This window comes from Apis laboriosa, unplaced genomic scaffold, assembly GCF_014066325.1.
Source record: "Apis laboriosa isolate Shangri-la unplaced genomic scaffold, ASM1406632v1 scaffold50_cov145, whole genome shotgun sequence".
In the NCBI taxonomy this organism is placed as follows: Eukaryota; Metazoa; Arthropoda; class Insecta; order Hymenoptera; family Apidae; genus Apis; species Apis laboriosa.
The window spans coordinates 540,515-612,603 of NW_025223540.1; the positions used below are offsets into that span (position 1 = coordinate 540,515).

Sequence of the window (72,089 nt, forward strand, 5' to 3'; positions counted from 1 at the left end):
ACAATCTTTGATATTCATTTTTATATTCAATTTTTTTTAATATATACTCATCAAAACTTTATAAAAAGTTATAAAAGTTTTCGTCGTTGGAAAAAGATAGAAAGATACATTCGAAATTAGTATGTAATAGATTAGTATATAATTAGAACAAAATTGTTAATAAAATGCTTTATATACTTAGACAATAACATTTTTATAGTCAATTCGTCATCAGTAATTGGATGAAAATAAAATTGCACAAAAGGTGTACAAGAGAACCAACGATAATTTTCAAAGACAAACAGGGTCAATGGTATATGAGACACGCGTCATTTCCTGATATTTCATGCGTAACGAACGGTCCACGGTTTAGGATTGAAACTGTGGCGTGCTCTACTCGCAGTTCCTGGATTTATAAATGACTTCTTCTTATTCTTGATTTCTTGAGACACACCTTTGTCCAACCGAAAAAAAGGAAAAATTCGAATATAGATTTCAGGAACACGGTGGGAAACAAGCTCGGCCTTGCTAGAAGACACCTGTTCTTCTTTCTAGAAGATCCTGTTGACTAAGACAAAAATAGAATGTTTGACGAAGTGACATGCGCCATTTGTCGCGGCTTCGAGCGTGTCGTAATTTCATTCGTTAAACGAGCGTTTATTCTCTTTGTATTGTCCTTTCGGGATGATTAATCCCCTGGTTGAATTACGTCTCTGTTTCGAGAAAGCTTCTTTGCTTCTTTAACCGTTCATCAAAATGACAAACGTCGCTTTGAAGAAAGTTTAGTTTAGTTTTTCTTTGAAACAATTGGGATCTATTCTTTTTTGCAAATTTGAAAATTTAGATTATTTTTTTGAAGAATATGATATCCTTAATAAAATTTAACTTAAATATGATTTCTAATGAAATTCTCTACTTATTTTAATTTTTCGAGCTATAAATTTTTCTGCATAAATTGACTATAAATTTAATATAAGTTCAATCGATCAACTTTTCAATTCTCAATTTTAAATTATAATATTTATAATATTTATAAATATAATTATAATATTTATAAAGATATTTTTTAATCTTCTTTTTTATTTTATGTCTTTTAAATATAAAATAATGTAATGTATTGTAATTAACATATTATTTGAAATATATTAATTAATTTTTTTGCAGACCAAGATTGCTTAATATTGTAAACTTTGTTATCAATTTTGAATATAAAATGCCAATAAAATGAAACCTCGTATTGATGTAAGAAAAAAAAAATACATTATTAAGTAATAATTAATTTTAAAATTATAAATAAAATAATATTAGTAATCATATTATCATCAGTATTAAATATTCATATAGATACATGAACTGTATATTTTTTTAATCAAGAAATGAATATTTTAAAAAGTTTACACAAAATGTAGGTCTATTAAATAAAATGTATTGACATTTTAGAAAGAATCCTAAAAAAATTCTAAAATATCTTCTATTCTCAATAAAATTCCATTACATATTTATTGAAAATCATAGATTTTAAATTACATATATTTTTTAATATATCATTCTTAATATACTTTCTTATCGTTGATATTTTCTCATATCGTTTAATTCCAATTTCCAAACAAATGCAAACTGTATAATTACAAACTTTTTCTTTCACTACAGAAATTTATTTTCTACTAATTTAAAACTAAGAGTTACATCCAATTAAACAATTTTATTATTTTAAGATTTGTTCTAAAATAATGACCATAAAATAATATTATTCCATATAAGACAATTGAAATTCTTATCTCGAATAATTTTAAAATAACAATTCCAAATAATTAATAAAATTTCTACCCCAAACAATAGCAAAGATTTTACGACTTTTGAACGAGAATATTATCTCACAGATAGAATCTTTTTCTCTATAATTAGAAACATAGACACATACGATCATTTCTAAATCTAAAATTTCTTTTCATTCCAGATTGTCCAGCAGCACGACGGCGATCGGTAGTGCAGCCACCGGTGGCGGTGGCGGAGCGAGTAGCGGTGCGAGTGGTGGAGGTGGCGGTGGCAGTGGGGGCGGAGGTGGCGGGGCAGCCGGCAACGGGACTTCCGGCGGTGATTTCCTACGCAGAAGTCACCCCCTCTCGGAGCATACGGCCCTGCATCCCGCCTACCGGCTCAACTACATGGACCACCTTTACCACCAGCTTCAGGCCTCCACGCACAGTCCCAACGCCTCGTTACACGGTAATTACCTTGGCTTGTACTTGTTTCGAGATAATTAGAACGATAGGAGGCCGGGTACGTCGCCTAATTTCGATCACGTCCATGTCGGGAGCTTGAAATTTATTCGCCGTCGAACATTCTGGCTATCGACCAAGGGGTTTCTTATTGTTGAAATGCATTTTTATGACTTTTTTTTTTCTTGATATTTGTATATCTCTTATAATATCGTTTTAAATATAATTTTTCTCGAAATTAAATATTTCAAGCATAGTGTATTCATAGTTGTTATCTGGACTGGATCGACCAAGGGGTTTCTTATTGTTGAAATGCAGTTTTATGACTTTTTTTTTCTTGATATTTGTATATCTCTTATAATATCGTTTTAAATATAATTTTTCTCGAAATTAAATATTTCAAGCATAGTGTATTCATAATTGTTATCTGGAAAAAATTTGAAAATTTGTTTATTCAACTCTGGATAATTTGAATTTTTGAATTTGTTCTTCTGTTCTGATTGTAATTTACTATTATTATTGATTTAAAATAAACCTGATTTATGTATAAGATAAAAAAATGTAATCATAATTTATTAATCTAATATTATTATAGTAATCTTTCAATTATACTTGATTAATTAGTTTACAGGATTTACAATCCACTAGTTCTTATTTAATACTTAATTATTAAACTCAATAATTGTACTCATAATAAAAAGTATTAATGAAAATCTTTTATTTTGTAATACAATGTTCAACAATTAGATTAATTATATTTATAAATAAATAACAATAATAATTGGATATGTAAAAATATTTTTTTTAAAAAAATATAGAAATCTTTAGATGTAAGATATTTTGTCAAATAACTTTTCAAAAATAATTAAAACTAACAAAAAAAAAACTTTCACAAAATATAATCAAATTTACCTTAATTTGTAATTTGTAATTTTATAAACTTGAAAAACTCTTAAAGAATTTTTTCAAGATAATTTTAATAATCTAATTCTAAAAATATTAATTTTTTAATTTTTTAAATATTAGATACACATATAAATTATAGATAATAATTTAAACAATGTCATAATATTATTAGTAACCTATAATATTATGAATAGTTCAAATTTCAATTCGAATTTTGAAAAGTTCAATTTTTTTTTTATGAACATATTTGACAAAATTAAATTTGCATATTTATTGATCATACAATTTTCTTTGTATAAAAAATTTTTGAATCTAACGATATTCAATCTTTCTTCAATTTCACCCTTTCATCGTTGTTTTTCCCCCGATAAAGGTAATAATAGAAGCAGAGTATACCATCCCTGTTATTAAACGCGGAGAAGCTAAGGAAGCTAAGGAGCCCGCATTTCCGCCGGAAGAATCTCTTTGAGGTCTTTGAATTCGTTAGACATGGCCCACGATACGGGATAGTATTATTTCCTGTTTGAAATGAAATTTGTTCCCTCTAGTCTAATCGTTTTTTTTTTTTTTTTTTCTTTTCAGGACTGGGTGGTTTGGGGCCCGAGTACCTTTTGCACGCCGCAGGACCAGCGAGCACCCTCGCTTCTTCAGAATTCCCCTTTTCCATTGACGGTGAGTCCTCAATTTTATATTAATAAAAAAACATCACTATTAAAAAAAAAAAAAAAAAGTCCTCTAAATTATCTTCTATCAAAATCAAAATACGGTTCGTGAACGAGTTTAATACAATGTGACAAGATTGATAAAATCACTGACATTCGACACCGCATTTTTAGTCTTCAAGGATCAAAAATTTCTCTCAACGTGTTCAAGCTTGAAACTTTGGTCGCTTCTGTAAAGAACCTATAACTTTATGGTCCTCGAATGACCTGTTCTATAAAAAATTTTTCTGCTACATTAACTTTTCTAGTACCGTATAAAAAACATGTTCAAAATTCCATTTCAAGAATCGCAAAGAACTATAATAATAATATTGGATGAGATAATAATCTCGATTTTATAAATACCAGAAAAAGTTAGTTTACTATGTGTCCATATATTCAGTTTTTCATATAAATTTTGTGCAATTATAATGTTATATTTTTTTTTATATATTTTTTGAAACGTTTACAATATTTACATGAATATATAAATTTCAAAATTTCATTAAAAATAAACAGTTTAATGATATATTTAGTTACAATAATTATTTAAAAGATATAATAATTAATTTTTTGAAAAGTTATTATATTCATATATATTCTTTGAAATAATTGAAAATATAGATTGTTTTTTAATTACAATTATTTAATCGATATTAATTTTTAAATTAATTTATATAAGAACAGAATATTAATTCAAAAAATGAATTTATCATTTAATAGTAATATATAAATCTTTAAAATTCATTTTACCAAGCTCATTTTACCAAATCAATAATAAAGATAAACTTGAATATTGAATATTGAAGATATTCAAATATAAATAAATTTATAAAAAGAAAAAGTAAATTAACAATAAAATTAGTTTATTATTTTACAAATAATAATAATAAGTAAATAAGTTTCAATCTTCTTCAATTTTTTTCTCAAAATGTCCAATCCAATTATTTTCCTTCTACTTGCACTTACTTCTATCACACCTTATTACTCATAACTTTATTACTTTACACCTTAAGCAAAATAAAAAATTAGCCGTTATCTTTTTCTAACAATAAAAGATCTCGTGATGCCTGACGTTTAACAAAGAACAAGAGTCAAGGATAAGTTTAAGTTTTAAGTTTAAAATTCTCGAGCCGATTCGACGAACGAAACGAGAAACTTTTTCGCCGGCTGGTTCGAGGACGACAAGTGAATCTAATGAAAGATCCTGATGCACGGTACCCGCGGCTAGCCGTAGGTGTAGCAGCAGCTAGCAGCAGGTAGGAGATCGACCGGTTAAGAGGCCGAGAGGCTAAAAGACGACTGAAAGGGTAAACGGGGCCTCGTTAGTCGCCACCGCCGCATAATTGAATCGACTCGGAGCGACACGACCTCATTAACACCTTAGCGCCTACCCTACAGGTTGTCTCACGTTTCTTCTTCCTCTGTTTCCTTCTCCTTTCGTTTCTTTCGTCCTCTCTGCTCCCTTTTACCGATCCTTTTTCGTTGAAACCTCGTTCGTGACGAAATTACCGATTCGATTTATTTGAATATCGAGCTATCTGTACGAAAAGTGAAAATTTCTTTATATATGTTTTTTTTTTCTTCTATCGTTAAAAAATTTCTTATGGGATAATATATTCAGAAACAATATTTGAATATTGAAGTATCTGAACAGAATGAGAATATTTCTTTTTACAATACATTTTACAAACATTTTAGTGGATTGTAAAATTTGAGGACATGTGTTGTTCCTTTGTTTTAAATATAGAGTTAATATGTGAGAATTGTAATTATCGTTCGTTTAAATTTTATTTTTCTCGAATTATTAGAAGCCTCTTTTATTTGTTGAAACAAAAACATTTAATATAAATATTTTGTAATCGAGCAGTCATCGTAAAGCGAATAAAAATGATTAAAAATCTATTGTAAAATAAAAATTATATAAACATTCCATTCCATTACAAAAAATTTTTTAATTTCTATAATTTTTCCAATTTCTTTATCAAAATTAAATCAGCTCAATAGAGAAAAAGAGCTTTTAAATAAATTTTATCCCTTTAAATTCCAGTTAAAATTCCCACGATTCTGTATTTTGAAACGAGCTGTAGCGTGGTAGCGTGCGCCAAGCAGAGTCGGACGAGCCGCGTCGATCGTAGTGGCCGATTGCACCAATTTACATGTCTCAATCCCATGTTAGTCTCTCGAAAGGGGATCCGAGGAGCAAGGGGGTGGAACGCAAGGAACGTGTAGAGTCCAGAGGGTCGTGGGTCACGAGGACGTTCGTCTCGGGACGAGGGAATCGTTCGCATATTCATTAAAGATCGAGGTTCCTCCGACGAGCGCTAACCAACCCCCTGAAACAGATAAGGCGATCGGTTTATTCTTCGCCTCCGAGGAAAGAAAAATGCGTCGAGAAAGTATCCTTGCTCCGGAGCAATTGATTAATCCTCCGTGATATTCGATTTTTTTCCATACGTGTATATATATATATATATATTTATTTATTTATTTATTTTGTAAATAAATATGTAATGTATATATATATATATTTTATAAATATAATTTTTATAATATTTTATTCCGTTTTATTCTATTTTTAAAAGGAATTAATAAATAATTATTTCATCAGGGAATCGATTAATTGAAAAGTAATTATTTGAGAGAAATCGGGTGAGAGTTGACTATTACTTAAAGAATTTATTACTAAAGAAGTCTATTAATATTTTAATGCAGATATAAATTTATGTTATTTCATAAATAGCAAAAAGATATAAAATAACAGTAAAAATATTATTAGACGTTAGCGAAGATTTTTCCTTAATTTAATAGCTATTTAAAAGCATAATACTATAAAACAAATTTTATTATTATTCATATGAGGAACTGAGAATCGTAGTGGCATAAATCACATGGAACATATTTTGAGAATATTTATATTTAGAAATTGTTATTTAAGAAAAGAATTTCTTTCTTTGTATATTTTTACATTGTCCGATTTCACTATTGAGATTTCACTTTAATACGCAATTAGAGTATATTGAAATAATTTATATTCCATTTCATATCGCTTGGATACATTCTTATAATTCTCCATTGAGTAAAATGACGAAAAATCATGTTGAAATTAGCTTGTATTTGATCGAACATCGGATGAAAAGTAACTGGTCAATTTTAATAATAAATATTCGCGGAAAATTAATAAGACGTATATTTAATAAACCAAATCATACAACAAAGATAAAATGAACATCATCAAAGTTTCTATTGAAAATAATAAAAACCGCAAATGCCTAGCGGCTAACCGGTGCGCTGTAAGAACAAAATTCGCCATCGTCACGGAACGAAACCGAGAAGCCTCGAACGAAGAAGAAGAAGAAGAAGAAGAAGAAGAAGAAGGAACAGGTAATGGAGGGAACGAGGTCGAACGACCTCGATCCAGCCACGAGACCGTCCACGAGGAACCTTAAACGTTTCAGTTCATGTGGAAAAACCGCACGACAGGTCCCCTTCCTTTCTTTCCTCCTCCTCTTTCTTCTCCTCTTCCTCTTCTTGATCATCGTAAATTTGATCAGTGCTCGAATTAATAACCGGGCCAGGGAATAAAAGGGCGCAAGAGAGGCGAGGAGCCCCAACCGCGAGTAACTTTATACCAGTTGTGCGCGAACGAGCGATCAACCGAGTGGAAACCGAGGAGAAGGAGCTGCTTCGAGCCTCCTCGTGCCTCTCTGTATCGCGTTGCCCGTTCGAGACGACACGACGAGATAGAGAAGCCCGGGAAGGAACACGCGGAGGCAGTTGAAACGGAGAAGAGGCACGATGGGAGAAGAAGAGGAGGAGAGGAAGAATGCTACGAAAAGCAGAGAAATTTTAGTAAGAGAATAAGGAAAATTAGGGAAAATTCAAGGTAGAGAGCGATAGAATTGGCGAATAAAGAGAACGAGAGAGAGGAGGAAATGATACAAAGTGATGGAATTGTTGAAAATTATGAACATATAAACATTTTAGAAAGGTGATGATAAAAAAAAAGCATTCGTAGAAATTTAAATGAAGAATTCGAGATTTAAAAAATCATGATTTTCAAAATCAAACAATACGATTTCTTGTGAATTTTTCAATCGCTGATGGAATATAATATGAGAGAGCAAGATGTTCGTGTTAAATTTGAAAATAAACTTGAAACAAAAACGTAAAATAAAAAAAGGAAAAAACTATATAATTAGAAAAATAAGAAGGAAAGAAAATGCAACTCGATAAAAGAAGAGCTTGAGAAAACTACGAACAAGTTGCAAAGGCGATAAAACAACGGTGTAATTAAGAAAATTCCGATAAAAGTTAGAAAAAGGAGCAGGGATTGGCGATGCAAGAAAAAGCGGTGTATCGAAAGGAGAAGAAGAAGGAGAAAGAAAGCAGGCGAAGAACCGCCACCACCGTATAACCAAACGATGCCCCGTACAAGCGAGCCGCCACCACGAGCTTAAGAAAGTGGTTTGTATATTACGTCGTTGGCCTGCGGTCGCAGGCAAATCGCCGCTAAAACGTTCTGGCCGCAGAATCAGGCTTTCCTTCTCCCTCCGATATTCTCCTTTTCCATCCTTACCCGACTTCTCTCCTTCACCTTCTCTGGTCAGTTCTGGATATCTACCTGGTTACGAGCGCGCGCACCGAAAGGCAAGACAATTTTAAAATCCACGCCGGAGAATATTCCTCCGAGGTAGTACGAGCCGCAAGAATTCGTAGCGCTTAATTGAACTGGTTTTGCAACGTCTTGACGGTTCGCATGGAAATTCGCACCGGTGAATCCGCGTTACGAATCGATCCTTCGATGCCTTCTTATATCGATATTTCAACGTTGTTTGATTTTTTTTTTTTTTTTTTCATCTCCATATTTATGCTGTTGAGAAAGCGAGATTCCAGAGAGAGTAAGCTGGGAGAGACTTTAATGCCCGGCAATGATCCTGAATATGATCGTCGCATTTCTCGCGTAAAATATTTGCTGCTGCTATTTTTTTACTTTCATATATTTACGACATTGTATCATGGATATGTATTTTTTTTTATATATTATAAATAAATATATTATATATTATAATAATTTTAATTTTTATTTGGATTCGTTAAGCCGTGAATGATTCGTATTAATTTCAATAGTTGTAATATTATTTTGAAAAAGAATCGTAGAATCTTTAAAACGCAATGTTTCCATTTTCTTCCAAATCGATGATATTTTATTCGAAATAATGTATATACTTTTTTTTTAATGATATTTCCATTGTTCAAAGCAGTATTAGAAATTTTCTTGCGGATCTCTGTTCAGGATTCGTCTTTTTCGTTATAATAATATTAAATATCGTTTAAATATCTTTTACAAATGGTTTCTAGCTTCAACAATTATCAAAGATATTTTTCAAAAAATATAATAACCGAAAAAGAATGGGCATATTGTCACAAGCAAATAACTTATCAAGAGCTTGCAAAATTTAATTTATAGAATTATAAATTACATTCCTCGTGATCTGATTATCAAGATGAGAGCAACACTAAAAAATTATTTTATGAACTTTTTAAACAAAATAGTAAAGAAAATGAATATTTAGAATATTGTTGGTAATTTGAAATATCGAGATATCTAAAAAAAACTTTATTAACATTGATGTTTATAAAAACTATAATTTTAATATTTCTAATTTAATTAATTAATTTGCAAAAAAAATAAAATAAAACGTTAATTTTTAAAAATTTTTCAGCAAGTACTCAATCATAATTAAAATATAGTTAAAACTTTAAAGTAAATTTAATTTATTTATTTTATAGTATTTTATAGTTTATATTTTATAGTTTTCATGTGAATTTTTCAAATATTCCAAGAATGTAAAATATAACACGATTTTCAGTTTCGATACTATATATTGCTGAAGATGAAGATAGAATATTTCAAGGATTTGTATTTAACGAAGATTTTAAGAAATAATCAATTGATTATGTTGTAACAATAGAGAATAAATTTCATAAAAGATTAGAAATCATTATTCCAAATTACACCTTTATCTTAATAAAATCTATATTTTCATAGTTAGTCATTCTTTAATTAAACCAAAGTTTCAAGTACGATATATATTTTCCATATATTATTCAAAAATTGAAATATAGTTTATTAATTTCTCTACAATTTCATGCCAGTTTTATTCCTTCCTTTTACAATAATTTTTTTATTCCTCCTAAACAAAATGATATCCCAAATATATAAACATTTCTTCCACATTGAAAAAGTTTTATTCATAAACAGTTAACAAATTAAACCCAATTCTATTATTAGAAAATTAATTTCAATCGAGATTCATCACTAAAATTATTCAATCCAATTCTAATTCGAAACTAATCGAAATAAAACTATATAACGAATGATACTTACAATTTTTAGTGTCAGCATCATCGAGGTTAGGAAGTCCAAGAGCGTCAGCGATCAGGGCGAGCCGGAAACGGGCGCTAAGCAGTTCTCCATACTCGGATCGTTTCGACATCGACAGCATGATCCGATTCAGTCCAAACAGTCTGGCCTCCATCGTGAACGGTTCCCGGAGCAGCAGCGCGAGCGGCAGTTACGGCCATCTTTCCGCCGGTAAGCGATCATTTACACAGTATCATTATTACCCAACCTGTCTTTACGTATTGAATTATATCCCGACAAGATTTACCGCATAATTAATTAAACGTTGACTCGAAACGAGCGAAGAGAATCGGTATCGAACGGTATATACGGTGTTCGAGTCCAACACGTTGAACTTAACGCGGTGCAATTGTGAATAATTATTACCAGTTGCTAGCCCCGATTACTCATTTCTCGGTTGTAAATTTTGGATCCGTGTGAAAACACCTGTGCCTAATTATTCACCTCTCTGGACGAGAAGAAAAGGGGGTTACGTTAGAGGTAGAGACGTTACGAGCGATTTTACACGGATAAATAAGCGGGTGAATCGCAAGAGGCGGGGAAAGGAGCAATTAAGAGATCACCCGCGCAGGCATTACGGGGCCCCGAAAACGTAAGTCACCGAGTGTTTACTCGGCGTATTTTCACCATGGTAACGTTGATTGATCGCCCGTAATTACTGGCGCTGGTTCATCGTCGATCGGTGCCTCGGCGTGGCTATAAACGTTTCGCGAGGGGTATGTATATGCGACACGTGAATTATACGCTTGTAATTACACGTGTAGCCGGGCAGCGCTCGGTTGTTAATGCGCGACTACCGCGTGACAACCGTATTTTCCGAGTTATTGCCAACGTTCTCGGAGACATGGAGCTTTCAAAGAAGTCGAACTTTTGTACGCTATGTGTTGGTCTTGTTTCGCAGTTATCGAGGGGCAGTAGAATTTGAAAATTTAGTATTTTGTCATTCTCGATTTTGAATTCGTTTCTATGGTTAATCGAGGATGAATGATGGACGTTGGATCCTTTTAAGATTATATTTCTTTCCTTTTTTTCATTAGACACAGATTAATAATGGAAGTATATATTTTTTGATATTCTTGTAAAATTAGTAAGATCAGTAATCAATCACAAGTGTCAGTTTACATAAGTTTTAATAACGAGTTGTACGTATAATTAAAATTAAAGAAATCTTGATTTTAATGAATATAAGAATTCATATTTTGAAGATGTGAATTTTTTTAACGCAGACGTAATTTTAATTATTTATTCTTAATAGTAGTAATAATTAAAAATATAATTTATTTAATTTGTCAATTTAATACAATATTAATGTTTGTTACATAATAATTAGTATCATTGCAAGCTTAAATTTTAAATAAATTAAAAAATTTTTTCCAACTTCTAACCTCAAAATTATTAATATCTCACTCGTATACATACACTTGCATATATTAACACTTAATATACAATAACTACAATCAATCACTACAAATATTTCTTTTCAAGAGAAAATTTTATTTATCCCAATTGTTAAACGAACTATAAAATCTTCCCCAATCCCTAATCTCAAAATTATCAATAACCTCTCATCTCGCTACCTCATACACGTACACTTCACTTGCATCGTTTTCGAACAGGGTAACGATTCTCACGAATCACCTTATAATATTACGAAAGCATTATTGCCGGGTGCACATCATTTACTCATCGCGTGGAGCGATATAACATTCGTCGTAAAACGTTGAATCGTCGGTTTCTCAGGAAAAGCCGGGCTTCTGGTCGGCCCGAATTACCATAATTACCTATACGAAACGAATAAAGTCATTGGTGGTTTGCATTGAGGAGGGCCTCGTCCTCGCAAGGATCAGGTCCTGACGTTTAAGGGCGTGCAGAAGGGGGAATCGAAGAGGCAGGGCAGGGGCATCGAATTAAGGTGGCGGTGCGCATGAAGCCATTATACGGCCGGGTGCACGAGGAATCGCGGCTCGTCCCACAAATCGGGGCCCGGACCTCCTTGCTCGCGAGTTAAGGGCAGCCGGTAATTTGCGATTAAATGAAGTAATTAACGGATTAAAATTCAAGCGACGCGCGTCGTTTGTCAGCCTGGCGTCGTACGATGCCTCGCAGGGCGCTGTCGCTCGTTGAAATACGCCATCGCGCGCTACCGATCGGCGATTCCTTTCCTTTTTTCTTGGTGGCATTCTTTCAGAAAGGAGGTTCGCGGAGAAAAAAGGCGCGTTTATAAACGCGTTGAGTCGCGAGGAAGAAGTAAGAATTCGTGGAATTTGCCTTTTAGTGGGAATTTTTTCGCGTAATGGAGATCTGTGTTCAATCTTTTAATTGAATGTCGTTTTCATCTTAACGATATGGGAGAAGTTTTCAATCTTTTAATTGAATGTCGTTTTCATCTTAACGATATGGGATAAGTTTGTGTTAAATTTTAGTATGATTGATATTAAATTGTTTTTTTTTTTTTAATTAGAAAAAAGATATATTTATATAGTATATATGTATGTATATATTTATTTTTACTTATTTTCATAAAATGATCTTTTATTGGAAAGAAATTAGTTAAATTGTATTTGACAAATTTTTAAATTTAATTTTTTTTTTTGAAATGAAATTTCAAGAAATTCTTAAAAATGTTAAAAAATGTTATGCTTTTCGACAGATTCGTTTTTGCATGAATAGAATCATCTTGCCACTTCAGCAACAGTTATGAAATATTCCGTTCAAAGTTATTATATTTATTTTTGATAAAGTGTATTTTAATTTCGAATTTATAAATATATAGAATGATCTATAAATGATTTTATTCTTTAGATTACATTTATGTATAGTAATAATGAAGAGAATTTTTTTACTGCTTGAAAAATTGTATTCTTATTATATATTATGTATATTGTAATATATGTATTATATATTGTAATATAATTATAATAAATAAAAAAGATTCTCTTAAATTAATAGATTCTTTTAAAAGTTCTTTTAAATTATTAAGGATATAAGTAATATAAATATATATAATATAAAGTATAATTAAATAATTATAATTTTATAATATATTTATTATTTTATAATTTATAAATATAATATGTCAGTTTGATGTTTATGTTAAAATATTTATTGCTGCTTGCAAATACCTGTTCAATAATTCTTGTACTTTCACTTAATCCATCGTAGACATAGGCGTTTTGAGGAATTTTCACATTACATTATTCTAAAATTAGTTTTTAAAATTATTTTAGAAATAATTTATTTTTCAAAGGACGCGAATATTTCATGAAGCATTTCATGAAAATATATTTCAGGAAAATATATTTGCAATTAAATGATTTATTTAACATTTCACAAAATAAATTATTTATTACTTAATTTCGATAAAAATAACTACTTTCTTAAAATATTTATATTATTATCGCTTTTGATTAACACTATTACACGCTTATTACTATTACTATTATATATATTATTCAATATATATTCTAAAAATTATTTTAACAACGAATTTTTCATTAGGAAATAAATTATTTCCTAATAAATTAATAAATTATTTCCTAAAATAGTCAATTTATTAACCTCAAATTGATCGAATAAAGGAAATATCAATTGAAATATATATTAATAATAAAATATTAAATATAATAAAAAGCTTTATTAAAAATCATTATTTTTAAATTATTATTTAAAATGAATTTTGTCCAGATTTCTATTCAGATCATCTGAAATATTATTTTATAATCTAACCTCAATTGAAATACGTTACTTTATTATGAAATAATAACTAACTTCACTTATTATTTTCAAATTACCATTTGAAATATAAATTTCGCCTAGCTATCGCAATATTTACTTTAACTATTCGATTTTGCAAAATATATTATCAGATATAAAATGCATTCGAGCGTTTGAAAATCTATTCTATACGGAATAGCGTTACCAATTAACAGTCAATCGTCGATGCAACGGTGCCACAATGCGTGCTTAGGCGATCGGTCACGCCCATGATTGTCTACGTTTCTAGGCGGTTCTTCATAAAAGCGAGCACGTTGCGTGAACACGGACTCTTAACGATTATCGGTGGTTCGTTATAAAACGATGATGAACATTGGTGGATGTTTCTCAACTCGATGACATTAATCAAATGAGACTTTCAGAGGATTCATAGTTTTAAGAAACGCTGACCGATGGCCATTTCTTGAGAAACTGTGCGGTTATCGAGTTAAACGTATCATTTAGTAATTACGCAACAGGTTTCCAAAAAATTGTAAACGACCGTCGAACACGAGGATGAAACAAGAATTTAATATATTTCTTTGCATCGTAAATTAATCATTGACACATGCCAATAAAGTGGATAAGGAGAATTGATAATGGATATGCAGATTGATCATTATATTCTTAGAAATTTGTAAATTTATATCGATTTTGTGGAAAAAAAATGTTCCAATGATTCTTTTCGTTTTCTTATTATATACAAATTATATTATTTTGAAATTTTTATGTTTTTATTTCGTAAAAAATGGCTTGACTATATGCATTGTATATTATATTAAAATAAATATAATATTTAATCACTTATAAAATTTGTTATATTTATTTAATTCTTCGTGAAAAATATGAGTCATTATATTGTATAATATAATATAATATAATATTGTATAATATAAAGTAAAATTTTATATTTGAATCTCTTGGAAGGAATTCTTCTTGATTTTTAAATATGACTTTTAAATATTTCATTCAGAACGAATTATTATATAATGAAATAGGGCTTTTAATAATATTCTAAAATTTTTTCAAATTTTTTTCATTCTTAAAAAATATTTCTATCGAAAGATTAATATACACAGTGTTGTAATAAGAATGATTAACTGTTTTTTTCCTTCATCTTTCTGAAATTTTTATTATTCTATTAATCAAACTGACTTGATTTATTTGCAAAATATAAATATATAAAATCATTTAAATAATCATTTTGTAAAAAATTATCAAGTTCTTTAATTATTCCATCAGACATGTAATTAAGTAAAAAAAAACTCTATAATTTATAAATGTAAATTGTAAATTCTTTAAAAAGATTAATTCGTAAAATTATTGTGCAAGAAATAATGTTTGCAAAAAAAAAACACAAACGTTATTAAAATTTAAAAAAAAGAACTGGATAAATATCATTTGAAAAATAAACATTTCTCAAATCTTTAATCACCAAAAAATCGAGCTTGCAAATAAATTTTTCTGAAATAAACAATTCATTTCTTTTTTTTTCTTATAATCGATAAATCGAAAAATTACAAGATTACAAACAGACAGAAAAACAATTTGTTCTGATATTTCGTATGCCAAGTTTATGTCTCATTCTTGGATGTATATAAAAGAAAAAAAACTCACGTTTTACGTATGAGACTGTAAAATGTTCATCGAGTTGTATATCTTGGGGCGCATTGATCGCGTCACGATTCGAATGGACATAAAACCGGAGGAACGCACTGAGACGCACGCCTACGATGCTTTATTCAAGAACACTATAATTTTATCGAATTGATGGTAAATCGTAATGGTAACCGGTTGTCTACTCGTACACCGAACGATAATCGCTTAATCACCGATGATTCGTTCGATGTCGATGCCGATGATTGTGTGCAAAAAATTTCATAAAACGCGAATCCCGACGTCGTTGAATGGGAATGCGTTGGAAAATTTCTTCAATTTACGATCCGTTGCATTGTCGTTGGAGACATCGATACATTGAATACAGACGATTTTCTGATCGTCTGTGTTTTCTTTTGTATTCAACAAATTATTTTAAGTTCGAAGTTAAGAATGAACATTGTGTTGACGCAACATTTTTAACTTTCTTTTTTTTTGATTAATTTACGTTATTTAGTTCTGCTCCTTTCATTGCGATTATGAAAGGAAAATCTAAAAATTATTATATATCATATATTGTAAAATTTGTTTTGTATTCTTTTTATCTAGAATTTAATTTTTTATTAAATTAATGTTTTCCTTGATTCTGTTTTAAGAATTTTTACAGTTTTGTAAATCTTATGAATCATATCTATAAAATTCATTACTCTATTGCTTAGGAAATTTAATTTTTTCGAAATAAATTTTTCTTTTATCAATGAATAGAATATTATAGTAGCACGAAATACAATAAATTAATTAAGAATAGATTGAATCTAATTTTCAAAATGAGATATAACAATTGTAAAATCCGTATAAAAATTATTTTGCGACATAATTATCCTATTAGTTTCGAAAAAATTAAAGTATTAACTTTCAATTAAAATTGGCAAGATCGACCATTTTATATATAATTACTTTATTTTCTCATAATGAATCAAAATGTCGGAAAATTTAATGAAAAATTCGATCACGATTTAATATCGAAAATAGCTTCTGTTCGACACATGTTGATCATATGTAAATATTGGAAGATTTAATTTATAGAACAACGATATGGAGTCTGTCAATCGAAAGGTTCCGATTAGAAGGAAGCATGATCGTCAGGCCTGTCACGTAACGTACCGACATCGCCATATCGAATGACAACGCTAATTTAGCCAGTAGCAATTGAACGAACTCAATGGCAACTGTGTATCGTATCGTTAATATTTCATCGTGTATCGATTAAATCGCCACTTTATTCAATTATATCGTATATACGGCTTTAAAATTCGACAACATCGGATATGCAATTCAGATCATCGACGTTGCACGAGTAAATCAGATGATAAACTGGAAGATCGTAACATGGCAGATGCAGATGTTTGGTGCAGATGTCGTTGCGGTTTCTTGTCACTTCATCATTTATATTTCATGTTTATGGTGATTATGCAATGCACAAGAACTAACTATTCCGATATTATATGTTTAATATGAAAATTATGAAACACATAACTAAAAGTTTGAAAGATTAAATAAACTATTTAAAGTCAGAAATGTAATATTTTTATTAGCAATGGTAATCAAATTGTAAAATAAAAGAAAAAGCATCGAATTACAAAATTGTTATGAAACGTGTTTTCATAATTAAATTTTTATATTTCTTAATCTCTTATAAATGTACAATCTCGCTATTGGAAATGTGCAATAGGGAAAAATCAAACGAGCGATTTAAAGTGAAAGATATACAAGCTGTGCGTAAAAATTTTATAATTAATTTTATATTTCATCACTGGAAATGAGAACGTAATCCATCACACACCAGCGAAACTTCTATCGAATTAACGACCGACTGTCAAAATTTCCTCCACTCAAGATATCAATATTTGAAATTAATACTCGTGTATCAACGCGCCCCATCTGAAAATCGCAACGACACATCTCGACACAACGCATTTCTCTCATTTACACCAGCTTTAAAGCTATCAAATCGTACGATGCCTCATCGCTCATCTGTACCAACACAACCAACATAACCGACGAACTTCATTATATACCGCGAATCCCCGGGTAACGAGAAAAGATAATACTCAATTCCATTGGTACGCGACGTCCACCCGGTGTTTTATAAATGTCTCTCTTAAAGTACACGTTTATCGAACCGCGTGTCATGTCCTATCATTTTCCGTCCCCGTGTCGGGGAGAAGGAACGGCAAACAACGCAGGTAACACGGCCCACACGATCACACGTACACACAACCTTATGGTTTCGTAAGAGTGGCTCGCAGCATTGAAATGCAAGCTTGGCCTACGTGCCGGAAGTCCGGCGTGGCGTGTCCCGACTATCAAGAGAATGGACGCGGTCTCGATTTCGATCTCTCGATCGATTATCCCTCGGTGTATCGCCACCCTCGTCCACCGGGATTCGCGTTAATTGTTAAACCTAACAACGATATACGCGCAGGGATTGGCGTATATCGGCTCGTGAAATCAGTTCTGTTCGCACGAATAATTCCATGTTAACTTTTCCCCCCCTGTCGGCGTTGTAACGGTATCGGCTTTCGGCTTTCTACAACGGTCAGCTTGATTTCCTCGTAATTAATTATCGTGAAAGCGCGCTCCGGGCATAAGAGGAACGTATGCAACGTTTGATACGATAAGATACACGAGTCGGTTGGTTGGTGTTGCGTTCGGATTTTATTCGAGATGTTAATTGGGAGTGACGAGTTAAGTCGTCAAAAGGATTATTCGTGTTTCTTGATGTTGTTTCGTTAAGCTGGATGCTCATGGGCTTTATCGTTATCATATGCATTGTATGAATGTTTAAGTTAAAAATTCTTGAAATTAATTTTTTTTTATTTCTGATTGATTTTTATTTTTATTTATTATTTTTATTTATTATTTAAATTCTGTTTAGAAGTATTCTTGTTAGATTTTGATAAAAAATAAAAAAAAGAGGATAGAAAATATACGAGTAAAAATAAATCTTTTCTGAAATAAAATATTAATTTTATTTTATAAATACATGTTACTATTATTTTTTATATATTTTATCTCTTATGCACATGTTATTAATTTTTTAAATTATTTTTCTTACAGCAATGAGCCCAGCTTTGGGAATGCATCCGGGAATGGCGCCTCATTTGCAACAACTTCAGGCGCATCTTTTGAGGAGTGCAGCGGCCGCAGCGCTTCTACCCCATGCTCATCCCCTGCAACCCCCTGCACCACCTCCACCACCACCTCACCCACACCCTCATGCCCATGGATTATCGCCGCATTCGCAGTTGTACCCAGGCGTGCCACCCCATTCTACAGCCTCAGCAACCCTTGGACCTCACGGGGGAGGATTGCCGCCCAAAACTGAGGTAAGAAAAGAATTTTACGATTTTTAATATTAATCTCGATATTAATTAAATCAATTCTGATATTTTCCAGTTTTCAAATAAAATCGTAATCTTATTCACCTTATTCTTAAGAAAAATGAATTATTTAAATATAAATTAATTTTATCTAATATAATTTGAAATAAAAATAAATAACTTAGTTAGTAATTAATTACTGATATATTTCTCATATTTGAACAGTAATTATTTACTATTTTTAGAATAAAAAAAATTATTCAAATTAACCAAATTCCTTAGATTTATATAAATAAAGCATAATTCTAATATCTTTTAAGAATACTATAATAATCTAAATATAATCTTAATTATTTTAGAAATTATGAATTTTTACAATTATTATTATCCTATAATTTACGAGAATAAATAATTCTTATCAATATTTGATCAATACATTTTTCATATTACTTTAATCTTTAAAAAAAAAATCATATCTATTCCCATATAAAATGATTCAATATCTCAGGCTCATGTAATTGTCAGGTCATCATCAAACAACATAGGTGTTTGTTCAATTATTCTTATACAAAAACAATTCCTATAAAACTAATCGACTATTTCGACTTCTTCTGAGGGAAGCCCACTGTCCAAGTGACGCTCGTAGGGCCCTCGAGGGATCTCGAAGACTTCTCAGCTTCATCCTCGCGGCACGCAAGGGAGGGAGCAAAGGGGGAGAAAGAGAAAAAGATTGGGTTACCCTCGCATGGTCCTCGGGTTACAAGCAATCTCGCGCACATTATTTCGCCAGATTCCACCCCCGTCCACCTGACCATCGTCCTTTATCTTCTTCCTCCTCCTCTTCCCCTTCTCCCTCTTCTCCACCTCCCTCTCCACTCCTAGGATTCTCCTCTTCTTCTCGATAATCGCGGTCCACGTGTATCACGAGCCTCTTTGTTAGACTCTCTGTTCCATTATGGCGGCCTCCTCGAATCTAAGTTTCTAGCCGGCATTCTGTTTCTCCTGTTTGCTCCGATTTATTTACATCCGTGGCGGCATTTTCATTTTCTACACGACACGCCGCGTGTCCGCACGCTGTAAACTTTCATGATCCTGATTGCATCGACTCGCGTTTCTCTCTCGTTCCGACGCTGCGCTCCGGGTTCTCACACAGAGAGGTGATCGATGGATTTATAGGCGCCTCGTAATCGAGAGCTTCTTCCCCCTTATTTCGCGCAGATTAAGTCTGATGGATGGCCTGGAAACGCCACTTTCAGAAACGTGAGTCCTCGTTTCGCGATATCTTTATGCTTTATGTTAGATATAAAATAAATCTATTTTATAGTCGAGTGTTATATTGGATACGAAAATTTGTTATTTTAGATATAAATATTGGTACACTCTTGAATAACGCAATAGACAAATTTTGAGTTATATTTAAGTCTTTATGGCATTTTGACAAGAAGGAAATTTCATTTTTAAATAGTGGAATATGTATATTCATCTTTAATCTTTTTTTGAATATCGAATAAAATCAACTTTTTTTTACAAGAATTAACGAAAAAGGAAATAGTTTGCGATCTCGAATTGGATTAATAAATAAAAAGTTGAGTAAAAATTTATCCTGAAACTGTGATAGCAAAAATGCAATAAGAAATTTTTAATAACAAATATGCGATAAATATTGAATTTGAATATATTGAAATATAAATATGGATGAATATAGAGATTTCGTTGTATATTAATTTTAATATGATATGCCATTCAAATGAAATATAATAAACTTTTAGACTAGAATTAAAAAATAGATTTTTGATAAATGATTTAAAAAATTAAATAATTAATTAAATTAATAATAATAATTAAATTAAATAAGTGATTAAAAAATTGTATTAAATAGTGAAACGATATCAAAATTAAAATGTAAAAATTTAAAATTCAAATTTTAGAAAATCGATATTTATTGCTTTTATTCCGATTTTCTATTTTCTCATTTTAATCTTTACACTGAGTTTCTTATCCTGTATATAGATGAAAGATTGTTGGTTTAACATGAGCTACTGCTGCTACTGTTTACTATAAACACATATGTTTTATTGTATTCATCGATGTGGATGCGATAAATTTCTCGATTGGACAACTTAATTGAAGAAAATTCCAGTAAAGCATTCACGCGTTTCTCGGCCCACAAGCAATATAGCAACGATGGCGTATCGAAAGTTCCTTGAAAGTGTTAATGATCTCTATCTACGTTCTAATATATCTTCCTTGGGCTACCAGAAAGTGCTAAAAGTTTTCTCCCGAAACGTTTGCCTAATACCTTCCTAACCTTGAAACTAGTTTCATCCGAATCTTTCCTGTTAATTTTGATATTGCCGATTGTCAAATTGAAAAAAACTTGCAGAATTCCATAGATCCATCGTCAGAATATCGCACAGTAATAGAAAAATATTAGGTTAAAAAGGATGTTCTTGCGGTTTTTAACTATTAAATTTAAATGCACATATCTTAGCTCAAACAAAACTTTATTAATCAAAAAGACCATTGCAATCAATGCACTTTTGCCAATGATTTTACCAAACAAGTTTTGTTATTCCAGTCCGAATAAAATTCTGGAGTCCTGGAATTGGAATAGGAAAATTATTCGAATTTTTCTTTTTATTCATTATGTTTTCAACAGAAAAATGAGAAATCAGAAAAACTAATTTGAAGATAAAATTAATATCACATTTTCACAGAGCGAAAAATGCACTTTAAAATTATATTAGTAATGCAGTTTAACATCAACTTAATCAAAAATAGAGCATTTAAAATCAAAATAACAAAAATCAAAAGAACTTTCTTTCCAATCTAATATTAAGATTAAGAATAAAAATTAGAAATTAACTTTTGCCTTTTAAATTATATCTATTTTAAGATTTATTTATTAGATTCATATTATCGATTTATATTTTTTTATGATTTATAATACATAATTCAACTTAAAATTTTTAAGACAGTTCATGTTTGCTTTAAAATAGGCAAAAATTACAATGAAAAATAGAAAGGAATATCATTAAACTTGATATCTCATATCTATAATCCACCAAAAAAAAAAAAAAATATTAAAATATAATAATTTTATAAATATAAAAAATAAATATTAAAAATTATATATATTATATATATTATAAAAATTAAATATTAAAATTCTAATAATTTTCCAAACACAATTAACAACATTCTAAAATATATATATACTACATTCTAAAATATATATACCTGCAATATGTTGAAAAAAGAGATTCTAACAATATTTTCTCAAAATTCCTTCATATCGTTTCAAACATCCTGCAACAAAACTTCTTTCATGCCAATTCAAACACCCTCTTGTTCCCTTTACATTATTAAATCCTCGAACCACTGTTCAACCGTCCTTTCCATTTCGCTTCCAATTTAACGCGAGGTACAAACCGCAACGTGGGCGGAGATATTCAGAACTACGTCTGTATCATAACGCAGAGGCGCAACCACCGGTTTACCAGGGCAAGCAAATCGATCGATCGGCAATGTTGGTACGTGATAATTGCGAGATCGCGTGCAGATCGTGTGTCACGAGGCGCTTCCAGCACCGATATCTCTTGAAAGCCGTTTCAGAAAATCGTTGGTCTAGTGTCAAAGATCGCCGGATACCTACCTTCTGAATTCCTCGGGCGATCTAATTAGCATCGGTTATCGGTGGCTACCGACTCGATCGTAATTGCTCGCACGGTGTGAATTGGGCCTTGATATATGTACACGGGGCGTGATTAATCTTTTTTACCCCGTGACGCGAGAAATTATAGTGAATTTTACTCGATTTAACATTGGCGTGTAATTGTCGTGTTAAAAGTGAGAAACGTGTGTTTAACATTGGACGAAATCCAAGCAAATTAGATTGACGCGGAATTATATTTAATCATTCGTGCGATTTTGTATCGCTAATTAAATCTAATTTTGTTTCTGATTAAATATCGATTTGAATTAAATTCTTCATATTTTTTGGATTTACGTTTAGATGCAGTATACTTTTATTTATTTATATTTTTCGAAGTACTTTATATATTTATATAAGATATAATACATAATATATTTAAATAGATGTAAATTAAATAAATATAATCATTTAATTGGATTAAAAATATCGATATAATAATGTTATTAATATGAACAATTGTTTATTCATTTTCATCATTTTTAAATCGTGTTTCCTTTATTCCTTGACATGCACCGAATTCTCCGCACGATTTTTTCGTGTACCCATCTATCACGTAAAAACGGAATTGGTCGATTTCTGAAAGTGGATAATGGAAAGAGGGATTGGTAATCATCTGTTATTATCGCGATTGCAGAGCGCTGAATCGTGCAGAAAAGCGTCGGAATCGACGACCAGGTCGGTGACGGCCGAGGCGGATACATCTTCGAGGAGAACTTCGACCAAGGTGAAAAGGGAACCTGCGACGACCACGACGAACGCCACGACGACCACTGCGCCACCGACCCATCCCCAAGGGCTCAGCCCCAGCGAAGATCTCCGAGACGAGCCAGGTGACTTTATCGAGACGAATTGTCACTGGAGAGATTGTGGTCTTGAATTTCCAACTCAGGTTAGAATTTCAAATTTTTATATCGTTCTTTAATTTATAGCATTTAATTACATTTCACAATTATTTTTAATCTGAATCACAATTTTTATTCCTATTGATTTATATTGAATTACTTTTAATATCTATTTATAATTCAATTATATTTTCATATTTTTATAAATATTAATTCATCTTTCATCTTTAATCAATATATTAAATATTTTATAAATAAAAATAAGAAAGAAATGTTATTAAATTTGTTTATAAAAATTCAAAATAAAAGAAACAAATATTAAATGGTTGCAAGAGAATACTAAATATTATTTATTTCAAAATAAAAATTTAAATATTTTAAGAGATTCTTGTAAATATTTTATCTTAAATTTTATAAAATTTATCTTATATAAGAAATTTTATTATGCGATTATATTCTCTTCGTCTTTCATATGATGTTTTACAAAATATCTCTTACTAATTTTTCGACATAATAATACTTTTTTATAAAAAATAACGAACTGTATTAATTAAACAATTTTTTATAAAAATATTCTTTCTTAGAGATATTTTATCGTACATAAATAAAACTAACATTCTGTACATACGAAATTAAATTATAACTTATATATTATAAAATCTAAAAAACATGATTGTATCTATTTATAGGATGATTTAGTGAAACACATTAACAATGATCACATACATGCAAACAAAAAGAGTTTCGTTTGTGGCTGGGAGGAATGTTCAAGAGAGGAAAAACCATTCAAGGCACAATATATGTTGGTAGTGCATATGAGAAGACACACTGGAGAAAAACCTCATAAGTGTACAGTGAGTATATTAAACTTTAAACTTAAAATCTGTAATGTACGAGTTAAACGAATTTAATATCGATATTATAAATTTTGAAATTGCAGTTCGAAGGATGTTTCAAGGCATATTCTCGTTTGGAAAATCTAAAGACGCATCTCAGATCCCACACTGGAGAAAAACCATACACTTGTGAATATCCTGGTTGCAGCAAAGCGTTTAGTAACGCCAGTGATCGTGCCAAACATCAAAATAGAACTCATTCCAACGAGGTATATAATTATTAAATATAAAAAATTAAATCTAAATCCCTTGAAAATTCAATAACAGTCATTTTTCTATCTATTATATGATAATATTCAAAAACGAAGATTTTTTATAATTATAAAATATAATTTATTTATAATTCTATAATTAATTTCTGATAAAAATGAATTTTATATAATTTCATTATATATAAATAAACTTCTTTAAATAGTCTTTTAGTGTGATTATAGTATAGTCAAAACATTCCTATTTAACATTAACATTAATTATATTTAAACATGATTTGCAGAAACCATATGTCTGTAAAGCTCCAGGCTGCACGAAGAGGTATACCGATCCATCATCCCTGAGGAAACACGTAAAGACTGTACATGGTGCAGAATTCTACGCCAATAAAAAGCATAAAGGAGGCGGTGGAGATGGCGGAGGAAGTGACGAAGCAGGTGCAGGTGGTCACAGTCCTAGCAGAAGCGAGGATCTTCATCCGAAGACGCCTAGTTTGTCTAGCCCTAGCGTAAAATCTGAAAGCGAAGCTAACAGTCCACCTAGCATGATGCAACAGCAAGGTAGCCCATTGGTTGGTGGTTGCAACGATGAAGTTGCTGGTGTAGGTACATTAACTGGCGATGGCGTGGCTTTGGCCGAGGAACCTTGGAATGAGGAACCTGATGATTTGGACATTGCCGATCTGCCAGTTGCTCTTCGTGCCATGGTAGGTTTCATACGGTAGGACATTTGATTTATCGATACATTATCGACATAAAATATTGAAACATGACAATTATTTTCCCTCAAAAAATATAATAAAGGAATCATCTTAAAAAAATTAATAATAAATAATATCCAGAAAAATTAATATCATAAGTATAATACTTATAAAAATAAATAAACATATAAATCATTATAAATTATATTAATATCTACAATATAAAATATAAAATATATTAATATCTACAACAAAAAAATTATATTAAATTATATTAAATTGTCTATTTCTAATTCCATAGGTTGGAGGAATGGAGTCGCAACAGCAGCAACAACCTCCTCCTCCCGCCTCAAGAAATCGTTTGAAAGGCAGATTGAATGCTAAAGGCATGCCAAACCTGCCTGTCAGCGTATCCAGTATGAGAGGTACACGTGGTATGGGTCCTCAAGGCAATATTGGCGATTTGAACAGGAGGATTACTGACTTGAAGATGGAGGGTGGTGGTTCTGCTCGTCAAACGAGCCTATCCGATCTACAACTCAGGTTACAACCTCTGAGCGAGCCACGAAGGGACAGCAACAGTACAGTGAGCACTTATTACGGTAGTATGAAATCCACGGATTTCGGTAGCAGAAGAAGTAGCCAAGCTAGTGGGGTCAGTGCTGTTAGAATGGGTCAGACTGGACCTGGCAGCTTCTACGATCCAATTAGTCCTGGAACTTCAAGAAGAAGTAGTCAGATGAGCACCACTTCTGGTAGAATGAATCCACCCAATCTTCAAGGACCTTACTCTACGAGCAATCTTGTTGTTCAAACGCAGAACATGTCTCTCCAAGTTAGTAGATAGATATTCTGTTCCATTTTTTTTTGTTGATTATAATGTTTATTAATAACGCAAAATATTTAACATCTGATGAATTTAGGGAATCCAGGGTATGCCAGGAGATTGGAACGGTCCAAGTGGTCATTGCACTCAACCATCCGGTGATCGTCGTATGTCAGAACCTACAAGAGGTCATCAGACCCAAAGAAATTCACCGCCTGTACCACCTAGGCCAAGATCAGCTCAACTTCCAGAGCATCATCCTAATCAAGAGGTTATTCTGGATGAGGTTGGAGAAGGCGAAATGGTGGAGAATAAATTGGTAATTCCTGATGAAATGATGCAGTATTTGAATCAAGTATGTTTTTTTTTCTCACAGATTTTGTCAATCGATTTTCATGAATATTAAAATTTATTAATTTGTTCCTTTTTTCTTTAGGTTCAAGCAGGCGGAACTCAAGTCAATTGTCGCAGTCCTCTACCTATTTGTCAATCACCAATTTGCACCAATCCTTTGCATTATCAACGTCAAATACAGCCTACATGCAACTACAACCAATCTCATCAGCAAACTTGTTATCCACCATCACAATCTGCTCAACCTTGCACAAATTATCAAAATACCTCGCCATCACCTTATAATCAATGCCCTAGTTCTCGACCTCCTCAATCTAATTCGCAATACTGTCCTCCACCAACTTATCCATCGCAACCAAATGGTGGACAAGTCCTTAGCCCAGCAGCAGGTCAAGTCATGTCACCAGGATCTCATTACTCTCCCAGTCACATTAGCGACCAACCTCTAACATCACCAGCAGCTGGTGCTTTAGCACCTCAACACCCTCCACAAAATCTTCCACAAAATTCTGCTCAACTAACCAGGAACTGTCCTCAGAACCATATGCATCATGGCTATTATCCCAATTATAATTGCCAAGGACAGATAAACGCAAACTGTACTGGAAATCCGAATGGCCAAGTGAACCATCATACGAATTCCGCATGTGCTCCATCCAATCACAGCGCTATCACCCAACAACAATGCGTGCAGATGCGTTCAGCTGGCAATTGTCAGCAATTATCTTCGCATTGTACCCAACAACCAGTTATACCCAATCAGACAACCATGAGCCATCCTAATACACAGTGTGGTCAAGTTGCCAATCAATGTACCAGGCCAATAGTAACACCCAATGGTCAGATGCCTAATTTACACCCTGTCCAACAGACCACAGTGTCTAACCAATGCGCTCAGATGTCGCCGCATTGTTCTCAATTAAATATGAACAATCAGGCCAAACCAATTGCCAACATGACCAATCTCCAGGGTTGTCAACAACAGGTTCAACAACCAACTACTCCTTGTCTACAAATGGCCAATTGTGCTCATCCCAACAGCGGTCATCGACCAATTACAGACAATACTCTATCGAAGAGAACGTCACCACAGTTGTGCTCTGCTCAACAAACCAATTGCAGGATGCAACAGCAGCAACATACCTGTACGCATAATTGTCAAGCTCGAACTAATAATCCACCGAATCACCAATATAATTGTAATTGTCAATGGGGTTACGATCAGTGTTATCACGAGCAAACCGGTTCTGCTATGCCAGAAATTCAATGTAGAGACATCAGTCAATCTCAGCAAGGATCTCCCATAAAGCCTCCTCAAGGAATGAGACAGGATTCGTACAGAAGGACATTGGAATATGTGCAACAATGCAGAAATTGGTCTGGAAACGCTCAGACTCATGAGACAAACGTTTCTAGTTCCACTCATCCGATGTCGTTGCCGCAACCATTGCCATCTAGCGCCAATATGGTAGTGAACGACATGACCTCGTCTCTGAGCTCGTTGCTCGAGGAGAATAGATACTTACAGATGATTCAATGAATCTAAATCATGATATAAATATAGAAATATATATGTAGATATATTTTCTATATATAAATATATATAAATAGATATATTTTCTATTGCAACTTTTTTTATACTATCGTTTAATAAGCGCGAGGAATACATCGATTCAAACTTTTGTATTTTTGATAAAGACTAGAGAATTTCTTCTGTCCCTTCGTTTTTCGAAGAAATGAAATGTATTTTGTATTTGTTGAGCACCAATCGGCAATAGGTCACTTAAATTAATTACTATATATTATATAATCGTAGATTATAAATTTATGAATGGATGATATTCTCGGTGATTAATTAACGATTAATTAATATCAATCAAAGTGATTACAAGAAAGTTCAAATATGTTTTTTTTTTTTTTTGTTAATGTCGTTTGTAGTTTTTTTGTACAAAATTCACTTCACAAGTGCCTTATGGACGAATTAAGCTAAACGTATGAATGTGCAAAATTTTATTAATTTATTATTTTTGGATAATCATATTTAACATGTTTATCGTCTAAAATTCTTTGAAGCGAAATTTTTAAGAAATTATAGATTTATAAGACTAGTGAAAGCACTACGCTTACGCGCGAGATCTTGTTTGAATCGAGAGCTTGTTTGGACAGCACAATAAAAATAATAAAAATAATATACATATATTGCGTGAGAAATTGCGAGATATTTTTCGATATCTTTGTATAGTATTTTTATATCACCTTTTCAAAACGTGCCAACACATGTTTTTATCAAATCATCCTAATTATATCTCTTAATTTTACGACGAGTGGTGTACCAACGTGATACAACGATGTAATACTTAATATCTAAATATTACACTAAATATTTTTTGTACATGGTGACGCAATTTGCTATGAATAAGATTAAAGATTAAAAGCAAAACGTAGACGGCCAATATTAGGATATAAACTCTGTAGATAAATCATAGTGATGTAAGAGATTATTAATTAATGCTCATGGACGATGTGCATGATAATTATCATTTCGTGAGAACGTATCAAATATGTGTGTGTATGTGTACGTATTCTTGCGTATGTGTGACTTTCATAATTAAATTGGGGATGTTTGTGCAAATTTATATTTTTTACAAAAATAATTAAAGAAAATCTAGAAAGAAATGTATCATTACTTAGTGCCTTGATTTCGTTATTTTGTATATTTTTGCATATCGTATATATTTTATAAATTTTTGTATAAACATCCTCAATTTATTCATTAAAATCATTGTAAAGAAAATAAATCGTAAGATAGTTGAGAAAGCATTTTTAGATTATTACATGTTCGGTTTGATCGACCGAAACGATCTTAGAGTCTCTTTAATTTTTATAAAATATCGTGTGCCTTTCGTAATCGTCATTTATCGTTGGACGATAAAAAAAGTTGACAAGTGCGTAGAGAAGTCTTAAAAAACTTAGCGTACCTAATGCTGTTTCACAATTTCCTTTTTTTTTTTCTGTTATACAAACGATTTTGTACGAATTTTATTATATCCACGAAGTGCGAGGAGCATTGTGAATATTATACATATCTATCATATACATATAGCGTAGTGATTCAAATATGCGAATGGAAAGAGTAAGTTTTAGACCCTGAAAATTGTTAATTATTTTAAAATAAATCATATCGATCCCATCAACGATACATTCTCGTCTCATTCGAATTCTTTTGAAACTCTTACCTGTCCTTTATAGTTGATTGTACACGTTTAATTGTTGGTTTTTTAATAAATTCTTTATTTATACAGCGAAATTAGTAGGTACAATTCGTATAAGGTACAAAACAGGAACGGATTCGAGAGTGATCACATACAAATTCTCGGTTAGGAACAACGAGATGTTACTTACATCGATAAAATGACGACACATTGATAATAAAAAAAGATTCGTGCTTGAAAAAAATAAAGACCAAAAAAAAAAGGATACTTAATAGAAATATTCGATAGCTTTGAATCAATGATATGTTCCAAAGTCTTTCTTAAAATTACAAAAATTTAATCATTCAATTATTTGATTATATTAAACATTACAACACATTTAATTCATACGTTTTTTTTTTAATTTCAGTTTAAGAATAGATTATTTTTAATCTATTTCTTGGATTCTGAGGATAAAAATTTGAGAAATTGATCGAGTCATCTCAAATTATATAATTCCTCTTTGGGAGCCAACACGTTTCTCGAGAGACGAAACACGAGCGAGGGAGCGTGTTTTTCACGTTTCCGTGTTCGACGGAAATAAACGCGACGTAATCGTGTAATTAAAAAAGTGTAGGCGTCTCAAGGCGCGTTATCGGATGATGGTTCGTTGGAATCGCCACTCGAGACGGGTTTCTCGGTATTTTTAGTATCCTCAGTGGTCGATGATTCAGGTACCTGAACAATAATACGATCAAGACGCGTCAGTTTTTAATTTAATCGTTAAATTATAAATATATACAGTTAATAAACTTTATATTATTATTATGTTACATATAATACATATATATAATATATAAATAATATTATATGTAATATAATATTACATATATAAATAAGTAATTGATAAGTAATATTAATAAATACATATATTTATTAAATCAATCATTACCTAGGTTCTCTTTGCATAATTATATTAATAATATTATTATTAAAATTTTACGAATCACTAAAAAAATAATCGCTAAAAATTTTTTTTGACAAATAGATATAAATTTGGCGATATAATTTACTTTATAACTTACAACACAATTTACAACTTAACTTAATAAAAATTATTGGCTCATAATATATTTATTTAATTTTACAATATTTAATGTTTAATACATATATCGTATTATAAAATTAAATAATTATATTGTTCTATGACTATTTTTAATTATTTAAAAATTTTAGTAAAGAAACAAATAAAAATACTATTTCTCGAGTAATAAATTTCAAATAATGAATAATACTATGACTTGGTCATTTTTAATAGAACAATATACAAAAGCACATGAAGCAAAACCATGAATTATCATCGCGTGAATACGAAGACTAGGAAGCGTGCCAAATACTTGGAAACTAAAAATTCAATTAAAAATTTTTTTATGAATAAAATATCCTTACCTGACGAGGTAGATCTGACAATGTGGTCCTTAATCTTCTACTGGGCAGAACATCAGGCATAGGAGGAGGTACTGGTGGTTCCCCATAGACCTCGTGAAGCTCTTCAAGTCTAGTGCTCAACGCAGACCCTCTCCTATTGGTCGCGTTCATCTTGTTCATCAACCATTTAGCCTGTTCCTCCAATCTTTTCAACCTGTCCTCCCTAGCTGATAAAACCTCTTCCGGTGTCCTATTCTTTCCACCAACAACTTTCTTCTCCTCCTGTTTCACTGACCCACCAGCCTCCAAACTGGCGACTCCTTTGCCAGTTTCACCTGGCAAACACGAGGAACCAGATTCCCCCGCAGTGGAGAACTCTTTGACCGTTTCCAAACTCGATAATGAATCCACTGACACGTCATCCGAGTCAACGACGTTGTCTAACGACCTAGCGCCTCGCTTTTCCTTGGCTTCCATCTCTTCGCTCGCTGACGAATTGAAAGACGATGATATTCGTACGTTTGACAAAGACGAGCCAAAAACTGGAGAAAAAAATGGATTAGATGGACCGACGATCAGTGGATCGCTAAATTGAACGTTTTTCACGATCGAAGGTGACACGCTGGAAGGAAAGGGCCCGATAGAGAAGACAGGCTGCATACTGGCTGGACTAGTCACATTGGTTACATAGGACGATATCAAGGATTCTTCGTTCTTTGTTTTCTCACCATCCGTGTTCGTTGGATTTCGAGCATCGATTGCGATCAATGGCTGATTATCTAACGAGGTATCGAGGATAAGATCATCTTTGGCAATGGTTTCTGAAGACGACGTAGACCAAGATTCTATAGTTGGCCCCTTGATGTCTAGTTCTTCCGAACGACCTTCTTTGGGCATGTCTTTTACCATTTCGTCATTTGGACTCGCAAAGTTTGCCGAGGTTATGCTTTCTATTCCTATGAGATCCTGGATGACGTTTGTTAAAGCTTGATCTAGAGGATTTAACGGTTCCTGTGGACTTTCCATCAACTGCTACGAAAAAAGAATCTTAAGGAATATAATTGTTAGGTTTTAAAAATAAATATGATAGTTTTTAACTTACCGGTGATTCTGTTGCGTTTATAGATTCAATGTTTAAACTTGCGTCTGCTACTTCGTTGTCATCTAACTCTGCTTCCGTTTCTGGAGTAGGTGTTCGCTGTTCTAACGTTGTCAAGGAACCTGTCTTCGGCTCGGATAGTTCCGTGTCGGTTGGCTGCTCTGATTCTGTATCTGGCGTCGGTGCTCGAGGACTCTCCTAAAGAATACATGTTTTTATTACATGAAAAAAAGCAAGATTTTAATAAATATCGAATTATATCACTTGATTGATTTCTTTTAACCTTTCGCGGTCTTCTACGTGGACCTAGCCTAATTCTTCCTTCCACAGCGTTGTCCTCTTCGTCGGTATCGTCTCCTCGTTCATCACTGAATCCACTTTCCGCACTGTAATAAAGAATGAACGGTAATAATTCAAAAATATTTTACAAATGTTATATCTTACCTGTTGTTGAAGGAATCATGAGAAGCTAAAGCTTTCCTAGCAGCAAACTCTCGCCTCAAGCTTCTCCATTCCAACTCCGTGTTTGTGTTTTTCTGTCTAGCCGATTCCCATTTCTCACGACAGTATTCCAACTCCTGCTTCAACTCTTGCAACATTTTACGCTTTTGCTGCAATTCGTATCGCAAAATTTTCTCATGTGTGTGAAGTTGATGGTGTTGGACCTGCATTCGATCGACTATCGTCCAAGTTTTGCTTAATTCCGCCGACACTGCTGATAATCTCTTCTCCTAACATACAGATTTAATTTACGAAATTTTTATGAAAAATAATAATATTTTATAGATAGAGAAAGATTATTATTTCTAACCTGCTCTCCGAGTTTGCATTCCAAATGGACGTTCAACTGCTTCATTCGGTTCATCTCCTTCTCCAAATGTTTCTTCTCTAATATCAATTCCTTCAGACGAATATACGTTTTGCTGACTGAAATCACCAATCTAGGACCAGTCGGGGTATCGACAGATTTGTAGCAGATGTTGGGGTCCGAGGAAGATGCCGCGGAAACGGATGAAGCACCTTCCGCGTGACAACTCAGCAATTCCAACAGAACACGCCATACCTGATACAAAGTATCTTTATAAATTTTTTGAATCAGAAAAATTAAAATAATGATATAAAATAAATCTTTGAGAGTTACTTTGGGCAAGTTATGGGCTATGTCTTCCTGCTGCAAGTCGTCTTCTTTCTTCTCTGCTTCACCTTCAATTCCGTTTTCACCGTCAGCACGTTTCTCAGATGCTTTACTGCCCTCGACTTGCTCGATTAAGTCGAGAAGAAGTTTTGGAAGTGCTGCGGCCTCGGTGCCTTCCTCTCTCGCCATGTCGCATATCAGATCGTGATTCTCCTGTTCGAATATTGAAAATTTTCGTAATTATTCTGAGAAGAAATATGTTAAAAAATATAATGCAAATAACTTGTTAAGATATTATCATACATCTTTATGAATCACTGTTGACAAAAGAATTTCAAATTTAAATCAACAATTAATGAATAATTGTCATACCTGAAGTAACTGAGTCAATCGATCAAGATCCATGTCAGCAGAGGTGGCACCTAACAGCATTTGCGTGAACAAGCTATTAATTAGTGACATCTGATTTTGGAGATCCCTACAATCCGCCTTAGTGAGACCCAATTGGGATTCCAAATTTGTTATCTCCGTATCTTGTGCATCGATCTGTCTCCCCCCCAAAAAAATACATCTCGAATATAAAAATAAATATTTTACAATGAAACTCCGTTTATATGAACATCATCCATAAAATTTAATAATATCTTTTTCATTAATAAAATAAAATACTATCTTTTACATATAACAAGTAAAGAATCGATTCATTAAATAAGTAATAGAAATTAAAATTAAATTGGCATAAATTTAAATAAATAAATATTAAACGAAAAATTATAATTAATAATTAAAATTAGATAAAATAAAATTAGATTCTATTATTTCCTAATTATATAAATCTATTTGTCCCTTGAATAAATAAATTTATAGAAACGGAGCTTTACTCTATATCAGGAAAACACTTTTTTTTTAATACCTTCTCGTCAGCCTTCTTTAAGTCCTCCTCCAGACAGTCGCATTGTTTCATCGAGTGATCTAATCTCACCCTGGTCTCCGCGAGCTCCCTGATGGCCGTCTCCTTCAGTTCGTTCAGCACTTTCAGTCTCTCGTTGTAGAGGCTCTTCAGGCTATTGATATTCTCTAGCTGACGTTCGCACTCCAGGCCAACGTCGTCCTTCAACTCCAAGAAGCTTCTGTCTCCCAGTTGGAGAAGAATCTGCGCTAGGTGGTCCTTCAGCTCGTTGGCACGGCGTTCCCTGAGGTAAACGGCTTCTCGCGTCCGATTGGTTAAGTCTGACAAACAACGGATGCGATACCGGTGCTGATCGGATTCTGTTTCCAGCTGGTAGCGGAGATCATCTGCTTTGTCTATTTGAATGCGGATGTCGCTCCTCAGCTCGTCGGATATCTAATGTCGAGATGAGCAAATTCAATAGAATTAATTATAAAAGGAGATAATCTCTCTTATAATGATGATTTTTTAATAAATTTGTCAAGATCATCGTACTAATTGTGAAGATTTTGCTTGTAAAGATTAAAAAGTTATTGATTAAAAAGTTACTAATAAGAAATAGTGGTTAAATTAATAAAATAGTGGTTAGATTATTGTTTATTAATTTAATTTAACTTTTATGTATAAATAAAAAAATTATGTATAAATTTTTGTTTGATATCAATTAATTTATGTTAATTATAAGTTTAATATTTTAAATAAAAATTTATTTAAGTGTTAGTTGATTAGGTTTGGATTAATTTAATCTGACTTATATGTAGCAATAAATTAAAATTAATTGATTAGTTTAAATAACTTTGAATAATAATTTATTAATAAAATATTTTTATTAATAATTTTTTAATGAACGATCGTCAGATAATCTTTGCAATACAATTCAGAATGATAATATATTGAAAAATTATCAAAATCGAAGAGTGATAACTTTTTATAAAAAATGTGATCTTCAATTAATTTTAATGTTAATAAAAAATAGAAGTTTGGGAATTAATTTTTGACAAAAACAAATGAAATGGAAGCAAAAATTGATCCATAAATCAATTTCATAATTTTCTTTAAAATATATGGATATGTCATGAGCTATAAATGTTAAAAAATTATTGGATGTAATTAAATCATGAAAAAGCGAGTTTATTCATTATTTATTCTATTCATTATTAATATTATTACAATATATAATCATTTAATCGTAAGACAAAAAAGTAGATTATGTCAATACGTTTAACTATTTTCTCAATTTAATCTCTCTTTATCTCTTTATTCTATTCTGTTTAGTTCTGTTTACTTCTCTTTTAAAAATTTATTTTACAATTTAAAGTGGTAAACTTGTGCTTTGTCTCAACTATATTTCTTTCATCAAAATTACATTTGAAAGTAAATTCTTTTTACAAAGAATTCAACTCAAACAATTAACTAATTTATATAATTATTATTATATAATTATATAATTATATAATTATATTAATTATATAATTATATAATTATATAATAATATATAATAATAATATATAATTATTATATAATTATAATATATATCTAATCAATTCAATATCCTTTCCTTTTTTACGTTTATCTAAATCTTTTTCTAAAATAATAATAAAAAACATAAAAAGATTTACCTTCAAAATGTTGGATAATCGTTGAGCCTCCAAACGTTGCATAGCCAAATCACGCTCGTCTTGTTTTTGATCGATATCTGTACACCTTTTCAAAGTATTATTAACCACGCTCGTTTGAGCTTGTGCATCGTTCTGAGCAGATCTCAGAAGATCCAACATTCTCGACGTCTCCGAATGAGCTTCTTTCTCCGCGTCTAATTCTCGTCTGAGTCGCTCCATTTCTGACGAAACTGCCGCTATTGCTCTTTGTCTGGCTTCCCTCTTCAAGGTTAATTCTTTCTTAAATTCTTCGATGTTCATTGCGCGATCAGTAGGGGGACTTTCTTGTGGATCATCTATTGATTCTATTGGACCTATTAAAAAATAATAATTATAATAAAGAAATAGAAAAAATTAAAAAATTTTATATATTTTTTTTTATTTAAAATAAATCAATTAACCTTATAATTGTAGAAAATTTTTTGAATTATAGAAAGAAATTGTTGAATTATAGAAAATATTTAATTTTATTTACTGTTTTAATTTGTAAACATATAAAAAAAAAAAATTCAGAAAAATAATAATGAAAGATTTTTTGAAACATTTGACTTTCGATATAAAATAATCAGGATTTGTTGTGAAGAAGGCAGGATAGAAAAATGTTATTGTTATTTTGTGCACGAAATTTACATTTTATAAAAGTTAAAAGTTTTTACTTTTACATCTATTTTATAAAATAACAATATAGAAAAAAAATTGATTTGTTAAAAAAGATTTTATTTCTACTAACATAAGTATATTAATTTCAATTATTGTTTTTTAATTTTATCAGATGATATTATTACTCAAACTTACCAATATCTTCTTTTAAGTCGTCATCCACGCCCTTTCTTTCAGTCTTGATAGTCTCCTTCAGTCTTTGAATCTCGTCCAAAGCGTCTTCAAGAGCCTTTATCTGCTTCTTCTTATCAGAGACTTCCTCTGATAGCTGCGCTTTTAATTTTAAAGTCTTCTGGCTCTCGATATTTATGATTTCCTCCTTCTCCAACAACGAGTTTTGCAGATCTTGTTCGAGACTAGAGATCCTCGCTTCGGCAGTGTTCTTTAACACATTGAATTCATCGATTTTCTTCAACAGCCTTTCCGTTTCCTTCGTGGCGATGTCAAATTTCGCCTTCAGTTTGTCGTATTCCTCCCTATGCTTTTGCAAACTGAATTCTACTTGTTCCTGTCGTATCTTTGATTCCTATAAAAAATAATTATTGATCTTTCATACATAAGATAATTATCTTATAATGTCATTATTATTTTCTCACATTGATTCATCTTTTGACTTTTTCAATNAACTGAATTCTACTTGTTCCTGTCGTGCCTTTGATTCCTATAAAAAATAATTATTGGTCTTTCATACATAAGATAATTATCTTATAATGTCATTATTATTTTCTCACATTGATTCATCTTTTGACTTTTTCAATAATAGGAAATCAATATTAAACATTAAATATTAAATATTAAACATTAAATACTGAAAAATATTGTAAACGTTTTATAAATTTTACACAAATTATATAATTCCTTATAAATAATAAATAATAAAGTAACCAAATAATATTATCTAAAATCTAAAATATTAAAATATCAAAGAATGGCAGAAATAATTTACTATACAAAAAATTAAAAAAAGCTCACTTTCAATAATTATATAATATATCCTTTAAAACAAATGCATTAAATGCAAAACTAGTTGAAGATTACTATGTTGACAAAATAATATCGATATCGTTCGTAGAACGAAAGAATATTAATTAAAAACCAATCAAATTTACTTCATAATCTTTCGTTAACTTCCTCACTATCGTCCTTTGTTCCGCCAAGTCTTTCGCCAATCTTTCATTTTCATCCCGATATTCCAATCGATGGGCCTTCAGACTTTCGACTTCCTCCAACAATCTGATCACTTCCTTCCTATCGAAACTCCGTTCCTCTTCATCACTTATTCTACGTTCTTGCTCCTTAGGCTCTTCTAAATGCAAACGCTTCATCAAACAATCCGTTTCGTCCTCAGACCTCGACTTTTCGAATTGCTCATCAACGTGTCCGGCATTTACTCTAGAAACGATCTTCGTTCGAGCCTCGTCGGTCGTGATTTGTATTTTAAACTCGTGTTCAGGTACTACTTCGATACTGCTATTTGGAAGCTTATTACAAAGATCATCGATTATCCGTCGACAGTGTAAGTCTTGATTCCTCGTTGAATCACAAATATTCGTTGTAAACTTTTCGTCCTCCTTGTCGAGTTCTCGAGAGTTCTTCACCATCGCCTCTAGCCTCTCTACCCTCGACCTCAACTTCCTATCTTTTTCCTGACGAGCATCCCTCTGCCTATATTGATAAGTGTCCCAACCATCCGCCAAAAGATTCTCCAATCTCTCGATTCTGTCCTCCATCCTCCGCCTCTCCTCCCCATCCTCGTCAACCCTTTCCTGCTCCATCGTCAGTCTTTTCTTCAAAGCTTCGTCCATCGTGTCAGACGAGGTGGTAGCCCGTCTCCTGAGTTTCTTTTCCCTCGCTAACTCGACGTACAATGCCTCCAAATTGGCCAAAGTCGCGGTATGAGCGGAGACCAATTGTTGATTGGCCTTTGAGAGATGCGAGATCATTTTCCACAGCTCCATAGTTTCTTGGTGATGAGAGAACGAAGGACCGTGCCCCTCGGCCGTTTGCCAACCTGTCATCTGCGCTGCGTACGTCAACTGCAATATAAATAAATGGACTAATTTCAGAGAGGCTAATTGAATCGAGACAATCGACGATCGGAATTCTGGTTCAAGGAATGGTTACGCGGTCAGATGCTTTCTTCGGATTACAAATGAGAGAGATATCTTGCGTCATGTGTTGCGTCGATTTTGGTTGTAAAAAAAAAAAAAAAAAAAGAAAAAAATGAAGATAGTTGGGAATCAACAAAATTTTATAAGATCGATTTTAAGTTCGATTTCGTTAATGTTTTATGAAAAATTACAAATTTATCGTTGAACTTATGTATATATCTATGTTGCATCTATGGCGCCATGTTGCCCGTTCGTACCGGTAGATAAAAGTATTTCACCGAATTCTATTCTTTTTACATTTTTTTACATTTTTAATCATCGATTGAAAATTCCAATTAATTTAATGAAATTTAAAAATTCAAATAATTCAAATATATGAAGAAATATAAAAATAAAATTTAAAATAATTATTAAATAGAGAGATAGAATAAATACCGACATATTTCTTAAAATAAACATGATCCACAAAACGAAACTAAACCTACCGTCACCGATCTTTTAAAATTTAACAAAAAAAAAAAACAAAAAACTATTTCAAAAAATAATTCCAAAGTCGCATCATCGATCGCGCAAGAGATAACTAAAACTCGCCAAAAAGAAAAAAAAAAGAAAATTCAACGAACGAAAGATCTAACGAAAGATCCTACTGTAATAAACGGCACCAGCCGATCCCAAAAGGATTCGATATATTGTGTACTCTCAGTTCTTTCTTCAGTTCTGAAAACCGTCCTAAACCGTCCCAGGGTTCCATGCAAACGTTGCAAAGGAGACCGATTGTTCCCACGATATCGATCGTCGCCGAGCTTTCAAGCTCGATCCACGTCGAACGATCCACGAGAATGCACTGGCACGAGGATGAGAGCGTTCTCTGAGGAGGCTCGAGATTCGGGGCACGTGATCGCTATCGATGCCTGCGAACCCGCCGCGCCACAGTGGCCGTGACTCAGCGTGTTCTCCCAAATCACCAAGAGCTTTTTGGAGCCAGGCCAGATTTTCCGCGGAACAAAAGAGCGCACCTCGGAAAATTTCCTCCCGGCATTCCACCGATACGATACCACCGTTTCCTCGGGAAGACAAAAACCACCAACGTTTGCTGTAAAATCGATTGCGCAGAGACAGAGAGAGAGAGAGAGAGAGAGAGAAAGAAGAGGATATCGTTTTCGAGAATACTGAGTGGAGGATTTACAGGTTAAGTTTTATTGGTGTTTTTTAATAGGAAGTGACTGGATTCTTTTTTTTTTTTTCTTGAGATTCTGACAATTCCGAGAATCACGCGAGTGATGAAAATAAAAATATAGAAGATGTATCCTGGGTTGAAAGTTAGTAGAATATTTATTATATTCGAGGATTGGAAAAAGGTAGTTGGTTGTTTGTGGTAATTTGATAGTTCGAGTAAATTCATAGGAAGTGATGTAGGAGATATTGCTGTATATTTAGTGGATCTTTTTCTTAGAATTCTAGAAGAATCACAGAATAGATGGAAATAAAAATACACGTATGAGACACGAAGGTGATGATATAACTTCGCTTGAAAGTCGTGGGATATCTGTTTTCTCGAAAATTCGAAAAAATTAAGTGATTGTTTAATTTTCGGTAGATTCGTAATTGAGTTGATGGTTTTGATGAGATATATAAAAGATATTATTTTCATTTTTCAGGAAAGAATCGTAATTAAAAATAGGAAAAAATTAAATAGATATTAACAAATATTGATCTATGAAATCAAATAGTTAATGTATAAGTATTTAAACATTTTTCAAAAAAATGATATTTAAAACTATCAAGTCCAATGCAATGTGTACATTGATTCTACAAGATTCTGAAAAGTGATGTAATCCACAGGAAATTAATCGACTAAAAATATACAAAGGATGAATTTATGATCTTGTTTACGTTCTACTTTCTACTTATAATATTTATCTTCCTTTGTCATCCTGGGATTTCCTGTGTATCAAACATTCGTATGTAGATCGATTCACTCGAACTCGATAATATATTTTCGTTCAACAGATTAACTGCAATCATTCTAACTGCAGTTTAAAACTGCGTTTTCAATGAAGCAAGAACAAACTTTTCAGTTTTCACTTCACTATAAACTATTAAAATTTCATCTCCTTTTCTTTTTTTAATTTTGTTATTAATTTTAAATTATTTTATAAATATCAACAGTATAATAATTTCACTTACTGTTAATTCAATCGATTTTTGACAAAATAATATTTAATTTTATGAATTTTATGAAACGCATCAACCATTTCGAATAAATACAATATATAAGCAGCAAACTTTGTCCCATTTATTGATTTGATAATAATAAAAACGTAGAATAGAAAAATACGTAGAAAAACATTTTACAACAACAGAAATAGCACGATTTCTCAAATATCAATAAAAAAGAAACGAGAAAATACTGGGCAACAATCGCTTTTTCAAGAGATCCGGAAGACCGATAAAAAAAAAAAAAGAAAAAGTTTTATCCTCCTTATTTGTTTCGTTGAGAACGCGGCTTAAGGGAAAAAGCTTCGCTCACCAATGTTTCTCGCCGAGGAGATCGCAAGTTCGACAAACTCGGAGCCGATGGTCTTTGACTCCACCATTCTTCGTCTCTGAAGGTCGCGTAAGGACTCGGGCCCTGCAAGATTCCGCGGAATTAAAATAAAATCCGAAATATATAAAACGCGTAAAATGCGTTTCCTCGCGGCTATCCTCGCCCCGCTATCCGTTCCACGAGACGATAAATATTCGTTTTATATTTAACCTGAGATCGAGGTTCTTCACCCACGTCGAACGCGTTGGCCCTCGTCCTTTGTCGTATATTTTCGTTCGCGTATTCCGGACACCAGGATTCCTCTGCACCGTAGACAAACGCCTCCTCGTTACGTCCCCTCAAAAGTGCCGACGGGGACGGTGCTCTGTTACTACTGCCAGCCGCACCCATGTTGCACTTATTTCACTGAAAACGTTAATCTCCTCGTACGTGTCGCGATTTGAAATTTGTTCGCTCTTCTCGATAACGATTGGAGAAAAGTATCTGAAACGACATTTATTATTTGCAATATATATAGTATATTATCGTATTAATAATAATTATATAAGTGAAAATGTTTGAGTAATAGTAAGTAATAATTTTCTTTTTTGTAGAATGGAATAATGAATATTAAATATTTAAAAAATAATATCAAATTTTCTTTTCATTGATATATTTTTGTTATAAAATATGGTATGTATATATATATATATGAGTTTATGATTTTTCAGTTTTTTAATGTTATTGTTTTCTATCACAATTTCGCAAATTTTTTCTTAAAGAAAAAAAAGATTTCTGGAATCTAAAAGTTGGAATTATTTTTAATCTTTTTTTAGAATTTTTAATTAATCTTTGATATTTTAAATGAATATTCGTAAATGAGAAAAATGGATTTTCGCGTAAGGAAATCTTAATTTCTACTATTTTTTTGTTAGATTTTTGTTTTAAAATTTTTAATCGTTCTTCTTTCGTGTTTGAAACTTTTAATAAAAAGTTCTGAACTTCCATGAAGGCGGAATTGGATATCTTATATTGGACGTCTCATAAGTTTCGTTTATCATTTATACGAACATCAATTCAAACTTTCCAAAATTACCAATTTATCCTCGAAGAGTTATGAAACAAGAAAATCAAGTCTGAACCAAGTCAAACAAATCTGTTCGTTAGTCTTCTCGCTAATGCACGAAATCTCAATTAACTTCGTAGAATGAGTTGGCACAGAAGAAAAAAGTCGGACCGGGTCAGCTCGTATTTTTAGAAGACAGATCGGTCTAGATCTTTTTTAAAAATTTGTATTAATCTTTCTTGACAAGAAAAAGCGAGGACGCAAAACGGGAAAAGGCAATTTCGTTGTTTTGAATGGAAACAAATGAACCAAATTTCTTCCCCCTTTTTCTTTCTCAATGATCGAAATTCTTCTCTCCTCTGCTGGATAGATCAAAGGTGCCACTTTTACAGCGGAGAATCCTCGAACAAGCTTTATGACTCGCGTGCCGCCACGTCTTTCCTCGCAATACGAGGCGCGATGTAAATATGCTTAAATATAACTCGATCGAAAACGGCCGCACATTTTCCAGCGAAACGAAAACAAAGAATAATATTCTTCAAATCTCACACTACTTTGTACAAATTTGCTTTTAGGATAATGAAAAATTCCATTCGAAGAAGCAGAAGATGCAGAAAATTTAAATTCCATTAGAAAAAATTGCAGATATATTAAATTAGCTTTTAAAAGCTTAAACTTTTAAAGCTTATATTAAAATTTAACAACTTTTAAAAAGTGGAATTATTTATATATAGATCAATTAGACTTTTAAATAACGATTCGCTAAGATTCGCTAAATAATTTTCTTAAAATGATAAACAGAAGAATGAATGCACGATTCTTCGATGTCTCGGATTTTCGATTTCATACATTTATAAATTTATATTTATAGTTGTGTTAAAAGAACGAACAATAAATTCGATTGATCGAACAGATTTGCGAGAAATAAGATCACAAATAATCAATTACGATTGCAACACAAACGTTCAACGGGACATCGAGACAAACGAGAACACGAGTCGCAAGTCGGATGCCGTAAATACATCATAAATAGATGTACCGAGCAGTTCAACACGCGATCCAAATTTAGATCCATAAGAACGGTCCGTCGTGACGGCTTCGAATTCTATCGAGTATATAATTTAAAAACGTTCGCACAAGTTTTGGTAGATATAATCGCTACGCCACGAGTGGAGATTGCGCAGAAGCAAGAGGAAATTGCGAAATAGTGGTTCTGGAATCGAGCGAAAACTTGGAACGTGGATTTGATTGGATCAAATGAAGATGATTTTCGATGATCGAATCTTTCAGGATTGATCGTTGATTAACTCACCCGGTGGTCATCCGTGGAATCGTGGTTCATAGGGTTCGATTTCCTTAGGGTCAACGACGACACTTGACTACCGTCGCTGCTTGCGGCCAGCGACTCACTTCTCTAAAAATATCGTTTCGAAAGACCGCGTGCGCGTGGACGACGAAGCGTTTGTTTCGGTAGGCGCGCATGCGCGCTCGCCATTTCCGTATAACGCCAGAGTAGAGTAATCTAGAGAGTCGGTACTTTAGCTTCAGTAAACTTCCTGGATCGTTGAGGTGATCGGTTTTTTGGCGAGAAATCGAATTCGTTGTTTGATGTTGTTGTGATTTGAAGAAGGGGAGATTTGAGACGTTTGTTGCGTTGTATATAAAGAGTTATATGATTTATACTACATATACTATATGACTTATGCATATTTGTTTAATGATAAATTCATTTTATCGTAAACAATATTCTTATTTGAATTTTGAAAATAATTTATGTGAATTAGTTATTGTAATTGGATATAAAAGATATTTTCAGTCCTGAATAATGAAAGAAAATATAAATTCAATTATCTAGAATATTTTCTATATTTATATCGAAATAAATGTTGTGAAATAAATGCGTGTCAATAAATATTTAACTTTGTAATTGAATTTCGAATTGTATAAGATAAAACTTGATTTGAGTAAAATTATATTAAAGAGTAAAATTATTAATTCGTATAAAATTAGAAAAAATTTTGTAATAAATTATATACAAATTTTACAATATAAATACATTAATTTATTATATATATACATACAATCGTATACATAAATTAACTTACATTTGTATTTAGAAATCTAACATTATTTTCTCATCATAATGAAAAATTCATGAAATAATGATTAAATTATCATATGTAAATATAATACGCAAAAATTATTTTATTAATCTATTTTTTATTATAATGTGTACAAAAAGAGTCATTATATCGTCAAAATTATTATTAATTTTATAAACGCAACACTTATCATTACTTTATTTTACATTTTGTTAGTCTGTCTGTGATCCAACATTCTTACTAAGATTTCGTAAGTAGCAATTATTGCTCTCAACTGTTGTTGGCACATGTTCGTTGTTAAAATTGATTATAGTTATTTGTTCATATATCGTTAACATTAATTCGTATATTAATTCTTAATATTAATATTAAAATTAATTTTCACAAATTAAAAGTGAGAAATATCATTCCGTAGATCTTGAATAGTATTTGAACTTACAAATTGTGAAGAAACTATCAACTAGTTTATCTAATGCGCATCGTTTTGGCAAATAAAAAGACACCGTCAATCACTGTTTACAAAAACGATTTCCAGAAAAAGAAAGAAACTTATGCCAAATAAACTGCGTACAATTTATAAAATAAAATATGGAAATATTAAATCATAAACTAATTGCGATTGTTTGTTTGGCAAATTTTCTGGTATCGTAAATTTACAACTAGCCCCATGACGAGTATATACGAAAACGAAATCGAAGAAGAAACGCAACGAAAACACTACTTGAATCTAACAATAGCGCCGCTCTTAATCTATATTTAGTCAATTTTTCGAATGATTCGACGCAGCAGTACACGTGTTTGTGAACAGAAACATCTCAACTTCCTGTACGACGACATCTTCCTGTCAACATGGCATTGGAATAAAAGAAGGAGTTAATAAGCTTAATTATATAACTTAATTATAAAATTTATTGAACAAATTTTATCGGTAATTCGATTTTAAAATTAAAATTTATGGAGAATCATCTTCAACTGGTTATTTTGTTCATTTTAAGACGATTTAAATACATAGTTAAAAGCAATTTTAAAATTCATTAAACGAGTTATATCGATAATAAGATTATAAAAAGTTTTAAAATTATAAAATGAAGGACTAACTTTCATTTGTTATTTTGTTCAAATTAAGCTTATCTGCTTTTCTGCAATATAATAAGAATTTTTATCTAAAAATAATTTAGTAGACGATGTATAGGGATTTATTATCATACGAAATTTATTTTCATGGCCAAATGATCATGAATCATGAAAATTTAGATTTTTGCAAGAATGGATTTATTGAATATAATATACGAAGGGTATAATATTATTCGATATAATATTACACTGAATGTGACAAGCTTAACATAAAAGAGAATGAATTCGAAGATTATCTTAAAGATCAAGTATTTTATTATTTACAAAATTGCACTAGCTAAATTCTCTATTGTTGCTAGGCGAATTAAAATGACAACAATAACAAATTTCGCAAGATGGAACTTGTTGTTGAGAATCCGCTTAATTTCGTGGATTAATACCTGTAAAATATATTTGCAAAGATGACTCATGCCATAATGCACTTGCTTTGCTGTGTTTACAATATAAAAATAATGAAAGCTTTTTCTTAGGAATTCGATTGTGCACATTATAATATAATATATAATTTACAATCAGATTTTAATTTTAAAGAGAAAATGTAAAATTTCAAAATTTGAGAATTTAAAAATTTAAAATCTTAGAAACGTGAAATTTATGATATATTTAAACTTTAAGATATTTATATTATATGTTGATATAATATTTTAAAATCTTTTAAAATTAAAAAATTTTAAAATTTGAAAAGCTGAAAATTTGGAATTTTGAAATTAGATATTTGAATTTTAAATGACATCTCAAATTTCAAGATATACATATATATACACATGTGCATTAAGATTATGCATATTAATGATTAAAATTTGGAGCTTCAAAAAAATTGAAATAAAAAAAATTAAAAAATTTGAAAAACATTCATTACTTGATAACACCAAATTTGGCATTTCTACCCTTTATCAGAATCGCGGATAAGCCATTTTTCGTCACGTCAATGCTACTACTATGACGCCGTTCCGCATAGTTATCGATCATCTGATACATTTCATCGGATATCTCCAAGTCACATTCGCATTGAAGCGCCCATTCTTCGAAAGGAAATAAACAAAATGAAAATACGCATGCAGTTTTATTCTCGTATATGAATATTTACTTAATCTTACTATCTACCTTTCACATTATCGCTATCAATCTTTTTGTTAATACTAAGCGTCTTTGACGTATTCAAATGACAATCGCAACAACATTTTAACGAGTCCACGCTTATCAACGAATCCATATTTTGCCCGATATTTTTCTCGTCATAGATTGTATTTTTCGTATCATCTAATTTGTCCTCGGCACAGTTAAACTGTTCGATTTTACAAGTGGCTTTGCATGTATTATCTTCCGGTTCGTTCGTTGCGCCCGTGGCCTCTTTCGTTATATAAGAACCGCTGGAATTATTAAACAACGCGCTGCTAGATTTGCAATCTGCAGTTCAACCCGTTTCTTACCGCCGATTCTCATGATCCTCTTCTTTAATCCCTGTCGCCTCTATCGAAATATTCGTATCGAACTGAGGCTGCTGCTCTTCTACGGACAAGCTAATGTCAAACTTTTTCTCTTCTTTGACAGCCGTGAATTCTTTTTTCACGGAGAACTCTATATCTTTTTTCCAATTCTTAATCATAGCTTCTTTGTTATCCTCTATTTTGAATATGTGCTACGAAAATTATTTCTTTATACATGATCGTTGTAAAATGTTGATTTTTATCGATAACTATGCAATTTGATTTTCTCAATTTTCACTACAGTTTTTTTTTTTCTTTAAATAACTTCGTATTTTTTAAATAGAATCTGTGCATATATATGATCTTCACTTATTTTTTATATATGTTTATCTTAATATAAATACATTTTGGATAATATAAAAAAATTTTGAATGAAATGAAAGTTATTTTTTTCCTAAATTCTAATAGATTTAAAATATTTCAATTTTAACTGAATTTTAAACATTTCAGAAATGCTATGAATAGATTTATCAATAAATATCAATAGAAATGAAATTGATGTCATTATTATTATGATTTCAGTGGTTTAATAATTATTTTATATTTATTTCCACATTCTACAAGCTTTTTATGGATAAATACTAATGATTTCTATGAAATATCCAAACTCAATTGGATTGAAATATTTCAAATTTAATTTTTTAATTTCAAAACAATTCATTAAATAATTTTTTACCAATTCACTCGTTATACGTATTACCATCGGAATCACATTTTATATATACTTATATACTTTAAATAAAAAATAAAAGTTTTACTGCTCTTACATTTAATATAAACAAATATATATATAGATAAAATTTTATGTAACATTAGAAATATTTTTTTAAAAAATATATTATTTTCAATCTCCTTCACTTAACTTTTCATTTTAGCAATAAAATGAAACTATTTAAAGAAACATTGTAATAACTAAATGACTAAAATTGAGAAAAATCAAAAATTATCTTTTTACTATCAGATAAACTTTTACCGGTAATTGAGGAATATTCTCTACTCGTTCTACTTTTATTGTTGCTTCATTATTATATTCTTTCATTTCAGAGGATTGATTCAACATTGAAACTTCAAGAATAGGAAGAGGTTTATCACCTGCCTCATCGCGCATCAGAGGTAGATCCTTTGGTTTTATTTTTTGTACAATCATCTGAAACAATAAAAAATTTTATTTCCATTAATATTATTTTATTTCTATTATTTAAATTATTTTATTTCTATTAATAGAAATAATGAAAAATCGTTTCACGTGATCTTTTTATTTTAATAATTGCATCAATAAAATTTAAAATTTTCCTTAGAAAATTGATCTGATTAAAACTTTTTAACTTATTCACATGACATGATTATTTTAGATAGTGAATGTTTTAATAAAATAAAAAAAATATAAAAGATAAAATTAATACCTCTTTTCCTGATTTATCCATAATCTTTACAGTTCCCATGATATTCAGACATTTGAACATATCCGCGATGAACGTCTCGTAAGCTTGCAATTTCTTTGTCAAAACTGTTTGCGCCATTCTTTCGCTTTTCACAGTTGCTTCTGTTAATTCTAAGTCGCGAGTGAGACGGTTCACTCTCGATACGAGTTGTTCATTATGCAATACTAGGAATTGAACCTAAGATAAAATTTTTTCATGATGATATATTATTGGGGAACTTTTTGGAAAAAGAGTGATGATAAAAAGATAATCAATTGAAAATGATTAATCGATCAATTAAAGTTCGAAAATTGAAAATGTTATAAAAATCATTTAAATTATACAGATTATTAATGTATTCATGGAACATTCTCAGAGAACCAATTCTCCAAGATAAAATAAAATATAGATTGAGACTTATTATATGAAACGTAGATAAAATGAAAAGAAATTGTATCTCATTTCTTTTGTCTCGTTTCATCCGAAGTAAATTTAAACTGTTTATAACTTAATAAATAAGTCTCAACCGAATATTTTTATATACCAACTTTTGTTTGTTTTGGCCTCTAGAATTGATCCTACCAAAAATAATATTACTTTCTAAAAAACGATTGTTGTGTCAAGTAAAATGTAACTTTATTAACTAAACTTTATTATTTATCAAATTATTTATCAACTTTATTATTTATCAAATCGAGAAAAAGAAATCATAGTTTCTTTCAATTTTGTAATATATATAAGCTTTATAATTTTTTTTATTAAAAATTAAACGAAATATTCTAATATTAAAACGAAAACAATCGATAAAAGAATACAAAGGTTTAAAATAAAACTATATTTATCTCACCCTGTTCGTGGTGAACGATGCCGATTTCGAGCAAAATCGGCACGTTCTCTCCATTTTCTGTCTTTGATCTCCAAACGATCGCCTCGTACGATACGATTGAACGATATTGTCGGTCGATCGGCTACATCCGATTATCTTTCCCGTGTTCCCGATTGTCGGTGACAGAATCGTGGGTATATGATTATCGTTGACAATGTCATACTGCAAAATTTCGTTCGATTCTTAATGATGGGTTGACGTTTGCACCGACCAACCGGAAATTAAGAAATCGTCCCGTTACAAGCTTCCACTTACGTTCGGCGTATTCGAGCTTAGATCGAGGGGACGAACATTTGGGGTCACAATGAAGCGGAAATAAGAGCTAGTTCCTAAGATTTCTATTTCTTTGCTCACGTAAACGAATTGATAATCGACGTTTGGCAGTGCCTGTATATGAAGTTTTTAATAAATAATGATGGAAATCGAAAATTGTTTTAATTATTATGATTTATAAATTATTTAGATTCTTAAATATTTTGAATGAATTGTAATTTGTTCTATAAAATTAAAAAGATCTATTGAGATTTCTTAGATCAAATTTTTTAAATTATGATTTTAAATTATGATTCGTGAACCTCTTAAGATCAAAGGAATTTTCAAATTAAAATTTGACATTTTATTCAATTATGAAAAATATAATAAAAATATCATGTAATTCCAATTTCATTCAAATTATTTTTTAGCATTCTTTTATTCAATAAATTCTTAGCATTTCTCGTACATGAAAGTGTAATAAATTTTTAAAAAGATTGAAAAAAATCAAAGATTGAAATAATAAATTTTGAAAAAGATTTAGGGAATTAAAATGAAAGAAAATCCTCGAATTCATTAAATTTAAGAATCGTCTACCTTATAGCATTATTATAATAATATTTAATAACCTCTCGATGGAAAGTATGTAAAAACGTAATATTTCGATTGGATAAATTCGATAGATTCTTAGGTGATACAGTGACGTATTCAAACGTAAGATATTGCTGTAAATTGGTCCATCCTCTTGGAAAAATTCCGATCCAATCACGCGTTGATGTATGAACCTCAAAAATTCGATTATCGTATATATTCGTACGATGTAATTAGTTACCGTGTAAAATCGATAAGATTTCACTCACTCTCTCTTGTATTGTATAATGTACAAGTATGTTCTCGTCGATACTGTATTTCGTTCTTAATTTCTCAAAATGAACTCCATTGGTATACTGACAGTGAAACGTGCCACGTGCACAGCAATACATTTTCATGAATATTTTATGACAGAGGAACAAAGTCCAAAGAGGAGATCAAGAGATCGCTTTGAAAACAGTCGAATTCAAAGTGCATTTATTATTTGAGAAGAGATGATCAAACCATCGTTGATATAGAGAATTTAATAAACAGAAGACTTACAAATCTTGCATACTTCAGTATTTTTAATTTTACACGAATTAAAATAATTAATAGTATAATATTGACCGACTAGTAGTCGATTTAAAATGTGGTTATTTTAATATAATTATTCTAACTTCTTCTCATAGCATAATTTAGAATATTTTAACGCAATAAAATTTGTAATAATCAAAAAGTATAAATTTATTTTTAATTTATAAAAATAATTAAAAATATATAGTATTATATTTATTACTGTATTAAATTGTTAGATCTATAAATTAATAATAAAAATTTAAACATTAAAATATTATTGATCATATTGTGTTTTTTCAATTTTTATAATATTTATATTTAGATTTTTTAGATTTATAAAAAAATATCTTTTTTATATTTTAGATTTTTCTAATTTAATCAATATTTGTTTTTAATATCTTTAATTTTGGTTTTTTAATTTATTATATCATTTATATCATTATTATTATTTTATTTATGTATTTTACATTAATTTTAATAATTTATTTTTATATTATTTGAAGATATTCTTAGAAGATCAACTCCTCGTGATAAATGATTTGAAAAAATTATATCAAATTAAAGTTTTCAAATCGTATTTGATTAAAAATACTATATTAGAAATATTATAGAAATAAAAAAAATTATAATATTCGACAACTTATTCTTTGAAAAGCAATATCAAGAAAACTATATTTTAATTTATTTTTTATACTTTAATTTTCTTTAATTTATTTTTATTTTCTAAGTTATAATTAATCTCAGATTTAATTAATTTTTAATTGTGATTCAATTTTTTTATAATCTGATTAATTTTTATTTCAAATTAATTTTAATATAATAAAAATCCATAATTAATAGGCATTGTATAATAATTTAATTTTCGTACGGCTTAAATAAATAAGAAATGCCCCACCAGTCAATTAGAAACGATTAAAGTGAATTTTAGCGTGAGGCATCATTCATTTATCGAAAATCATTGTGAAAAAATTGTGTTATCGATTTAAGTTACGTGATTATGCTTCAAATAGTTTTATTCGTATTTTATTAATGAATTTATAAATTATTAATTGTTTATTTATTTATCCATTAATCCAAAATTGTGATAATAAAATTAATTCTTTAAATTTTTTTATGTTTTTGTCTTTGTTCATTGATTGTTGAAGTTAACAACTTGCATTACAGTGTAAATCTATTTTAATTTAGTTGTTTTATTTTAATATAATTTTATTCTAATATAATTGTAATTTTATATATATGTTTTGTAATTGTGATTTTTATTTGCAGATTATCATTTGCTTGGGATGGAATACTATGATAATTTACAATTAATAATTTTCATACATATCACATAACATTTTATTTCTTTTCAAAGATAAATGTATCTAGAAAAATTTTTATTGCTTTTTCATTAATACTGAAATAAATATAGAACAATTAATTATATATTAATTTGATTTTATTTTTAAATAAAATTATTTTTAAATGATTTTATTTTGAAATATATTACTTATCTTACTTATCTTAAAATATATTATTTATCTGCTTATTTATCATTCGTATATAAATAATCAATTAGTGTAATTAATTTTTTATTCTAAATGAAAACTCTTTTAACGGTTAAATTATTCTTTTTTCTTTATCTACTTATTTTTTAAAGTTACAGATTTAAATTATCAAATATTAAAGTAAAAGTAGAAAAATTATATTTTTATTTCTCTTATAATATTATATTACTTTTAAAATTTTACTTTAAAGAAATATATACATTAAAATAATAAAATATATATATTATTTATTATATTCGATAGAAAGAAAAAAAATATAAACAAAAAAATATATAAACAATATTTTTCTTTATATATATATGCGCATAGAAAAATATAAAAATATTCATTTTTGATATATATTCAAATCAGTGTTTCAAGAAAATAAAATGTTCATTTAATAATAGATAAAATATAGTACAATTTTTTTTCAATCAAAAAGAAAGTTTCAAAATAATCAATAATCAAAGTGTATCGTAATATCAGATAAATCATTGTCTGTAATGTAATGCTAGATTAAAAGTAAAAGTAAAAAGCAATTAGTTCATCACATGTATAATGCATACATATATAACGGAAACATTAAGATACATTATGATATTTTGAAAGTTTAAAGATATATAATTTTTTCTCTTTTCTTTTTTATTTTATTCTAAAGTTATAGTAATCAGCATAAGTTTTGGTTTATAATTTTTGAATAATTTATTTTATTTTGAATTTTAATTTGAATTTTGAAATTTAATTTGAAGTTAAATTTGAAATTAAATTTTGAATTTTTATAATTAAAATAAAAAATTATATTCATTTTATATTTATTTATATTTATTCGATTAATAATTAAACAGATAATTTATTTACCTTTAAAATAATAATAATTAAAATAATAAATGGAAAATAATAAAATTTAATTCCTATGTTAATCGTAATTAATCATAGAGGGCGTAAGAAACACTTTGATTCTTTTCTTTAAGGTTGGTATTTCAGAACACGAAGTACCATAAGATGCCATTTCATTTTTAGTTTCAATTCTAACCATTGGTAGCGTTGTAATCTCTTCTATGCTGAATTGATAAGGATGAAAATGACAAAAAAATGGTAATAAAGTTAAAAAGTGTAAATATCGTAATTATATAAGAAAAATATATTACATTATTATCATTTATTATCATCATATTAGAGTTATAATTTTTTTTATGCGCATATATATATATATAATAATTATAAATCTAAATTCATAAACTCAAATGTAAATTATTTTATAAACGCAAATCACTATTATTGATTGTAAATATGCTGATTAATAAAATTTATTTTTTTATTCAATTAATTCACATATTGCTGTAAATTATATCATACATATTAAATATATTCTTTAAAATTATTATATTCCTAATATATAACGAATTATTAAAAGAAAAAGAAAAATTTGAACAAATTAATAATAATTAATATAAATTCACCATTTGTAGAGAAATATATATGTGTTATAATTAAACTAAATTAACAAAAGTTAAATTTACCGATAAAGTAACAATGAAAAATTATTGTAACGCGCATTACACATGTATGTTCAACAAAAGAAATTTTCGAAAAATGCCGCCATATTGTAGATGACACGCGCATGCGTTTCGTCTACCGCAACGTATTCCTATTGGTCAATTCCGGAGTCGGCTCTCTGGAGTGCACGCGCGCTCAGGTGCCGTACTGATCGCTTCGATGACAAGGCCGCCAGTTACTGTTCGTGCACGAATGCGACGAAATACCCGAACGTCTTGGCGGGTTTTCGCTCGGAGCTGTGTTCACGAGACCAGCTCAGCAACGAGGAAACGAAGGTGACGTTTCTACGAGAAGGAAACAGTGAACGTTTAACTGTAAACGAGAAGAATAAGGACCAGCATCGAGGTGGTACTTGCACATAGGAGACACCAACGCACGGAGAACCTGTCGAGCACCTGAAGTTGCATTTTAGTCCAACTTTGGCCGCGCTGATAGGCGGACGATTCGCAGGTGAGTGAGCTGTAAACGATGCGTCGGCGCGACTAAGCACGCGGTTTCTCCATCTCGCTTTCTCTCGTATCCTTGTCACGTTCACGGATTTCAATGAAAAATTTCCGTGCCTATCCGTTGTATATTCAGATATTTAGTTCTATGTATCTCAATGAATACGTATATTCGTATCTCCTTCAAACAATACTCAATCTTTTTCGTTTCAAAATTTCGCCTATTTTTTTTTTATTCTATTATATCGTTCGAAAATTCACGAAATCGAATGATTCCGAGATTGTGTGACGGCTCCAAGTGACCGATGAATATTTGACAGGAGACTGACAGAAATTCGATTAATAGAGGCGCTCTGCTCGAGACACGGATCGTTATCGATGCTGTCCTTTCCTGACAGATCTTTCAAATACACATATCCCTCTTGTTTCGATTCCCAAAAAATGATTGCATAAATGGTGATCGAATATAAAGAAGAGAGCAATCTTTTTAACCTGTTTCAAAGTATTCAATGGATTTGCTTGTCTCTTTTCTATCAATGGATTAATCGAGATTTAATCGAGACAAATTGATGATTGAAATTAACGATTTGAAAGGATCAAAATAACGGTCTTTAAGCATTCTCTTAGATTTCCTAAACGTATATAGCGGAAGAACTTCTCTCGCGACCTTGATCGTACAGTTGGTATAGCGGTATACTCGAGCCGCGCGCGTCGATAATTCCTGTCGTGCATTCTCTGTCTCGTATTCGCTGTCTTCGCGCCAATCCACTCGTTCCCCTCTCAGCTGTGCATCGATACCTGTTTACAACGTGTTCCTTCCCGATCCTTGAGTATAAACGTGTTTATTGCCTATCAACTGTCAAACGTGGAAAAATTTTACTATTAGGCAGCAACAAATTCGAAGAAATAGGAATTAGGATGGAATAATGAAATTTCGAAAATATCGATTTCGGAGGTATCGTAGAATAATTTTTCGATTTTGATACGAGTGGGAGTTAGTTACAAGTTATGTGTGTGCATTTATTACGTAATATATAGAATTATTATTAAGTTAAGTCTACTGAAAGTGCAAATATGATAAATATGGTTTAAATGGATAGTTCAAAGATTGAAATTTCAAATAGCTTTAAACGTAATTTAAAAATAAATTTCATTGTATTCAAACGAAAGGTCGCGACTTTCGATATTTACTAATTAAAATTTTAAATTAGAATTTCTTACATTATTAAGTTATATTGAAAATATATGATAAAGTTGTGTTAAATTTGATCATGAAATTTGAAATCATGAATAAGATGCAATAATAAAAATCATTCATACGGGTGGTTTTGAAATTGAAATTTCGAATAATTTCATTTAATTTTGGAATAAATTCTTTAATTCAAATTTAATCTAATATCAATATTATTTGATTATTATTGATTTTCAATATTATTTGATTATTATCTATTGCATCTATTTGCAATTTTAGAACACGTTTGAATTTTATGAATAAATTTTAATGGAATAAAAGTTTGTTTCGCTGAAAACGTGTCAATTCCGATTGATTTTCGGAGAAGCGAAACTTTTTTCTACATCGTAGAACTTTGTAGAATTTCTATAGCATTCATCTGAAATATTAAAATCGAAATTTTAATCATTTTTGTATAAATGTTAAATAAACTAAACAAATTTATATCTACTCCGAATAAACTGCGAATTCGTGCAATTCGAATATATATTTTCAATAAATATTTTCATAAATCTTATTTGTTTAAATTGAGTTTGCATTTGAAATACATTTTTTCATAGATTTTTATAAATTTTCTTCTAAAATTATTTTCGAATAAAGTTCGTTCAAATTTCACGTTTGAATTTGTTGTCATAACTTTTAGATTGATTCTTTTATTATGAGTTAAATATTTTTAATTTAAAATTTATTATCTTACATGTATATACACACAAATAATTAATCTTTGATTAATTATAATGTATGTATAATTATAATGTATAAATGATCAATTGAAGTGAAACAAAATATATGAAATAAGTAATTTTTTAAAATTAAAAACGATATTAGATATTCTAAATATTTTTTCAAAATATTATAATTCAAAAATAAATCTCAAAAATTATTTTGATATTAAAAATATATGGGAAAATAGAAATAAATATTTCTTCTAAATATCTATATATTGAATATGTAAAATATTTTTTGAATTTTATTCTATATCGTATAATTGATCGAAAAATCAGCATTGATTACGTAATCGTCATTAGTATTTTACATAAAAAACAAGAATTTTCAGATGCGAAAATGAAATAAATCTTAAGTTTAAACTTCTTGAATAATTTAATACCAAGTTTTACGAAGAAAATTTAAAGTTTTATAATACGATAAAAATTTTATTACCATTTATTTAAACTTCAAAATTTTTTATTTCGAAATACATGAAAATACTTATAAAAGGAAAAAAAAAGAAGAACGGAACATTAGATCATCCCATGAGATAACAAAGGAAAAATAGAATGTAGAAATAATGGTAAACGGGTCAATTAGTTGAACATTTGCTTAGGTAAACTTGGAAATCTCCTTTCTGTTCCATTTCAGAAGTTCGACGTACCACATTCTGTATTAAGGTTTCCAGAAAGTCTTACAATGGAGCCTGGCAAAGAGTGTATTCAGTATCGTTCTCTTTATGAATCGAACAAAAGGCGACATTGCAGTCGCAATAGTCTGTAATATACTCAAAGCAATGGAAATACTGTAATTAATACAGACCAAGTATATTTAGCCAAATTGCAGAAATGAAATTCTATGGGATAATTATCTTCGATTCTTCGAAAAATTTAATCAGCAAAATTGAAAGACTTCGTGAAAAATGTTGAGTATTTCATCTCAATGTTCTTTTTTCCTCTTTCTTTCTAAATATTTAGAATATGTGATATAAATGTTATGTAATTAATATTATAGAAATTAATTTTATGGAAAAAATAAACATTATATAATTAAAAATAACAAATTTATTTCAAAAATTTATATTTGAATAAAATGTTTAGAGGATAATTTTAGATATTCTTTGGGTTGATAATATATATAGATACTCATTTCATTATTTAATTATTTAAAGATTACATTTGAATGTAAAATGTCTGCCGATTAATTAGTTCCAAATTGATTTCAAACAGCAGAAATTTCTTATAACGATTAAAAAATTTTAATTCCCCTTTATAAAATAAAAGATTATAAAACTTTTTTTTATTCTATAATTATTTAATAAAATTATAAAAATTCCTTGATACAGCATTTACTTAAAGTCAAAACTATTATTAATTTTATTAATTTTAATTTACTTTTTATTTAGATTTTAAAAGATGTAAGATACAAAATATTAATTTTCAATTTTTTTTTCACTTGCACAAAAAAATTAAATAATGAATTAAATAAATACTTAGTTTTAAATAATTATTCCTTTTATTTAATTTTTCATTTAAAGCAAATTCATAAAAAGATTATAATAAACATATACATAATTATATACATTGATTGATTTTTGTTGAATATATGAAAATATCTCTGCCATATCGATAAAAGAAAATACAAGACCTACTTTTGATAAATATTTATCTATTATTTCATTCTACAATTATACAATTGTTTGAAAATAAAATAAAATGTACCGAAATATTTTTGTTAAAAAAATAAAAATACTCAGATGAATATTTTTTTAATATTTTTCAATTGTATTGGAAACATATCTGTCTCGTCTGTTATCCATTTAATCGCGTCAATTATTTTTTCTTAAAATATACCATATCAATGCCTCGATCTAACAATAATTCAACAGTTTTCTACACTTTCAGTCAGATGTTAAAGAATTTTTCTTCAATAAAACAAACGACATTATCAACTCGATTTTCCTTCTTTTTTTTTTTCTCTCTCTTTACATAACTTTTTTGCGTTTCAAAGTGATAACCGATCGACGCAGTCACGTCACGAGTTAGTAATCTGATCGTTAAATGACCTCTGTCATTTATCGCGCAATACATAATGGGATCGTGCGAAGGAGTTAAAAAAGCGTGGACGTATAGCGAAACTCGATATCCGAGAATCAATCGAGGCACAATGGGCGATAATCGGAGCATGACAAGATGCAGATCGAACCATTCAATTACATGGTTCCGGATTTGTGAATTTACCGTAAATTATTCCTAGGACCTTGCGCTTCGGCCGCGGAACCAGATGATAAAAAAGTCGCAAAACCGGATCCCAAAGAGCTATCCCAGCTATTTCTGTCGTCGAAGCCATTCAAAGGAAAAGCGATATGCTTAAATGTTACGTGAAAGTAGTCGATAATTTGACGATGTAATGTGTACGTGTTACTCGATTCAAGCTAGTTTGGAAATTTGACGAGAAAGATTTAGTATTCAAAAATAAAATTTGCTAATTCCGCAATGGTGGAAAAAGTTACGTGACAAAATTAATCGCGTATATTTGCTTTGTTGTCTCGTATTTTTTTTTACACAGATTTTAAATATGAAAGAGGAGATAAAAATAAGTAAACAAACAAATAAAAAAATAGAATGTATATCCATCGTTATTTCAAATTCGAGTAATAGTCGAATAAAAAAGGCAAATACAAAAAACAAAGAAAGATGAAAAGTAAAGGCATTATTTTAAAATTCATAGTTGAGAATTTGTAATTTAAAAGTAAAATTTATAACACTTCAATTTTGAATATTAAGCAAAGTAAGAAAAAGATGAATGCGTAATGTGATGTTGAATTAATTTTCGATTCGAATTATTTGAAAACTTGACGAAGTAAATATTTTAAGTTTAAAAATAAAATTTATATCACTATTCCAAGTTTGAATCGTAAGAACAAGGAAAGTAAGAGCAAACAAACTTGCCTAATAAATTACGTAAAATGCATCCTTCCATGATATTTATGATAATAGAGTAATATCGCGAAATATAAAAGAGTTGGAATATATACAAATTAACGTGCCTGTAGAATTTGCTTTTGATTCTTTAAACGGAAATCTTGACGAATTCACGATAATTCGAAGCGAACGAAGCTTCTTTCTTCATGTCGCGTAAGATTATGTTCAACTTCATTATAGAGTAATCTCTAATTTCTCGACAAAGTTTCCGAATAAATTAAATCCTCTGACCCTTGCACTGTCCGCTTAAACAAACTCTTTGAGATCCTTCGTTGATAAATCCTAAATAAATTGAATCATTTTGTCTTCATTGGACTATCCTTCTCCAAAATGTTTAATTAGAAACTTCTCTTTGAGAATTCTGTAATGTAAAATCTTTGTGGTATTCTATATATTGTAATTTTTAAGGTAAATTATTTTCTAAAAACTTGTATAATTAAAAATTGATATTTTTAATTATTTTTAATTTAATTATTTTTGTAAAAAATTTAATCAGATGTAAATACAATTATTCTTTTCAATTTAATCGTGGTTTTAAATTGCTAAAAAAATTTTTCTTAATTAACCCTTCATAAGCAAATATATTTTTGATCATTTTCTTGGGCAATCTAGGTCGTTTCTTCTTTTTCTCTTTTCTTCTTCTTTTTTTTTTCTTTTCATTGTATTATGTTCTTAAAAATTCTGAAATATTTACTAAAATGTTTACTTTATTATACACTCTTTCATCTATTTAAATATCTAAAAAGTTTATAATTAAGCAAAAATAAAAATCGCTTTGGAAAAATTCAGAAATGAAATTTTCTCCCAACGATTTTCGTCCCAACGTTAAATCCCAATTTTATGCCAAAAATTGTATCGAAATAAGATCGAAAAATTCGAAAGCACGAATATTTAATTATAAAAATATAGGAAAATTTATACGATATTTTCTTGCACAAATATAAAAATAGAAAGTCATTTGATTATATAGATGATAAGAGAGATTCATTATTCGTGCACAAGTCGTAATTAGTTTATTAATTATGATCATATAAATTCTTGCAAAACATTTCTATCGTTACCAAGAAACCTTCATTCGTTTCTCAAAATGGCGATCCGATCGACCAATTAGATAGTCTTCTCACGAGAGGATAATTAAGGACTACTGTGATATGAACCAACGCAGCGACAAGCTAAACGTCTGCGGTTCATTCTCAAGATGCTGCGGATTAACCGACAGTACCAGTCGATCTATCGCGTTAACAGGGGTCACGCATTGATAATTTGGGTCGTGCGTTTTCGGCGAAGCGCATCGCCTTTACATCGATCCTCTTTATCAGTCGCTGCGTTCAAACCATATTAATCTATATTGCATTAATTAACGAATTTCATTGTGTTGCTCGGATAAGTGTATAAATGTAACTATGTCATTCGACAATTCAGTGGTCGATGAAAATATTTTATGTCGGATTAAATAGTATATAATTTGGAAACGTTGTGATTATTCATTTATTCTGGTATAATTTAACAGTTTGTAACACCTGTTTGAACTTGATTTTAAAAGAATTTTAAAGAAATGTAAGTATATATAAATATGTATTTATTTACTTTGATTTTAATAATTATTTATTTATAGATAAATTTTATTTTTTTTGAATAAAAAAGATACAATATTTTATATATAATGAGATATAAAAGATACTGATATAATTTTATTACGAAGTTGAAATAAAAAAAAGACATGAAAAATGTATCTGAATTTTCATATTATATAAAGACGACAATGTAATATTTTATATGAGATGTTAATATATTCATGAAAGGATCAATTCTGAAAGCAAAACAAAAAAATTGATGTATAAAAATATCATTGAAGCTTATTTATTGAGTTATGAACAATTTAAATTTGCGTCAGACTTTTGTGTTTGTTTCGACTCTCTGCATAAATTTGATTTAAATATAATATTCTGCCACTACGAATGAAAAAGTCAATTATGTTACAATCATGCTATAATTATGTATGATTTATTAGTTTTTATATTATATTTAAAATTTATTAAATTTTGATTAAATTTTATTTGAGTTTACAAAATTTCGCCATCTTGATTTTCGTTCAATTTAATATTTTCACTTTTAATTCTTTTGTCAATGAGGTAATCAGATTTTAAAAATAAAAAAAAACATTGCTTTTATTATATACAAAAGTGTTTTAAAATTACATCCATTCATGGAAATAACGATAATTTTAATATGTTAGAAGGGTTTAGTGAGATAAGAGGAATATTTAATTTTTTTTTTCTATTTTCATAATTGACGTAATAATCACTTGAATAATAAACTTAACAAGTTGCAACAATAAATTTTGTTTTCTGTGTATGATTTTTAACATTCTTGAAGTAGACATTGTTATAGATTTATTATTAAAGCTGTTATGTTTTATCTGTTACTAAGCAAAGATTGTTATTAATATCTGCATCTAAAAGAATTTTATAAAATTTTAAACGCAACAAAAATATATGATCTTTTCGATAAAATTACGTGAAATATTCTCTACAACGATTTTTTCCATATATTTATTTGCTTGAATATTGAATACATTTTCCGTAGCTAATATGTATTCATGCACTATCCAAGAATTACTATACCTATTACGTTGCAACATTATCTCTTGTAATTGATTATTTATGGACTGAGAAAAATTCAATAAACATATCTGATCCTTCATTTAAAAAAATTCTAAGAAATAAATCCTTCTTAAATATTTTTAATATCTAATTCTCTTATTACTTTAAATTCATTTAAGACTATCGAATATCTAATAAACGATTAAGTCGCTCGAATACTTATATAGATTTTCCAATCATATCAAAAGACAAAGAATCGAATCAATATTAGAAATTAATTTTTGTTTGTATATTTTTAAAGAAATTGCATATTTACAACAGAAAAATTTGAAAATCATTTTGATAAATTTAATTCCAATGTTCCAAATTTTTTACTTTGTTTAAATGTAAATGATCAAATGACTTTTAAATTATTTCTGTGTTTAATTAAATTAAATTTTTTAAATTTTTTTATTTTAAAATATATCTTAGAACATGCCAAGAATAAATTTTTTGTTAAAAAAAATTCATATGGATAATTATTCTCAAAGAAAATGCAAGTATTCCAGTTGTGTACCAATAGTTTTAAAAGCTCATAATGAATATATATTTGTAATAAGAATTCTAGGAAGTATATTCCATACAATTATAATTTATATAAATTTAATTTATTAGAGAATTTTTTTTACATTTTATTTTTGTTTAAGCTTTCTCTATGAATAAATATTAACAATATAACGAATTCTGTGGAATGCTTAAACTATGAATTGGAGATATTTCAAGTTTATCAGAATAAGGAAATAACTTTCTAATGAGTTTACTTGTTATACGTGTTAGTTGTATCGCGATATGTTTATATTAACAAAAGATAAGTGGCAGTGGCATACGTTGTCATGGATGCGATAATAGATAAAATTCTATGTAAAAAATTATTCTTTTCTTGCAAATATCTCGAAAATTAATTATTCCAAATCTTGTCTTTTGTAACTAATATTTAAAAATCATTGAAATCATTTTTTTTTTGCAATTTCAACCTAAAATTTGTTTATAATTTTAATGAACTTGGTATATTGGTAATCGAGTATTATTGAACAATTGTCATCATATAGCATCAACAGATCATAACAGTATCTCTTTTTACAAACAATGTAATTTTTCTTCGAAAATGCATCGAGGAAAAAGAAAATTAGTAACATTCGTAAAAAAGCACTCTGAGCCGAGTATAATAAACTCAATTCAATTAGTAAAACTCGATCGTCTTGTTATTTGTATTTTTATAATCTCCTTATACATTATTCTATATAAAAGTTACCGAATAAGTGCATCTCAAGTAAATCAAATTTCGAACGTGTATCCCATATTTATAACAAAATAAAACTATCCGATAAAGATTATTGAAACATTTTCATATAATATTTGTATCGATAAGATAAAAATAATTAGAATTCCCACGTTTTCTTATTCAAATTTTTCATTAAAAATTAATGATTATCCATGGATAAACGATATTTCGTTGATTTTTTCAAAATATTCAAAATATCGTAACTAATAGAAATGTCTCAAATAAACACTCTATAAATTTTATACAAGAAAATCTATTTATTATTATTATTGCAACTTGTTACAAATAATATTTTTACGTATCTTAAACAATAACTGATAAAAAAAAAATATGAACTCTAGTCCATTAACGATATCTTAATAATAAAATTTATTATTATTGCAATTTATTACAAATAATATTTTTACATACCTTAAACAATAACTTTCGATAAAAAAAATATCTAGTTCATTAACGATATCTTAACGATATTATCATTAAGATATCGATAAAATATCGATAATCGATTCGATTATCGAACGCGCCTTGTCTTTGCACGCGAATTCAAACGTCGCAGCTCAGCCGCGTTTCCATCTTTTCGATCGTATTTCTCACGACGAGGGTTCGCGTGCCGTATATCCGTCGTATCGCATATCCGGACGGAAGCGCGCACCGATTTCCACCCTTCACCGGCCATTAGTTATTTAAACGAGCCGAGTGTATCGAACGCAACGAAACGCACGGAATAAAAAGATGCATTCGATTCCCCGTTGCTCGGCCACGATTTCGTAATTCAGGTCATGCGTATATCTCTCCTTCTCTCTTCTTCCTCTGTCCCTCTCTCTTTCTCTCACACGCGCACACACACACAGGGTCCGTTATTATACGCGACAACTATCGGTTATTGTTCGAACAGTGGCATCGCGAGAATCGACACTGTCACTGACAGAGAATCGATATCTCTCGACACCAGCTCCATCGCTCACCATTACGATTTTCGAGAGAGAATTCGGGAAATTTTGTGGATGGGTTTGATTCGTTTTTTTTTCTTTCTTTTTATATGAGAAATATTTCGTTTAAAAAATTCTGGAGAGATTGAATCTCAAATCATTTTTGTAATGGCTAATGAATTAAATTAATTAATAATTTTTTAGATTTGAAAATTTGATATAACCGAAGTGATATTATATTTTGATTGAACATTTTCAGCGTTCAACAAAAAAAAGATGTTATGTTACTGAATAACTAAATAATACATTTTTGCGGATGAAAAAATATTATTACATTATATATATATTTTTTATTAAAAGTCTTAAAATCTTTGCAAAAAATTCTATGAAGAATTTTTATTGTTAATAATTAATAAAAAAAAAAGATTGTTCTCTTATTTATATAAAAAAGTTTGTTCCCTGAAAGAATTGATTGTTGCTATTTTTTTCTTTTATTTCTATGCTCAAGAATAGAGGTAGAATCAAAATCAATAAATAGATTTATAGCATATAGCGAATAATTTTCCTAATTTCTTACTTTTACACTATAAATATACTCTGTATATATTCTTTATCGCAAGAAAAAAACACAAGAGAGATAAAACTTACTTAATTCAAATTATAATCTAATATATATATCATGTTTAATAGAAAAAATATAAATAATTCATTTATTCATATTTCGTTTGTGCATAAAATGAAAATCCAGATACTCGTATGTTCAGCAATTGCATGATTTCAAAGATTTAGTTTCATTATGCGTGATCTAGGTACGTTCAATAGGGTGAAGTTACAATATCACATCAGAGGCGACCATACGTCTGGTAGAAAAAGTTACAATGTTACGTCAGAAGTTATACATCCGTTAAAAGTTAATTACTTTCTATAATAAAGAATTATTAAATTATTTTTCTCTTCCTATAAATATCATCCCCTCTTGTATCAGTATGCAATTCAATAACTTGTTGAAACTTTAAACTTATACTTTTTTAAAATATAATATAGATACTAAAATAATTATTGAGATTGTTAAGATTATCAATATTTATTTCATACTTCCATTTTATCGTTGTAAAAATAAAAAAAGTTTAAAAATAGAAAGAATGTTTATTCCATAATAAATAATAAATATGGAATGAAAACTTTTTCATTTTAAGATTAATTTTAGGAAATTGATCAAATTTAAGAATTTATCACGTATTGTTATAAATTTAAATTATTTTTGAAAACAATATTTTTCAATTTTACCTTTACTCACTCATCTTCATCTCCCGTCTATAAAATATATTTCATACTTCCAAAGTAATCTACTCATTATAATCCCTCTTTCCTTCGAAGATCCCTTAATTGGCTGTTAAAAATCCAAATCATCGCGTCAAATCCTACAAAAAATATCGTTGCTTCCTCGAACAATAACATTCATCCTTAACCGGCAAAAGAGAGACGAAAAAGAAAAAAAAAAAAAAAAAAGAAAGAGTCTTTCACCTGTAAAACCACCAAGACGAGTTAAGAAGCTTTGGAAGCCCGTGGAACGTCCGCGAGCCGAGTCGAGCCGAGCATATCGAGGGGTTTTCCGGCACATAATCGATACCGGTTTGATAACATTCCTCGGGGAAATGTCGGGTCAACGTTCCGACATTACGCTTCCACGCGATCTTCCACTCGACTCCTTGTCGTGCCAACTCGTTCGCGCTATCATTTGGCATGGCGCTTTTGGACCGTCGATTCCTTCAAAGCGGCCCTCCTCGTTCTCGAAATGGAGAATCTCTTAACTGGCGATTTAGGTCGCGCATTATTTCTCGCGTTAACCGATGGCCTTCAAGTATTCTCTCGAGTCTCCGTTTAAGAATCCTTGGATCGAAGAGCTTGTAAAGAAAAAACAAGCCCTGGAGCAGCGAACGTGGCTAATTGAAATTTGAATGGATGATAGTGGGCACAGAAGATTATCGATGATGACGATAATGTGGACGTTTAGACGTATCGTTAAGGGAGGACGAGTTTAAATAATAATTTGAAAATAATTATGCCTTGTTTTCGAAAATTTGCTCGAAAAATTGATCGGTGAATGATTACATTAATTTGAGAATTTTTATATATTTAGCTTTAGTTTATAGTTTTAATTCTTGTGTCAGTATCCAAAATATTCGATGTCATTGAACTTCTTGATTTTAATACAATAAACTCTCTGTAACCGATCCTTATGAGTTCCCTGACCGAATAAACAAATGGCCGGTTATCATATTTAAATATCATATTTAAGATTATAAATAAAATAAAAGTAGAATATGTATATAATATAATATTAAAAAATAATACAAAAAAATTCATAGTTTATTTCTATCACAATCGATAATGTAACTTTTCAATAATAAATAAATTTTTAATATAAAATTTTTTGAATTTAAATCAATAATGATAAATAAGGATAAATTTAAAAATTTTCGAAATTAGAAAACAAAAAATATTAAATTCCATTTTTGATAAAGGGATATGAGTACCTAGATAAATTATCTATTAGGGTTAAAGCTATCCTCTCCATTTAAGTTCTAAATTATAAATGATAATTTTTCCTCCATTTAGATTCCAAAATTTGTATAATTTGTTATATAGTATTATCGACTTATATAACTATAACTGTTAAATTATCATTATTATTAAATTATTTTACAATCTCTTGAAAATATCGAATGTAAATATTTTACATCATTTTTACATTACTTTTATATCACTTTATTTTTTTTATCTGAATTTTTTTATCTTTCATGTTGAACCACAAGTTATGCGAAACTTTGCATAACCTAGTTGAATAATTCATAATTAATTTACTCTGATAAACGCTGCAGGTGTTTAGAAGTTAGGGAAATCGATGTAATAGGAGATATCGATAAAGTTTACAGTAATTTTGGCTTCAACGTAAATGATATAGTGAGAGATAATATTTGATGAGTTTTTTTTTTTAAAATACATCCGTCACTGGCGCACGAAGGAAACCTTCATTTGCACCTGGACATAGAAGTGTTATTTATAGGATAAGCATTTCAAGATTGACAGAATAGTTTAGTTTTACGAGCGATGCCTTGAAATACGATTCTCTTTACGAGCGTTTCACACGCAAACAAGAAACGTTAAGCGCCACGTGTCTTTAAAAAATAGGAAAAGCGTGGAAAGTTGTACGATCTATTTTTGTTTTTTATTCATAATGTATCTAATTTTCATTATATTCGATTAAAATATTAGATAAATATTTGTAAAAAGATATTATTCTTTGATCTTGATAATTTTTTAATATCGATAAAAATTATCACACAGAATAGCATTGTGAATAGCGTTTTTTTTACAGTTGTTTATCAAAAAATTATTAATCTCACCTAATCTAATATAAAGCATAAAATCAGAAATTAAATAAATTTTTATCTAAATTTTATTCTAAATTTCATTTCACGTCAAATATTAATAAAATAATTAAATAAAAATTCATTTAATTATTAGTTGTTAAATATAATTATATAGTTGTTAAATATGATTTGCATTGGGTTTAGGAAACTTTTCTTAATTTGCTATAAAGCAGCCTGATAGATATTGCTATCAATTGTCTATAATAAATAATAAATTTCGAATTAAAATTAATTTAAACTTAACTAAACTGTTTTGAAGAAATAATTTTGTTAATAACTAATGAATAACGACCGCCAAGTAAAATCTTCACAACATTATTCAAACTGATAACTTTGATAATATATTAAAAAATTATCAAACACGAAGCGTGATAAATAATTATTTTTATAAATAATCACCACACATTAAAATGATAATTTGTATTTCAATGTGTGATAATTATCATAAATCACACTTTATAATATTTTTCTTTTGAATATAAATTTTTGATGTTTTTATCACGTCGTTTCGATAATTGGTACGCATGCAGTAATCATTACGTATGTTCGTTATTAATTGTACTTTTCATTTGCTTCATGCTCGTTTCAAAAGGTCACAGTTAAAAGTATTGCAGCATCGCAAAACCGTAAAATAATCACTGTTGCTCCATACTTTTTTTTTTTTTTCCTTTTTTCTTCAAATACATATCTCCGTTCATTCGAAAAGCAAATATATATCATGTTTCTTTTTACATTTTTTGATAGATGTATGCTCGAACTCATTAAATATTAATAGAGGACATTCGCGGTGCAGTATTTAATTGAAACGAGATTTTTTTCTATGAAAAAGAAAATAGGAAAAAAAATTCTGAATTCGAATACTTCTGCAATATCGAAGGTGTTCTCGGCTTTAACGATGAAAAAGATTCTCGAAAAAAAAATTTTTCAGGTAGTTCTTATCTTTACACCCTCTTATAAAACTCATTACTCCTCCTGAGAGGGCTCCTCTAGAGTGTAAATAAACAAAAACCAAGGTTTTATGCGGAAAAATTCCTTTAGATCTAGAATTGTCTTATTCTAGATTTATAAAACTTGTTGTTAGTGACCGAGAAAATATTTTGTTTACCTTTGAGAAAAAGAAAAGGCATAGATAATAGAAATAAAATGTTTTTAATTTTATATAATCTTCAACTTTGCCAATATTAAACAATATTATTTTGCTGCGCTTAAAAGCAAATAAAAATTGTAAGAAGATGTTATCATTCAACATTTACACGATTTTTTTAACTCTTTTCTGATAATTAACTTCGTTAACTTTATTCTTCTGCAGTTATGAAATACAGAGAAAGAAGATTGTTTTCTTCAGAAAGAAATGTAAGGAGAAGAGATAAAAATTCTTATCGTTTCATTTATAAAAGCTATTAAAAAGTGTTTAAAAAAAAAAAAAAAATAAATAATTCCTTTAATAGAAAATTTTTTAAATAATTATTTCTATATGAAATGTGATTAAAAATTTTGTTATTCGAATAATCAATTATCCATATATAAGATGAATATGTATTTAAACTAAAAAATATTTGCATTTTATGGGATCGTATCTTGGGATAGTATTTAAAAACGATAATTTATTTTTTGCAATACATTTCTTTAATTAACTGTATTCTTTTTAATAAAAAATTAAGATAAATACAGATTTGTATTTAAGAATTGTTTAATTTTTAATTGTTTCGTATATCGATTTTATTATTTTTCTGATCGCTTATTTGAATTTGTTCTCCAATTAATTCGAATAATTAATATTATTTTAAAATTTTACAATTTTTTAACATTTATAATAAATAGAAAGCAGTATTAATAATTTTTAAAACTTGATATTCCCATTAGATATTTTTATGGCAAAAATACAAATTAAAGATAAAAGGAACTTGTGATTCTTATTTTTAAAATTATAATTATATAATTTTTTATTTTATATGATAATATGAATTAAAAGCAATAAAAAAATTTGATTCTTTAAATTGTGATTAAGTATAGATTTTTTTGGAGATAAGATGTTCATGCTCGATTTAAAAATTTGAATTTTTTTCTGAAAACAAGAGATATATAAATTATAAACTTTAATACAATTCCCTATTCGAATAACACGCGGTGTAATTTTCGTTTGTGCACCATCGAGTTGTAATCGAATTCATCATATAATTGCGTAACATATCGGTCAAAAATAAAGTTTTCCAATCCAATTTACGTGATATCACCCAGATATCCAACATATACACTAACAGCCAAAAGTTTGGAATTACTATACATTCCACAGAATTTAGAAATTTAAAAAATGAAGCTTAAAAAATTCTGAAACTTAATATTGATGTTGACAAAAATAAATATATATATTGAAATAAATAAAATTATTATTCATATTTATATTATTTTTAAATAAGTAATAAACTAATTAAACGAACATAATGGTATGATAATAAAATTACATATTTATTATCTTATTATTTTTTTGATAGATACAACATATAATAAATAAAAAAAATATTTATATTATTCACATTATATTATAATTTAATAATTATATTAATTTATTTTATCTCGATCATATTTCGTAAAAAAAGCAATTGATTAATTATTATTGTTGTGGAATTAAAAATTGGCTTTTTTAAAAAATATAAAATCTGAAAAAAAACGATTTGAAAAATCATATTTAGCATATTAAAACTAATAAAAAATGATTATAAAATTGAAAAGAAAAGTTAAAATTTGTCAAATTAAAACAAAAATAAAAATTATATATGTAAAGATGTCATTTTTTAATTAGAATTTAATTTTGCATTAAAATGCTTATAGCTAAAATTTCATTTATAATTAATCGTTGTATGTTTTCGTTCATAAAAGTTCATACTAATTTTATAATCAGTGTACTTCTTCTCAATAAATTAATATTGATAAATTCACTTATATTTTCTAAGATATATTTTAAAATAAAAAAATCCAAGGTAATCTGATTATGTATAAAATACAAGAATAAGAAGTTTACAGTAAAATTTAAAAATACCATTGGATTATAAATCCGAAAATAAATAAAAAACAGAAAAATTTTTCTATAACAATTAATCATTTATGATTCAAAATAAAAATATTTATAAATACATTTTAAAATCTTGTTTTATAATAAGATTAATATTTGCTCTTATCTTTTATCTATGCAAATATTTAACATTAATTAATTTTAAAATAATGATAAAAAAAAATATGAGATAGATAATAATAAAGTTCTTTATATAAAAAAAAAATACAAATCTTCAGATTAAAAAAAACAAAAGTTATAAAAAGAAATATTTATATTTAGATGTAGACATAAGAAAATTGATTCTGAAAGATAGAAATTCCGCGTAGAACAACTATTCTCATAATATCATACCAAGAAAAATATCTTAATATTTTTCTAGTGAAATCAAATAACAGATATCGAAGTATCTAAATCAAATAAGAAATATTAAAATAATTTATCTTTCAAATATAAGAATTTTTCAAATAATATTATTTAAAATAAAACATATATTTAAAATAAATATATATTAGTATAATTTGGAAAGAGTTCAATCTACATGAAATTAGAGAAGACTTAGATTAGACTTCAATTGTAAAATTTTTTAAAATTTTTAAAAAATAATACAAAAATCTTATTTTATAATTATTATTTAAAAAAGAATTTATCTCAATCTAATCTTAAATTATATGTATTAAAACAATAAAAAAGCGTTTGCAAATTTTCATTCACGAGCCTATTTAATTTAATTTCGATCTGCTAACTAATAACAATAAGAAAGCAATTACACACTTTTCCCAATATCCTAATTTAATTTAACACCGCGATTTCAAATTTTCATCCTCGAGCCTACTTGATTTAACTCCGACTTACAATTAGAACAATAAGAAAGCGATTATAAATTTTCCCCACTAGTCTATTTAATTCAACACTGGTCACCTAACAAGCCGTTCCAGGCAAAAGCGTCTCGCGGATTGTTCTCCAATTAGCGGACCTTTCGTTTTCGACGACGTTTTTCCTCGCGGCTCGAGAGGATTCTCCAAACCAGTGCTTCAACACTCTCGAGCATCTGCCGCCAAGCGGGGACAAGCACGCGGAAAAAATTATAAAATCCCACCACCATCCTCCCTCGTATTTTCGCTCGTGGAATTTCGGGTCGCGGCGTTAACACGGAAAATTGAATTTTTTAATTATCACCGACCGTGCTGTCACACCGGAGTCGCGTACAAGGGGGGAAATAGGCTTTCTTTCGCGCGAGATGAAAATATTTTCGGGACGGGTGGTGAATTTATCGAGCGCGGTTTACGAACGACCCCATTATTTGCGTCAACTTTAAATTTAGGTTAATTCCCGGGGGAGGAATGTCGAATGGAAAGAGGGTAAAGTCGCGAAGACATTAATTGGTTTGTTTGCTTATTTGTTCCACGATTTACGAGTTCCTCGAAGTTGGTTCGTGAAATCGATAGTAAGATTTTTGGATCCTTTTGTGTTGCGAATGTAACTCGTGCTTATATTGCTCATCGTCGATCCAATTAAATTTGCTTCGAAATGTTTGTAATT

General features: G+C 29.5%; 4 protein-coding genes across 9 annotated transcripts in view; 2 read left to right on the top strand and 2 right to left on the bottom strand.

Moving 5' to 3' along the window:
- The first annotated feature begins 2,032 nt into the window (after nt 1–2,032).
- Nucleotides 2,033–29,640, top strand: LOC122717419 (transcriptional activator cubitus interruptus). The gene is made up of 11 exons (XM_043941460.1): nt 2,033–2,205; nt 3,687–3,776; nt 10,206–10,403; nt 18,702–18,970; nt 23,314–23,568; nt 24,211–24,375; nt 24,462–24,626; nt 24,911–25,333; nt 25,629–26,162; nt 26,251–26,508; nt 26,590–29,640. The coding sequence occupies exons 1-11, from the start codon at nt 2,145–2,147 to the stop codon at nt 28,045–28,047; spliced, it is 3,876 nt and encodes a 1,291-aa protein (XP_043797395.1). The 5' UTR covers nt 2,033–2,144; the 3' UTR covers nt 28,048–29,640.
- Nucleotides 29,641–29,774: 134 nt separating this feature from the next.
- LOC122717417 (trichohyalin-like) lies at nt 29,775–43,771 on the bottom strand. 6 transcript variants are annotated; one of them, XM_043941454.1, is made up of 16 exons: nt 43,644–43,771; nt 41,497–41,769; nt 41,269–41,370; nt 37,737–38,663; nt 36,763–37,153; nt 35,929–36,281; nt 34,274–34,705; nt 33,733–33,906; nt 33,367–33,573; nt 33,037–33,288; nt 32,670–32,956; nt 32,509–32,611; nt 32,229–32,423; nt 31,855–32,158; nt 31,148–31,668; nt 29,775–30,436 (listed from the first exon to the last, which is right to left on the bottom strand). In XM_043941454.1, exons 2-16 carry the CDS (start codon nt 41,674–41,676, stop codon nt 30,341–30,343), a joined length of 4,524 nt encoding a protein of 1,507 aa, XP_043797389.1. In that variant the 5' UTR covers nt 41,677–41,769; nt 43,644–43,771; the 3' UTR covers nt 29,775–30,340. The 6 variants fall into 6 exon arrangements, with proteins under 6 accessions (XP_043797389.1, XP_043797388.1, XP_043797387.1 ...); XM_043941453.1 differs by having other exon boundaries at nt 31,148–32,155; XM_043941452.1 differs by having other exon boundaries at nt 31,148–32,158.
- Nucleotides 43,772–46,422: 2,651 nt separating this feature from the next.
- On the bottom strand, nt 46,423–50,602 carry LOC122717444 (tax1-binding protein 1 homolog). The gene is made up of 9 exons (XM_043941497.1): nt 50,474–50,602; nt 50,243–50,398; nt 49,617–49,748; nt 49,323–49,523; nt 48,458–48,673; nt 48,028–48,201; nt 46,998–47,206; nt 46,672–46,937; nt 46,423–46,589 (listed from the first exon to the last, which is right to left on the bottom strand). Exons 1-9 carry the CDS (start codon nt 50,600–50,602, stop codon nt 46,423–46,425), a joined length of 1,650 nt encoding a protein of 549 aa, XP_043797432.1.
- Nucleotides 50,603–54,031: 3,429 nt separating this feature from the next.
- The window catches only part of LOC122717428 (protein GDAP2 homolog), a 91,208-nt gene continuing 73,150 nt past the window's right edge, over nt 54,032–72,089 (top strand). The window contains exon 1 of the mRNA XM_043941473.1: nt 54,032–54,295. The gene's annotated coding sequence lies outside the window, so the exon portion shown is untranslated. The remainder of the gene's footprint in view (nt 54,296–72,089) is intronic.

Bases quoted from the DNA above. Each gene is read 5' to 3' on its own strand.
- LOC122717444 (XM_043941497.1), bottom strand. From the start codon at position 50,602: ATGAAAATGTATTGCTGTGCACGTGGCACGTTTCACTGTCAGTATACC. The intron at 48,674-49,322 runs GTGAGATAAATA...ATTTTATCTTAG, and splicing joins CATCGTTCACCACGAACAGG to GTTCAATTCCTAGTATTGCA. The intron at 46,590-46,671 runs GTAGATAGTAAG...TTCCTTTCGAAG, and splicing joins TGATAGCGATAATGTGAAAG to AATGGGCGCTTCAATGCGAA.
- LOC122717417 (XM_043941452.1), bottom strand. From the start codon at position 41,676: ATGGGTGCGGCTGGCAGTAGTAACAGAGCACCGTCCCCGTCGGCACTT. The intron at 36,282-36,762 runs GTAAGTTTGAGT...ATTTTTTAATAG, and splicing joins CGACTTAAAAGAAGATATTG to GTCCAATAGAATCAATAGAT. The intron at 33,289-33,366 runs GTAACTCTCAAA...ACTTTGTATCAG, and splicing joins TAGCCCATAACTTGCCCAAA to GTATGGCGTGTTCTGTTGGA.
- LOC122717419 (XM_043941460.1), top strand. From the start codon at position 2,145: ATGGACCACCTTTACCACCAGCTTCAGGCCTCCACGCACAGTCCCAAC. The intron at 23,569-24,210 runs GTTAGAATTTCA...ATCTATTTATAG, and splicing joins GTCTTGAATTTCCAACTCAG to GATGATTTAGTGAAACACAT. The intron at 24,376-24,461 runs GTGAGTATATTA...TTGAAATTGCAG, and splicing joins AAAAACCTCATAAGTGTACA to TTCGAAGGATGTTTCAAGGC.